We start from the raw sequence: 72,089 nt of genomic DNA, 5'->3' as shown, positions 1-72,089 counted from the left end.
TGTCATTTCTTCAATGACATCTCCCTCTTGTGAATTAGAGAACAAATGTCCGCACAGGGTGCACTTTCGCGGGGTCATGGGGCGGGGGATATGTGTGGTGTCTAAATAGGAGTCAGGGGTGGGCCAAACGGGGGCCAGTCGAGGGGTGGGTACAGTCGGGCGAGGTGTATCCTCTATAGGTCTGGTGACAGGAGGGGTGGTGGTGGGTGGCGGAGCACTCGCCTGAGATCTAACCGGGGGGGGCACAATAGGGTCACCTGGTACAGGTTGAGGATGTAGTGTAGGATATATTGGTGGAGTATATAACGGGGGCTTATCTAACATATCGTTTAAAAGGATGTCTTCCTCTTGTGGCTTATCCACTACTGTCCTAGAAGGACAACACTTATCAGTTTGTAAGTGAAGCCTTCGGTCATGTTCTAAAATTTTCTGTTGATGTTCAGCTACGTCAGAGTCATATACCTTTTCACTCACTGTCCTTGTCTTATGTCTCTGTAATTCTTTCTCTGCCTTCCTACGTCTTTGGTCTGCTTCTTTCTGCCAAGTCCGTAGTGAATCAAACATCCCTGGTCTACTTTTTGTCACAAACAAACGTTCCTGTAAATAGTCTAATTTATCTTTATCAAATGTCCCGTGAATAGGCCCATTGTAAATCAGAACTACCTTTGGTTCTTTTTCTCCATGTATCAGACCAAATAATCGGACCTATGCCATATTTAACATATATATCATAATTCGGAGTCCCGGCCGGAGGAGCGGGCAAGTTTCCTCCAGGCGGGAGTCCCTAATGCAAAGACAGCAACACAATTTCCTGAAACAACTGAACGCTGGCATTCTTCCAGTATATTTAAAAAAAAAAAATTCTTACATCAGTGGTTTGAATACACCAAACAAGTGGCAAATATGCCTTTTGCTTCCTATATACTTAAATGACAACTGAGGTCAGTCTTACCACTGACGTCGGTCTATGCAAACAGCGATAGAAACTGTACAATACTCACAGACCTATTTTTAGACAGGAATCTTTCAACTCCCGTCCTTACCTGACACTTCTGTTGTAGTCCAACAGTTGGGGATTCCAGTAGTTCACGGAAAACAGAGACCCGAATTCAGACAGCGCCAGGAGAAGTTGAGCCAGTAGGAAGACACACAGTGGAGATCCGCAGGTCCAAGACAGAGAACGAAGCTCAGAATCTGGTGTGGGGCGCCTCCCTTGGAAATCCAATTGTGAGTCCTCCGTCACCTGGTCGGTCCCCTGGATGCCTGACTCGGGTCCCTGTTTGGGCGCCAACTGAGGAACCAGGAAAGATTTGACCCCCACCCGGGGTCTCCTTCCCAGCGGTGGAGGGGCACCATTTATGTCCTCAGGGTCAATTTAGCAGAGAGTTCACAAATCAGACGGAGTCACCAACTGGAGGAATAAAGAGAAGTTAATTACATGGATTATAGCTTGAGCTAATACAGAGTCCCAGGACAGTCAAGTGACTATCCTACGGAGGCTGCCCCTTCACTCTGGGGCACCCAACTTTATATACACACAAAACTGCTTAGTCAGAGGTCAACTCCACCCCTATCGTATTCAAGGTCCTCTGCGGTCTTCAGAATATTTCAGGGATACACGTGTGGTGGGAGAAGGTACAGATGCAGCTGGCAGGAGGTGGCAATGACCTGTACAAACTTGTTCTGGCAGTTACTGATTAAGCACGACAATTCTCTGAACTGTAATTGGAAAAAGTAATATGGCAGCGATAAGCAGATTGCAGCCCAAGGCTGCGAGCACAAGGTCAATCATCAAAGTTCAGGAGGTTTGTCAAGCACATGGCAACATAATAAAGATAAACAGATGCCTAGCAGCAATGGTGTATAATTAACTTTATGTACATTTTCTCACTCCACCACATTGAAAATATGAATGCACCTGGGACTTGGCCCACCCAGGGGATCCAGTGAAACAGGTGCGGGAGCCCACGCTTGTTTTTTTTCTTAAATGTTCAGCAGATTAACGGATCTGCTGCAGCTCCTGCCAATTGTTTTTTAATGATTTTTTGTTCTGGGAGGAGGAGGGGATCCCTGTGGGACCCCCATCACCAGAGCTAAGAGGTCAGGGTGTTTTTTTCAACTTTTTTTCTGGGACTCGGCATCAACCGAGTCACAACATAGCTGCCACCACTTCCTTTTGAAGTGTTGGGAGCCAATCAGATTTCAGCACGAGATCGGAAGGGTATGTGAAGCCTTTGCATTGCTATATATACAAATTTGTTTTTCTTTAATTACTAAGAAACTACTGAACGGATTTACACTGAATAACAAAAAGGTCGCTGTCTAGACCAAAAGCTACCTTTCTGCCAAATTTGGTGCAATTCCATTCAGTGGTTTGGGGCGCTCTCGCTGTTCAAAATCCCCAAGGAAAAATGAATGGAGAAAAAGCTGTTTTACACCTCCTGTTATTCTCACCCTGGCATGACAGGTCACCCCAAAACTATAACTACCGAATCGGTAAGACGCACGATTAATTTCTTGTGCTTAATTCATGTTATTTATTGTGCACTACCATTTCATGGCATTCACATGGTGGCATTCGAATCGGCAAGACGAGCGATTCATTTCTTGTGCTTAATTTATGTTATTCATTGTGCGCTACCATTTCACGGCATTCACATGGTGGCATTCGAATCGGCAAGACTAGCAATTCATTTCTTGTGTTTAATTCATGAATATTCAGTGTGCGCTACCATTTCATGGCATTCGCAAGGTAGCATTCGGATCGGCAAAACGCACGATTCATTTCTTGTGCTGAACTCATATTACTCATTGTGCACTACCATTTCGTGGCATTCACATGGTGGTGTTCGAATCGGCAAGACGCGCAATTAATTTCTTGTACTTAACTCATGATGTTCATTGTGCGCTACCATTGCATGGCATTTACTTGGTGGCCTTCGAATCAGCAAGACGTGCAATTCATTTCTTGTGCCTAACTCATGTTATTCATTGTGTGCGACCATTTAATGGCACTTACAAACTCTTGTGGAAATCCGCAATGTGCGCAATTCACGTTCCTGCATTCTAAGAAACTAAAGTGCTAGAATTCTAGATGTCATATTGTATGTGCATAATAAGTCCCTTAAGTACAATTCCTATGGTGTTATAGAATTCATTCAGATTATTTTCTTGTCCTCATGCAAATGACTATGCTTGAATTTGAAAACGTAATTTTAGAAGGTTCTGATGTTTCTAATCCATGTGTAACACTTCATTGAGAGGTTCATTGAAAAGTTGTATTAATCCTTCTTGATTCCTTCACAGGTAATCAGATATCTTGAGGCCTAGTTATTTAGTCCATGCTTAAGTTATCCATGTTCCCAGTATGACAATGCTTAGAATCATAGTCTAGTAATGATTAATATGATATAATCTTGATATTGTGTGTTTTAACCTTTTGGTTCCTACAGGTCTCCTTCCCAGCTGTTCCCTACCTAATCCCCTTTTCCCCACTTGGATTCGCTTAGACTCTGTGACATTCTAATCAGAGTATTGGAGCTGTCTTGTGGTGGACGTGTTGGGAACGTGCGCAGATCCCGAGGATCTGGTGACTCTGACAACAACCCGTGCTGCGGGGTTTTCGGATCATCGTGCAGTGGAATTTCCGACTCAAGTTCCGCTGTGTGTGGAAAAACAACGCAAAGCCTGCCCAGACCCAAGAGTGCTGACCGGATCGGCGCATCACTCTCTTGCGGAGAAAAGAAACAATGCTCCTGACCCGGCGAAAGGAGAAACGACGCACGGTCCTGCTCGTGAGTGGAATCAACGCCTTGCAAGCCCTTTTTGACATGCACTCGCCCGTGCGGGGTTATTTTTGATGCGCCCAAGGTACTTTTTCACACTGACAGCGTTAGTGTGTGTTTAAAACTACTTAAAGACTCTTTTTGATTTTTAACTGATAACTTGACTTGTGTATTGTGGAGTTTTGTTGTTTTGGTCTTGTTTTATTTAGATAAATATTTCCTATTTTTCTAAACTGGTGTTGTGTCATTTTGTAGTGTTTTCATTGAGTTACTGTGTGTGTTGGTACAAATACTTTACACCTAGCACTCTGAAGTTAAGTCTACTGCTCTGCCAAGCTACCAAGGGGGTAAGCAGGGGTTAGCTAAGGGTGATTCTCTTTTACCCTGATAGAGTGAGGGTCCTTGCTTGAACAGGGGGTAACCTGACTGTCAACCAAAGACCCCATTTCTAACATTGGTGATCAGCAGTTAGGATTTGGACTTGTATTTGTATTTGACATACAGTGATTAAGTGTACTATTTTGAGTGCAGACCACTACATGACCACATACTGCTTATTTAGGTGATATTTGATTTTTCTCTGTTGCTTGGATTTTTCCCTACATCCATGTTTGTAGTAATCTTTGATTGACTTCTGAACTTCATTTGGGAACTTTTCTGTTTTTTGGAACTTTGCACTTTTGTTGACTTTTCATCATGTCTCAATCTGGAGATGCATCAGTTGGAGCTGCTTTTGACCTGGAGAAATTGGATAGCTATACCAAGGCCCAGCTAAAAGAGTGTTGTAAAAGTCTTTAACTGTCCCATTAAGAGCTCATCCAAGAAGGAGGAGCTGCAAAAAGCGCTGAGGGCCTGGGTGGCAGCCAAGAGCACTGGAGGGCACCCAAAGGATGAGGAAGATGAGGAGGAGGAAGTGCAGTCCGTACACAATGTATTATGGGTGGGCCTCTTATGTCCAGGGAGAGGGTCTCCAGGGCGGGTAGCAGTCTCTCATCTAAAGGTCTGACCCCTGAAGAATTGTAGGACAGACAGGCAGAGAGGGAGCACCAGAGGGAGTTGGAGAAAATGAGGATGGCACTAGAAGAGAAAAAGATTTTGTTGGCTCATGAACGGAGCTTGAGAGAGCTGGATCAGAGGAGCCAATCTAGTAGGGATGGTGGCAGCCACATCACAGTGCAGCCTGAAAGGAGGGTGCACATTCCTAAAGATCTTGTGAATTATTATAAGAGGGAGGATGACATATACTTGTGGTTTAAGGGGTATGATTCTGCTCTCCATATGAATCTGGTCCCTGAAGCTCATAGGGGGGCAGGTCTGAGGAAGCACTTTGAGGTAGAGGGGAGGGATACACTGACAGCCTTAGGGGATGCTCAGAATCTCACCTACTCTAGCATGAAGGATGTGGTCTTACCCCTGAGCAGTACAAGGATAAGTTTAGATCCTACAAGAAGAAGGAATCCCAAACATGGTTGGAATATGTTGATTCTTATTGCAGGTCACTGGATGGTTGGGTGAAGGGCAGTAAGATAACTACGTATGAGGGGCTGTACAATCTTTTTGTTTGGGAGCACTTGTACAATTTATGTTTTCAAGAGCTGCACCAGCGCCTGATTGACAGCAGGCTGACTGACCCCAGGAAGCTTGCACAGGAAGCGGACCGCTGGGAGAGCACCAGGGTCCAGAGGAGGTATGGGGGAGACCACGCCAAGGGTGGGCAGGGTCCCTCTCAGAAGAAAGGGTGGGGTAAGGGTAAACAGGGGGAGTTCTCTAAAGGGCCCCAAACTGATTCCCAGGGTAAGGATTCCCAACTCCCCAGTGAAAAGAAGCCATGGTTCTCCAAAGGGAAGCCAGTGGCAGGTGGGCCCCACGTAAGTGCTATGCATGTGACTAGGTGGGTCATGTGAGGGGGGACTCCAAATGCCCCAAAGGTACACCGGCACCCACTGGTGTGCCGTCCCAGGGTTTGGCCAGTGTAGCGCTTGGGGAGGAGTTGGTTTCCGGTGGGTGGGAACCACTGAGATGACCCTTGTCTCACTAGGGGACAGTGAGATGGTCCAGAGAACCCTAGTGCCTTAAAACACTAAGAAGTACAGGCAGTGGGTGACCATTAATGGACAGAGGGTGGAGGCTCTGAGAGACAGAGGAACAAGTGTGACTACCATGAGGAGTCAGGTGGTGTCTGAAGAGCAGATAGATCCCCGGGTACTTCACCAAGTAGTTGCAGTAGACAACTCAGAGCCGAGTGGCGCAGGTTCCCTTTGAAGGGAGGGGGTGTCTCAGGTTCCTTGAAGGTAGCTGTGAGTCCAACCATGCCTGTTGATTGTTTGCTAGGCAATGACCTGGAAGATGCCCCTTGGAAGGAGATGGAACACAGGTCTCACTTGGACATGTTGGGTCTGCCTTGGTGGGTATGCGTATCCACCCAGTCAATGGCAGCCCGTCAGGGTAATCAAGAGCCCCTGGAGCCTGAAATAGTAGCCCAGGGGACCGCCAAGAAGAGGAATGGCAGGGGGTGAGGGAAACTAGCCCCAGAAGTTCCCACGGTCTGGGAGGAGGCAGGGCCTGAGGGTGACACCCTGGAGCCTACAGGGGAAGAGGTGGCTGAACTGGGGGAGGTCCCTGAGCTGTCGCAGTGGCAGCAGGAAGGGAGGCCCACCATGGAAGCATTCTGTGCAGCACAGAAGTCATGCCCTAATTTGGAGGGTTTGCGGCAGCAGGCTGCAAACGAAGTGGCTGGCAAGGAGCCAGTATCACACCTGATCTACTGGGAGGATGACCTCCTGGATAGTGAGCCTAAGGTTCCTGAGCCTGGGTCAGCCCATGTGCTGGTGGTACCCCAGTGCTTCAGGGCCTTCCTACTGGGATTGGCTCATGATGTTCCTTTAGCTGGACATTTGGGGCAGAACAAGCCCTTTCAGAGGCTTGTCACCCACTTTTACTGGCCCCTAATGCGCAGGCACTCAGATGCACATTGCAGGTCTTGTCAGACTTATCAGGCAAGTGGCAAGAGTGGGAGGAAATGTAAGGCTCCCCTTCAGCCTTTGCCTGTTGTCAGTACTCCCTTTGAGAAGGTAGCCATTGACACTGTGGGGCCTCTGGATCCCGAGACAGCCATGGGCAACAGGTTTATCCTGGTCTTTGTGGACCATGCCACCCGGTACCCAGAAGCCATTCCTTTGAGATCAATCACTTCCCCTGTGGTGGGTCGTGCTTTGATAGGGGATTTTACCCGCATGGGGTTCCCCAAGGAAGTGGTTTCTGATAGGGGTACCAACTTCATATCCACGTATATGAAGTCTCTGTGAAAGGAGTGTGGGGTAACCTACAATTTCACCACCCCTTACCACCCCCAAAGTAATGGTCTGGTTGAGAGATTCAACCGCACCTTAAAAGGCATGATCATGGGCTTGTCAGAGCCCTTGAGGCGGAAGTGGGACGTCCTCTTACCATGCCTTCTGTTCGTCTAGAGGGAGGTGCCTCAAAAGGGACTTGGGTTTAGTCCCTTTGAGCTGATTTATGGCCACCCTGTGAGGGGACCCTTGAGTCTGGTTAGGGAAGCTTTGGAGAAAGCTCCTAGTAAAGCCCCCCAGGATGTATTCAGTTACATGCTGGCTTTGAGAAACCAGACTGCCTGCTTCAGGAGTCTCGCTCAGGAGAACCTGGAAGCCAGCCAGGAGGATATGAAACGGCAGTATGACCAGAATGCCACTCTGGTCGAATTTCAACCTGGTCAAAAAGTGTGGGTAATGGCACCAGTGGAGCCTAGGGTGCTCCAGGATAAGTGGACTGGGACATTTGAGGTGGTGGAGCGTAAGAGTGAAGTCACCTACCTGGTGGACTTGCCGTCCCAAGGAACCCTTTAACGGTCCTGCATGTCAACCGCCTCAAACCTCAGTTTGAGCGGACTGAACTGTCCATGCTCCTTGCGACAGATGATGGGTTAGAGGAGGAGAGTGAGCCTCTTCCTGACCTCCTGTCGGCAGGAGAAAAAGATGGGTCAGTGGAGGGAGTGATCCTCTCCCCCTCCCTGACTGAGGAGCAGCAAAGTAACTGTCGCCACGTGTTGGGACAGTTTTCCTAACTGTTTTCCCTGATCCCAGGAGTCACACACTTGTGCACACATGATGTGGACACTGGGGACAGTACACCTATTAAACAGAAGGTTTAAAGGGTGACTTACAGGGTCAGGGCATGCATTAAGGATGAGGTATCCAAAATGCTTACCCTAGGGGTTATTGAGCACTCCAGCAGTCCTTGGGCCAGCCCAGCGGTATTGGTCCCAAAGGCTGCTGCACCTGGTGCCACCCCAGAACATAGGTTCTGTGTGGACTACCGGGGACTCAATACGGTCAGCAAGACTGACGCACACCCCATCCCCCGAGCGGATGAGCTCATTGACCGGTTGGGAGCTGCCAAGTATCTCAGTACATTTGATTTAACATCTGGGTACTGGCAGATTGCCTTAACTTAGAGGGCCAAGGAGAGGTCAGCATTTTCTACCCCAGATGGGAACTTTCAGTTTAAAGTGATGCAATTTGGGATGAAGAATGCCCCTGCCACCTTTCAGAGGTTGGTCAACCAGGTGTTGGTAGGACTGGATGAGTTCAGTGCTGCCTACCTGGATGACATTGCTGTGTTTAGTTCCACATGGGAGGAACACCTGCAACACTTCTGGAGAGTGTTAGAGGCCCTGCAGAAGGCAGGCCTCACTATTAAGGCCAGCAAGAGCCAAATAGGGCAGGGTTCTGTGGTGTACTTAGGCCACCAGGTGGGGCGTGGCCAGGTGGCGCCCCTACAGCCTAAGATTGATACAATTCTGGCTTGGGAGCCTCCCAAGACCCAGACTGAAGTGAGAGCCTTTTTAGGTCTCACAGTATACATCAGGAGGTTTGTTAAGAGATATGGTACCATTGTTACCCCCTTAACTGAGTTGACTTCTAAGAAACAACCCAGGAAAGTGATCTGGACAGAGGCTTGCCAGAACGCTTTTGATGCCCTGAAGGCTGCCATGTGCACAGCACCTGTGCTGAAGGCACCTGACTACTCCAAGGAGTACTCCAAACAGACGCTTCAGAGCATGGTATTGGAGCAGTCCTCTCACAGCTTAATGAAGAGGGCCTATATCAACCCGCAGCCTTCAATAGCAGGAGGTTACTACCCAGGGAACGTAGGTGGAGTGCCAGAGAACGTGAAGCGTTTGCTGTGGGCTGAAGATCCTACTTGTTTGGGACTCACTTCCGAGTTCAGACCGACCACAGGCTCCTTAGATGGTTAATGCAGATGTGGGGTGAGAATCCAAAACTGTTGAGGTGGTCCATTTCCCTACAGGGGATGGACTTTACGGTGGAACACCGTCCTGGTGCAGAGCACGCCAGTGCTGATGGTCTGTCTAGGTTCTTCCACCTTAGTGATGAGAACTCCCATGAGGTTGGGTAGTTGCACCCCACTTTCAGCTGGGGGGACACGTGTTAGACTTTTCATCCTTGGTGTGGTCTCCCTTACCTTTTTGCCTCTGTTCCCCAGGTTGCTCTTGTGTGCTGGACTCTGATTTTACTGTTTTTGTTACTCTGGGCACTTTACCACTGCTAACCAGTGCTAAAGTGCAATTGCTCCTTTACAAAATGTGTATGTAATTGGCTTATCCATGATTGGCTTATTTGATTTATTAGTAAGTCTCTAGTACAGTGCACTAGAGGTGCCAGGGCCTGTAAATCAAATGCTACTAGGGGATCTGCAGCACTGGTTGCACCACCCACATAAGTAGCTCTGTAATCATGTCCCAGACCTGCTATTGCAGTGTCTGTGTGTGCAGTTTTAACTGTAAATTTGACCTGGCAAGTGTACCCACTTGCCAGGCATAAACCTTCCCTTTTCTTACATGTCAGACATCCCTAAGGTAGGCCCCAGGTAGCCCCAAGGAGAGGGTGCAGTGTATGGTTAAGGTAGGACATATAGTAATGTGTTTTATATGTCCTGACAGTGAAATATTGCTAAATTCATTTTTCACTGTTGCAAGGCCTGTCCCTCTCATAGGTTAACATGGGGGCTACCTTTAAATCTGATTAAAGTGTAGATTCCCTTTGGGAGTGGATGGACATGTGGAGTTTGGGGTATCTGAGCTCACAATTTAAAAATACATCTTTTAGTAAAGATGATTTTGAGATTGTGTGTTTGAAAATGCTACTTTTAGAAAGTGGGCATTTTCTTGCTTATACCATTTCTGTGACTCTGCCTGTTTGTGGATTCCCTGTCTGGGTCAGTTTGACAGTCGGGCTGGTTGCACCTCACACTAAATAGTGACACAAAGGGAGCTGGGGTGTAGACTGCATTTCCTGATGAGCCATCTGTGCTAGGAGGGAGGGGAGGAGTGGTCACTCACACCTGAAAGGGCTGTGCCTCCCCTCACACAATGCAGTCTCCAACCCCCTGGTGAATGTCTGAGGCCTGGCCTGGGCAAGGCAGGATTTCACATTCAAAAGAGACTTTAAATTGGGAATAAGAAGGGCACCCAAAACCACAGACTTTAGAAACCCTTCTGGAAACAAGAGAAATCTCTGCCTGGATAAGAGCTGAAGCGCTGAGGAAGAAGAGCTGCCCTGCTTGTGACTGTGCTTTGTGGAGCTATCCTACAGTTGCTGCTTCTGCCAGAGTAAGAGAGCAAAAACTGGACTTTGTGTGCCTTCCATTTTGAGAAGAAATCTCCAAGGGCTTGATTTAGAGCTTGCCTCCTGTTGTTTGAAGTCTCAGGGACAGGAAAGACCTCTCTGCCAGCACCTGGAGTCTCTGGAGAGACTCCTACTCTGCCCTGTGGTGCCCATCCAGTTCCTGGGACCCTGAAAGGAGAAGATGGCAGCCTAAAGACAAGGAAATCCAAACACAGAGCGCCACGCGGGGAAAAGATTGACGCAACTCCGATCTGCGGCTGAAGAAACGACACGCCGCCGACTCCGCAGCTGAGAAACGACGCTCGCAGGAAATGCAACAGAAGAATCGACGCACGGAGCAGGAGAAACGACGCGCAGCATCGCTGACGGAAGCTGGAGATCACAACCCGCGCTGCGGGGTTTTCGGATCATTGTGCAGCGGAATTTCTGACTCAAGTACCGCTGTGCGTGGAAAAACATTGCAAGGCCTGCCCGGACTCGAGAGTGCTGACTGGATTGGCGCATCGCTCTCCTGCGGAGAGAAGAAACGACGCACCCGACCCGGCGAAAGGAGAAACGATGCACTGTCCCGCTCGTGAGTGGAATCAACACCTTGCAAGCCCTTTTTGATGCGCACTTGCCCGTGCAGGTTATTTTTGAGGCGCCCGAAGTACTTTTTAACGCTGACAGCGTTAGTGTGTGTTTAAAACTACTTAAAGACTCTTTTTGATTTTTAACTGATAACTTGACTTGTGTATTGTGGATTTTTCTCTTGTTGGTCTTGTTTTGTTTAGATAAATATTTCCTATTTTTCTAAACTGGTGTTGTGTCATTTTGTGGTGTTTTCATTGAGTTACTGTGTGTGTTGGTACACATACTTTACACCTAGCACTCTGAAGTTAAGCCTACTGCTCTGCCAAGCTACCAAGGGGGTAAGCAGGGGTTAGCTAAGGGTGATTCTCTTTTACTCTGACTAGAGTGAGGGTCTTTGCTTGAACAGGGGATAACCTGACTGTCAACCAAAGACCCCATTTCTAACAGTTACAGTACAACAAAGAATAGCTTTATTTGATTAAGCCTGCTCTTATGTTAGCATCACATTTAATTTCGAAACAACACCCCTGATTAAAGATTAGAGAGAGTTATTACCTCAAGTTACAGCAATCTTTGTTAAAGTGCATTCCACCAAATTGGCCCATGTGTGTCTACTCACAATCAAACAGGGTCATTAAGACCTAGTGAATTACATCAGCCATTATAAACAATTAATTGCGGCAGATGGATAGACAGATGAATCTGCACCTAAACCCTTTTACCAAAGCATGAGGGAAGATTTAAAAGACCCCCTATCACCAGTGGTTAACTAAACCTGTAACATGCTATGCATTAATTTATCTACTTTTACAAGTAGGTATCTAATTAGAATCCAGAGAGGCAGAGAAGAAACATTATAAACGAGAAGCTGAGTTCCAAAGTGGACAACACTGAAAGCACCATAGTAGTTCACAACATGAACCTATACAAATTGGAGAAACTCAAAAAAGTGTAACTACAGATGAAAAGTGTACAGAGGCAAAGCAGGGCTTTACTTATACTATGGCCTGTCAGAACACTTTGTTCTCCGCTACAGTGGAATGACGTTGCTTGTCCCTGAGTAATAGACCAGGAAGGAGCACACATATCACAGAGGTATTCATTATAATAGAGCTTATTACATCATGAGGGTTCTGCTCACTACACAACAAGGACCCATTACTGTATGTGTTCTAGTAGGTCCTTGTGCTCTGGGATGTTTCATGGATAACAGTTTCCAAACTCAAGGCCAGATTCCTTTTCAAGAAAAGAAGCCAGAGCAAGTAGGGATGCAGAGAGTAGCTGAAACAACACTCACCCCTGGGGCAATAAGTCAATAAACCCTTTCTCTGTTAATGGACACTCAAACAGGCCATGTAGATAATTCAATTTCATCTTATAGATGCCCCTTCCTTCTTCATTATTCTTTGAACAACCAGTCTGAGAAGTCATAACCCTCATATTAGCTGGGAAGAACACAATATTTTACTCACCTCTGGGACATTGAATGAAGAAACGCTTTCTCTATTAATAGCCATCCAAACCGGTCATGTAGAGGAAATAAAATATGACCATAGAGCTGTGCCTTCCTTCTCCATTATCCTTGGAATAACCTGACTGGGAAGTCATAACCCTCAAATTAACTGTGAAGAACACAAGATTTTCTTTACATCAAGATACTGGAAAGAACATTGCCTCAAACAATTCACAAGCAATTCACAAAAGAGAAACAATCCTTATTCTAGTTTGTAGTGGTGAAGAGTATTTTGCACCCCAAGAAAAATCTCTGGCACACAAAACCAGTGTACCAGCTCCTTACCAGAAAACGATGGACGTACTTAATAAAAGAAGAGCAAATTTGTTACCCTCTCATCTGGACCATGACTTCAGAATAGACTTAATTCCTGTTAAATTAATTTTGTGTAGACACATCTGTTTCTTCATCATCAAAGAAAATTAGATTCTGTGACAATATCTCAATTAAAACTTAGAAAAGGGATCTATTTGCCACTTGACACCCCCAGCCAAGCCATCCATATAGTTTGTGGCAAAGGTAGATGGTGAATTCTGCCTAAGCATCAGTTACAAGGAATTGAATGCAATCATGGCCAGAAATCAATACCACTTCTGTATTTGTGGATTAGATAAAAGTTGCAAAGATCTTCACAATGCCAGATCTATGAGGAGCATATTACTTAAAATATGTGATGGTGATGAACAGAAGATACGTTTAACACTTCCTACAGCCACCTCAAATATTCATGAACATTTGGCATTTATAACACACCAGCCTCCTTCCAGCACTTCATCAGCACCATCTTCTGAAACTTACTATATGTATTCAAGGTGGCAGAATTTGATGACATCTTCATTTATTCCAATACGATTCAAGAACTTCAACACCAATTATGTGAACTCCTGCTCCAGATAGGAAAGTACTCTACTTATGCTAAACATAAAAACTGCCTTTTTGAGGTGGCCAGTATGACCTTCCTGGTGCTTGACATATCAGTCAAAGGTCACAGTATGGAGTTGTTGAATGTGAGAGAAGTTTTGGAATGGCCAACAACAAAGACGGTGAAGGAAGTCCAGACCATAAGATTCTGCTCTACCAGAATACTTTGACACATGCTAACACCTGAAATGCACAATGGAATATATTTTTTCCCAATTTAAACTATAAAATAACCTACAGATCTGGTAAGTGACAGGGAAAGACAGATGTTCTTTCTCAACAACCCGATGATAGTAAAAAGGTGGATGTCTTTCATAGATTTTTATGTCTAAAGATTTATAGGAACAGATAAATAAACATCAAATCGGAATCTCCAGTCATCAACAGATTCACCAAGAGCCATAAAAAACAAGCATGAAACATGTATTTCTGTACCATGGTGATACCTTCTTATTTCCTAGATGTTCCATACAAAACATGGTATTAAGATAGTGTCATGATTCTCCAGGAGTGGGTCATCAAGGACAATAGAAAAGGTTCAAAATCATTGGTCTGAACCTCTGGTGGTCTAATCTGCAGTTGTAATCCTATAACCCTTCCTGCATCGAGACAACCATGGAGTATGATATCAATGGATTTCATTGCTGAATGACCTTCATCAAAAGAGTATATGAATTTGTTAGTAGTCATCCACTTCTTCATTAGGATGGGTCACTCCATCTCTTTGAAGAATGTTTTACAACTGGCGGGAATACTTTTGATTCATATTCTTCACTTTCACGGCCTTCAGAAAATAATCAGCACAAATGGAGTAACTCAGTTCACAGATCATTTTGGGGAAGAACTTTCGAAGAAAGTGGATACCAAGCAATTCTAAATAGGCCTGGACGTAATTTCAATTACGCCGGAGTATTTGGAGCAATTTCGTAGTTCCATATTACACTTTGATGAAGTTGTCACATAGGTTCTCTTTATTCTAATGAGACTACTAGATTGTTGCAGAATCACCTGTACTGCGGGGGACTGAGTCTGATCCCGCAGCATGTGACACCTGTCGGCCTAATCTGAGTTTTGTTCTGGCTAACTAGCAGTGCCTCATCTCCACCCAAGAGCAGAGATGATTAGGGCAACCGGGCCCATGACACACATAATTCCTCAGGGGAATCGTGGTCACTCAGATCTCATCCATTTCTCTCAGTTACATTAGTCTCACATGTGCAAGGACAATCAGAGGCAGAGTATAGTTCAATACATTTTTATTGAAGTAATTGCAGCTTAGATAATAAAACACAAGAATAACACCACCATATTTTCACTAAGGTTTTTAAGGATAGTTCCTACCTGAGCTATGTTAGAGCACAGCATCTTAAGCTCTAATTCTGCCCTTCAGGTTCCCCCCTGGGAAGACATCATCCCTCATACCTGAGCAAGAGGCCTGTAGTATATATAACCAGCTGCAGCAAAGCAATCAGCAATCAACATACAGTCGTGGTCATCTGGCTGGAATCTCCCTCTAATGTACATAGGTCAAAGTAGTGTTTTTATAATAAAAGAACTGATGTTCCAAGAAAGGATCCCCACGTAAGGGTGTGTATGTTTCTGTGAACATTGGAGACAGAGCGTACCACTTTTGCCGGCAACCTATCTTACTGCAGCCTTGGGAAAATCTCACTCTGCATCAGGGGAGCATTCCATGGGTGTTGCAGTGGGTTTTCTCATGCAACACTCATGGGTTTTGACTCATTACCAGCTTTACAAGGACATGTAAACCTGGGAATGCATCAGAGCAGTATGCCTTCCCAGGGGAGACATAACAAGAAGAAATATTTTTGTTTCTTCTTGTTTTTTCCTCTTTCCATGTGTGCTGCATTCTGCAGGACACATGGAAAGAGGAAAATGCCTCCATGGATTATTTTTGTGCAGGAATGTGTCCCTTCCTTCCCAAACGCAATCCTGAAAGCAACCCAGGCAACCTTGCAACATTGTGCAAGGGTGCCTGCCTTGATGCTAGGCAGCTAATTGTGTGCCAGCGTGTGGAAAGGGACAGAAACGCACCATTATGAAAAAGCCCCCTCCCTTACCCCCTCCTTACCAGGCAGTCCAATGGAGTTCGCTCCCTGCTGTTCTCCTCTGATCGGCAGACAGGAGCACTTAAAGGGAAGAAAGGACAACAACGGTGATGCCAAGAAATCAACTAGCGTCAGGTCAACAAAAGTAACAATGAACTTGCTCTTGCAGGAGGGGTCGACAGGAGTTGTGTATGAAAGGAGGCCCTGATTTACTGGAGGGGTTGTCTAAACCCAGGGAACATCTGGAAGCGGAGCCAGCCCCAGAGGGAGATGTAGAGTGGGAACCCGGGAGGAATCTAGTGGAGGAGGTCAGTCGAAGGCCACAAGAAGGAAGTGCACTCATCACAGACGGCGAGGACAAGGAAGGGAGGGAATGGACCCCGAGTAGCTACCAGGATGCAGGAGCTGAAACAGAAGCTGACGAAGATGAGGCGACGTGGTTTAAAGACTGGTGGACGCCTCCAGTCAAAGCGTCAGAGTGAGGGTAGGGACAGTCACATTTGAATTACATGTCATGCTGGTGTGGTTGATACTGGCAGATGGAGGCACTGAGCACACGAAATGGAATGTTCAGATGCAAGTCGGGTTACTCCGAACCTAGTGATATTTTGAGTTACTTTATTGTTCTGCTCATTTTGGGTATTTTGGCATCCCTTCCTCCTTTTCTCACGGCACCACGGGAGACTCTATCTCCTAGGAGTACGAACGTGGCTTTGAGCAACCCCGCTCACAGTGGCCCAGTCCTCAACTATAATCCATCTTGCACAGGTTATTCGGTGATGGCATTAAAAGCCACATTTAGGAATCCATACTTGCCACGTTCTGTCTTCTCCTTTCCCTTTGAGGGGACTGTCGGCGGCCTTCCAAGGGTGATTCGTCAAGGATAATGGACTCATCCTAGGGGAAATGGATTACCTCTGTGCACCATTATCTCGTTTTGCTTTGATTTTCAAATAACAGTCAAGATTTGCACACAAACCAAGCCTTCAAAGCTATATTTCCGCCCTTCCTTCCCACAACCGTACTTCATAAATACACTGCATGTGTGCCCTTTGCCTGTGATGCAGGGAAGGCAGCACAGCAAGGTCATGTGCTGCGCTGTGCCACGTTGTTGTAAATATGCCCCTTAGCGCAAAATTCATTCTTGCTCCCATGTGGACGTGAGGGGGCATTTTCTGCTAAGAAAATAGCACTATATGCCCAGAGTACATGGGGGGAAAATCCTACCCCAAGAGCACATTTAGCTAGCATAAGTGGTTGCTCATGCTTGCTATTCATGTTCTTTTGCATTTAGCGCTTTTTCATAGTGCATAATGCATACTTGTGCCCATTTTGGTTGGAAGGAGACTTTTTGCAATAAGAAATTGCACTGAATGCAGAATTACTCGTCTGTGTAATCCTGAGGATTTTTTTTTCTAATACTGCATGATTACACTACACTGTATTACCATCTCTAATTTTAATTCCATAAGTTCCATTAACAAATGGATGGTTAAACTGAAAGACTGAACCAACCTGTGTAACAGTATCTTAGATGTTTCCTTGTGAATTGTCAAACCCTCAGGGGATATGCTTTTCTAAAGATTGGGTATACTATCAGGATTAAGGCTTGGGACAGACATACCACTTGATTGGCTCAGGGGGTGGGGTGGCTGAAGGAGATGAAAGAAAGGTCAGTCAAATCTAAGAAGATTCAGAACAATAGGCCATTAACAGTAGCCCCCTGCACTCTTCACTTTTAGGATTTAAGGTCAGTTATAGATTATTGGTGGTAGAATCTAATTGCATTGGCTATTTGCTTCGCCTTCGTTGGCACTTGTACTTCATTGCCTCATTTTTGTTGTATACCTCCTGTGCAGTTCCCTTGGTGTTCTCAGTCAATTGTCGATTTGGTTTCCTGAGGCGGTAAGCTTTTTCTAGGTCAGTTCATGATTCTTTGAGCAACACCAGTTGAAACGGGTAAGGCTTCTATTTGAATACCTATTTATGAGGATTTCCTGTCTAGTGCATTATACTTACCAATCTTTTCCTATCATACAGCTGTGCCCACTCCACAAACTCAATCAACTGTCCATGAGTATATTACCCTGTGAGAATTGCTAAGGTTCTGAAAGAGAGACTCTTCTGGAGCTTAAATCTCTGTTTCTTCCCATTTCCTGATTTCCCCGCTTTCCTATTGCAGATGGCAAATTCTGTTTTGCGTTCACTATTGAAACCTAGGGGTGGCAAGGGTTTTCAACGTGTCCACGAACTCTGAACCTCACACACACATTTTTCATTGAAAAGCCAATGTGGTGGGGTGGCTTGACACTGCAGAACAATGGCGGCATCTTGGTGAGGCTCCCAGGGAAAAGTTAGAACCAAGGCCCACATTGGCTTCATCTGCAACCAAATATGAATGAAAGTTGTTTGTTTACTGAAGTCTCAATAGTTTTGCTAAGATAAGACAGCAGCGCTATTGGCCTGTAGTTGGCGAGCTCAAGGGGGTCTGCACTGGGTTTTTCAAACAGGCATGACTTGCAGTTTTCCGAGCAGATGGTAGAGTAGCAGAACTGCGAGAGAGGTGGAACAGTAAGACGATGGCTGGAAGAAACGTGGTGGCAAGAGTCACCATAATGTGAGGGGGGAGAGATCTGAGGGAGTTTTATCCGATTTTAATAATCATTTCAAGAACTTGAGCTGGAGTAGTGAGTTCACACTCCTCCAAAATGACAGGGGGATTAGCAATCTGGGGAGTAGTAGGGGCAGTTTTGCTTGTGTGGGACCTTGGGAAAAAGTCTGATAAATGATCGCAATTTTCTCCACAAAAATGTCTGCAAGGGCACTGCATAATTTCTGGGAGGCCAAGATTGTGGACACACAAGCAGTGGGATTTATGATCCCGTTTAAGACAATAAACAGATCTTTGGCTGAACTTCCCATGTTGTCTATCCTATTGATTATGTGGAATTTATGGCCTCTTCTGAGCTTTTTATGATAGCTTCCTAGTGTGCGTTTATATACAGATTTATAGAGAGGACATTTAGAAATGTGCCATCTTCTCTTCAATTTTCTGCAGGCTGATTTCCCTTGTTAAAGTTCTTCTGAAAACCAGGGGGAATGAGACTTAGTAGAGCTGAGGCTTCGTTGTTTCAAGGGATCAACTATATCAACAGCATTGAAGTCCTGAAAATCGCTGAGAGCACTATTAATGTTAGACGTGTTAATACTGTATTGGGTGGGGAAATGTAATTCAAATGAGGAGTTGAAGGTTTTTTTTTAGGGCCTTGTCTTTTTTTAAACCTTGGCTCTTGTGGCCAGACGGTTTCCCTTTAAAAGGAAGATGTAAACTAATGGAAGAATGATCTGTCCAGGCTAACGGTAAAAGGGAGTCAACCTATAGATCCGAAGCATTGGTAAACACAAGCTCTAGGGTGTGTCCTACTGTGTGTGTTGGGACCACTTTCTGATGTAGTTCCAACATCTCCAAATCAGAGAGCAGAAGTTGTGTCTCTGGGTCAGAGCCTAGTTCTGGATAAAAGTTAAAATCACCTACTAGTAAAAAATTGTTAGAGGCAAGCACACGAGGCGCCAGACGTTCAGTCAATGTGTGACTAAATTCTCTTTTTGGTCCAGGAGAGTGGTTAACTAAAGCACCTTTCCATGAATCACCTGCTGGTGACTCAAGTTTGAAAATACAGTGTTTCACCCAATCAACACTAAATGAGTCTACCAACATGATTTTATCTAGGTCTCAAAATGTGATAGCAACTCCGCCCCCTGTTTTGGTCTCCCTGTCTAATCTGATCAGTCTATTGGTGGCAGGAATTGCTATAGGGATACAGGTGAGAAGTAATGAATGAAGCCATCTTTCAGAAACAAAGAATATAACTGATTGATGGGTTGTGATGAGGTCCATTATTTCAGTAGCATGTTTTGGGAATGATTTCGCATTACATTAGAGCTCTTTGAGAAGGTACTGGTTATTAGCTTGAGTATTTTAAAGCCTATCCACTGGAGGAGAGGTGGGAATGAAATCATGATCCTCTGTTGGATTAGGTTTCTTCTGGGAGCAAGCGGTCACTGGATGGCGGTACTCAGAACAGACAAAGTTGCAAGAATTACAGATTGCAAGAAGCTCATGTTCCAGAGAGAGAGGTGTAGAGCAAAGTAGTGCAGTGGCCCTAAGCAGAATAGCCGTGTCCCTAATTCCCTTAAGCATGTCAGTGGTGTAACAAAGTTTGAGAAAACTTCTTACCTCTCTATTATAAGGGTCAGTATTAACAGCAGCTTGTGGCATTTGGGCGCGGCAGGCGTATACAGGCTTGCCTTTGGTGTGCCATTGGAGCACCCACTGTGTGCCAGTGGCGGCTCCTCTGCTTTGGGCAGAGGAGCGTCGCCCCCCACTAGTAGCGACAGCTTCAAAACCTTTGACAAGGAAAGGATAATAAACAACGTTCATTATTCTTTCCTTGTTAAAGGGCGGGGCATGTGGGGTGACGAGTAGTGAAGGGAGTGCACTGTGCACTCCCCTCACTGCGCATGTATATTTGGCTGGCTGTCTTGGGCCGGCCAAACACACATGCGCTGCAGGCTCTCTCCAGCCCGAGAGCTCCTGCACAGGCTCCCAGTCTGCATGGGAGTGCCCTGGTTGGGCGCTCCCAGCCAAATCAGCGTCAGGATTGGCCACAGGGCAGGCTGGGAGTCTGTGCCTGAAGCACCCGGACAACAGAGTAGAGAGGGGCGGCCCGCAGAGCGGAGGTATGTTTTTCTTTCTTTCTTTCTTTCTTTTGTTTGTTTTTTGTAATGCCCCCACTCCCTTCCCCGCATGCCTGCTTCCCCGCCCCTGTGAACCCCACAGCCCAGGACTGCTGTGCGCATCCGCTGTGCATCCATGCCAGGCTGCTGTTTATACAGGGAAAGAGACTAGAGAGACTAGATTGCTGACCATGTGAAAATGGTGGCCACAGTAATCTTGAAGTGAAAAAAGAGGCAATACCTAATTAGCACTACTCATAGAGGCCTACAACTGATGACCCCTGACAACATCCTCCCTCTGTTAGATAAAATGAAGGTGGTGTGAGAGACTGGCACCTTGTTGCAATACCCCCCACTTTTTGCCTGGTTTTTGAATGCAACTTTAACTGGAGTGCACTGGGATCCTGCTAAGCAGGTTCACATTGCCAGTGTTCTTTCCCTAAAAGCATTGTAAAAGTAATTAGATACACCTTTAGCTAACACTATAAGTCCCTAGTAAGAGGTACTTAGGTACCCAGGACATGGGGTAGTAGGCATAGGCTCCTGAGGGTAGCAGCACTGATTGTGCCACCCTGTAGGGTCCTGCCTCTAGATGCACCCAGCACTGCCACGGCAGGCTGAGTGTCCTGGTGCAAATCTAAAACACAAACTCGACTTGGCACACTGTCTGTGTGCCCTGTCCACCATATACTGCATTCACTATGGGTAAGGCACCCCTCTAGCGGGCCTTACAGCCGTAAGGCAGGGTGCTCCATATTATTTGCGAGGGCATAGCTGCGTTAGCAATATGCCCCCACCTGGGACAAAGTGAGTGAACAGAGCAGACATTTTAATGTATGTGCTGGGCACTGGTCAACACACGTTTCCCAGCTACTTAATGGCTACTCTGAACCCTGGGTTGTTTGGTATCAAACAACTCAGAATGATAAATCCAAACTAGTACCACTACTGGATTTCCTATAAACATTTACCCAAGGGTCATCTTACAGGTGTCCCCTGCAAACGTTAACAATCCTGGCATGGTTGCAGACTGGTTCCAGACAGCCTGCCACATCCAGACAGCCAATAAACAAACCTTGGGGGGAGCCCTGTCTCTCTGGTTTGTAAAACACTGCCCATCCTGGGTGGAGGAGCCAACACCCCCTCCCTCAGGAATGTGCACCGCCCTTGCAGTGAGCTTCAAAGGACTACCACCCTAGAAACCTGATCCCCAGGCCTGCTGCTAGCAGCAGGTGATTTCCTCTTTTGCAAACCCCCACTTCTGGAGGGAGCAAAGGCAGGAAAAAAAACAAAGGGTAGGAGGACTGACCTCACCTAGCCTGCACCACCCCTAGAGTGTTGCCTGTGAAGTGGACCCTCAAATTCAGTTTCCTTCATGTTGGAATGGAGGAAAATAGCCAATCAGGTTTAGGGAAGTGACCCTTCACACCGGAAGTGGCCACTAAAGTGGGTGGAGCCACCCATCGGTAGGTGTCCCATTGGACGCTACCAAGTTTCCCCTAAAACACCCACTAAATTAAATATTTAGTTGGCATCCCTCGGCCAAGAAATCAGATTTGAAAAGACCAGGGGGGTTATTACAACTTTGGAGGAGGTGTTGATCCATCCCAAAAGTGACGGTAAAGTGACGGACATACCACCAGCCGTATTACGAGTTCCATAGGATATAATGGACTCATAATACGGCTGGTGGTATATCCGTCACTTTACCGTCACTTTTGGGACGGATTAACACCTCCTCCAAAGTTGTAATAACCCCCCAGCACTAAAGAAGTTCCAAAGCAAGAGAACTGTGGACCTGCTGCACAAGAAAAGGCGCCAAACCCTGCCTGCTGCACCCAGGACCCGAAAATCACTACTGAGGAGGAGCTAGACACTGGATCAACCCCATGAAACCCAGGGGACCTCCACCCTTCAAGAATCACCACAGATCTCCCTTCTGAGTGGAACACCACTCAACAACCAAACAAGAACCAACAAACTGGTGACGGCTACTTCACTAACTGGCTGATATCTCTGTAATCAGAAATTGCAGCCAGACCTGAAAACACACCAACAACCGCCCAGATGTGACCTACAAGTGTGCCAAGTTTGGTGGCACTGCGTTCTCCAGTGGCCGAGTTAGGCCTAAACCCTGGGTACTGGTCAGCTGACATCGGACAACCAGAAAACCAGATTGCTCTGAGCTGAAAAAGGATCAGGCAGAAGCCCTAGTTGAGGAACTTCAGGAACACCCTGGATCTCCCACCAGAGTTCCCCCGTTGTCCTGTAAACAGCCCTCAAAGAGACTCATCTCCAGCTCCAAAGGACTCAGTTGAGCACAGCTCATGGATCTCCAACTTGTCCTGCATCTGGTCATCCTGTGCCCTGCAAGAAGGAACCAGCTGTGCTCCACAGCTCCCCAACCCCTTGTGACCTCAACAGCTCAAGGGGACCCCAAGGCAACATCTTTTAATATGCAAACCAGCTCCTTTTCCGGGTGGCCCCTCAGTGTGGCCCTGTGCTGATGCCAAGAGACTTTCCCAATCTGCTCCCGCCGGAACCGGGAGCCACCCGAGGCTCTCCAGCTGACACACCATGTCCCCCAACTTCATCAATCATCCTGCTGGAGAAGAGAATGGTAACTCAACTATACGATTTTTAATGCATTTTGTATGTGACTGTGCAGTGATTCCAATGGTGCGTAATAACAGGCAGAAAGACTAACTTTATTAAAATGTTGAAAAGTCATATCTCAAAAGGCACTTAGCATATCTTAAAGACCTTGGTCTTAACATTTATATAAAACTCTGAAGTATTTTTTATAAATTCTGGTCTCAAGTTATTCATTGAGTGTGTGTGGTGCATGATTGGATTTGTGAGTACAACAAATGCTTAGCACATCTCCTGGATTAGCCTAACTGCTCGACCAACAACCTTAAACATTCGAGCATTAGGTGGTCTAATTTTTACCTTTGGAAACCAATGTGTACTTGCCTGGACCCCCTGCACAGAGTGCCTAATTTTCCACACTACATAGAGGAGCAGCCTCCTACAGGCTGACTTCCAGAAATGGTCTGCCATGAATCTCTCATTATGGGGCAGAGTCCAGTTCAATAGAATGACCATTACCCCCACCCCACATCTTAATTACATCCTTGGGATGCTCATGTTACTGACCCCTTGGGGTGACACTAAACCTAGACTGCACAGCTCAAACTACATGCTGCAACTGCAAACATAGGATTCCTACTGCCCTATTTAGGTAGTTACTGGCAGGCTCTTTGGCTACCACAATCACTCTACATTATCAAAACAAATTGGGAGGTTCCTGGGTGCACCTGGAAAACAAATCCCTACTTCCCACTGTAGTCTTTACCCTACATTACATGAGATGACCGTGTGACATGGTGATCTCCGACCCAATGATCTATACTTCCTGCTACATGTGGAAAATATCATATACACTAGTGAAAGTCTCAGAATGCCTACACGCTAAAGCCCCCTTAATGCTCAGCCCAAAGATTGTAATAAATAAAGAGGAACTCATCTGGGCCCCTGGAGACAAGCTCAACTCATAGGTTCATAGGCTCAACTCATGCTCATCGGTGGCCAAATGAAGGCTTTCCTAAAACTTTGCCTCCCACACTCCCAACACTGGGGATATATATATATACCTGTCCTGTGTATAACACAATCAGTTAGGTCCTACCAAGATCACATTGCCCCACTCACCCATCATCCACTACTTATATACTAGTGGTGGTGCGGGGCAGGGTGCAATCACTATAAAATGATGTAATTCTGTAAGAATTCTGGGTAATCTGTGAGGCACATTGCCCCACCACCATGTAAAACTAGCTTATAGTCAGGCAAACACCGTCTCTCTAAGACAGTCATGTCTATTCTACCCCTCAGTAGCATGGAAGTAAGGTGGAAGAGAATTTGCAATAAGGATCAACAGTACTAACACAACATTTGATTACAAAAATCACTCATTGATGCTCCCCAGCCCAATTTATTAAAAACAAAGAGCATTTTATAGTAAAAATAAGACCACATCAACAAAACTAAATTGATTCCTTCATAGATATATAGTTTCAAAATAACCATAGTTTCAAAATAACAGTTCCTTTGCACACCTCTTTTCCATTCTGCATGGAAAGGCAATGAAAGTTTCTGAGTGTTACACAAAAGTGGCCACTGGAGGCTTCCTCTCACTCAAGGTGGTCTTCTGTTGCAGGAGCTGGATGAATATCAGTAACTTTTTCTACTTGGTTCACAGTTTTTTTTAACTTCACAGAGTACCTGTTGGGGTGCACTTGGAAAGCTGACACTTCCATCTATCTCTGCCTAAGCAAGTGGATGGCACCATCACCTTCCCAATATCAAGTTCAGTCTTTGGTATTGATACCACAGTCTTTGCCTTCGATTAGCGAGTTTTCCTTCTAAATACGAGTTTACAGTGAGTGGGAGCTGACTTTGTCAGCCACGTCCACATTCATTAGGAATCTTCACACAGTCCAGTGACACACTAGTTACACTTGATCAAGTGGACCCCATTGGACGAAGATAAGAGGAGTCCTTTTTGGTGCCCTGTTGTGTCACTGGGGGCTGCAGGAGAGCAGCTCACTCTCAACCTGTGTAATAAACTTGCAGTACTTATTATTAGTAATTGCAATCCCTTTCACTTGTTCCAGCAGTCCCCCCTCTGCTTTCAAGTGCTGCACCTTTTGAAGGCACTCACAAAGATTGAGCTAGGTGGATAACAGACCACATGTGACCTTACCTGAGCTTCCTTATGGTTGGGTGTCTGTGTCCAGGTCTTATCCTGCATGTTGCAGGCACTAGACTCCATGGCCTTAGGAACCAGAACAGGAATTACAGATAAAACTGTATTTGACCATCCAGCCAATATTTATAAGCATGCTGGCCCTTGCCCTGTCTGCAACATGGGCAGTAGTGCTGCAAAATTATATTTAATTGTTGATAGGGGCATGTTAGAAACCTTTGTCTCTAGTTGGCAGAGGTATGCATCCTGGCCAAGAAGGGACAATTATAATCAGGGCATGTCCCAACACAAAGTAAATTATCCTGTGCTCACCATTGGGTGGCTTGGCACAGAGCAGGCAGGCCTTTCTTAGAAGGCAATATGTAAAGTATTTGTGAAATATCTCATATAGCAACACAGTGAAATACCACAAAAAGGACTCCACACCAAGTTAGAAAAATACGGGGTATTTATCTGAATGAATCAAGAACAAAAATGGCACAAATCCAAAAAGAGTACATTGAGCTCTTCACTGGGATAAATATTCCCGCAGTGCTTTGGAAATCAGGTGCACTCCTTTTAGGAGTGAAACAGTAATGTTGGAATCTGGGCCTAGAAGCTGTGAGTGGGCACTGGGGAGAGGGCCGGTGACAGAGCAGGTAGGTAGCCATATTATGACCATGGCGGTGTTCCCAATGGGACATAGTCAATAGACTGCCAGTACCGCCAGTGCGGCAGGGACCATGTTACCGCCGAGCATATTACTAGATTGCACACCGCCAGGATTTTCATTGCGGTCGGACCGCTACCAAAACCCTATTGGAAATGAACACTATAAGAGGAGACACTCACCTTTAGGAACACAGACACGTCCTGAGCTGTGCATCCACACACCACCACACACACACACTGCCAATGTCTAAACCAAACATACACAATACCACAGACTCATACAACAACATCACTACCACAAACACACAAAGGCATTGCTTAGGAACGACAATGCACACCTCCACATGTAAACACATACTGACAGCAACACGGAACAACCACATACAACCAACTCATACCAAAACTCTGGTACACAACGTGTCAGATGTCACACCACATCCACACAACACACAGCACATGTGACAACGTGACACAGTGTGCTTTGGGGAATCACAGGGTGGGAGAGTGGTAGGGAAGAGGGAAAACTCATATAGGAATCTTTTTTTAGGGACACAGGGACGGTCATGGGAAGACCATTTGGGAGTGGAGGGGGAGGGAGTGGTTGTGAGGTGTGTCCGTGTAGGTGTCTTAGGTGGAAGGCATGTGTGTGCTGGGTGTCTGTTGTGTGTGTGAGTGCAGGCATGTAGGTGTCTTGGCTAGAGGAGGGGAGGAAGTGCAGGGAGATGCCATGGTAGGTGGGTGACTGTCTGTTGGGGTGGTGCCTGCAGGTAAGGTGGATGTGCTTCATCTTGGGGTGTTAGTAGTTGTGGTGAGTGTGCATGTGGTGAATGTGGTGGATGTACGCAGGTCTGGAAGTATGGTAACTGTGAGTATGATGGGACTAGTGGCTGGATCAGGGAATGTTGGTGTTGTGCCAACAGGTGTGAGTGGTGTAGTGTCTCTTAAGGAGGGTGGTGAGGGGGTCAGTGTAGGGAGTTGATGTTGTTGTGTGTACAGGTGGGTGTTGCCTGTGTGCATACCGGTTGTGGGACTTGTGGTGTCTGTGTTTGTCATTGCGAACCGTGTCTTTTGAGGTGGATGAATGGTGGTCATTAGCCTCCTCACGGAGTGCAGCAGGGCTGGCAGGAGCAGAGGTGCCTGCAGTGAAGGAGACACCACCCCCACGGGCGACCGGGTGGGGAGCAACAGGGAGGGCGGTGCTGGTAAGGGGGGTGGTGGACAAGTATGGTGCTAGGCTAGTCCCAGATAGGTCCGCCACCCCCAGGGAGCTTCCATCAGAGGAGGAATCCTGTGGCACTCCCCTTGTCTTCCGTCCCACTGGTCCCCTCGGCTCCGCTGGTGTCAGCCTGCTGGGTCCCATGGGCTGCTGCTTCCCCACTCGCCAGTGCCCCTTCTTCTTCACCTGATGATGCTGATACACACAAGGACAGAGGAGGAGAGGGAGGGAGGGAGAGAGAGAAAGATAGGGTGGAAAAGGATCAATACCTACCTACCATTAACACAGATCAACATGTACATCTCTCCAATTACATTATGGCACGCCATGCCAATACAATGACACTGCATTTCAGAAAATACACATTGTGTATTGCAAGATGCAATGTTCATAAACCAGCTATTGGGGGAACATTTTGACTTAGTGAATTGGTCAAGGCTGAAGCACTGCATAGCAGCATTATGATTGTCAGTGCAATGTCATGCATGACATTTAAACAATAGGGTTAGACTCCAGGGACCTCCCAGGGGACTTACCACATCTACTACCATACAATAGTTGGAAAGGCTAGACCACAGAATGATAGCTGCTACAATCGATTTTGCTGTGTTATTTGCCCACACAGAGTCACATGTAGCAGAATGCCATGGTTGATTCCCTACACATATCCTACAGTCTTAGGTCAACATATGTCAGCATGGCAAGGAATCAGGTCCATAATCCTGTCCCGTTGAGGCCATCCATGTTGAGGACCCCTGATGCCACCCTTGCCATAAGTCCATGGCAGCTACTGTGCAAGATAGAGATAGCTTCAGTCATAGTGGAAGACACATACTGATGTGATAGCACTCACACCTCAGGTACATTGATGCAGATGGAAGAAGCTGGTCTGACAAAATGCGTACGGTGTCCCCGTTCACCCAACCTTCAAAATTGTCCATTGGATATACACTGACAGTATTGTATTGCCACACATGGCCTTTTCAGAACCTGGCAGGGTGACTGATACCCACTGTTGATGTGCATCAACCACTGATCATATGCACATCTGCAAGTAAGTCACCCTATCCCAAACAAGGACTATCATGTGGGAGATGGGAGCCTGTACTTACCCCTTGTGGCTGTCGTGCTGCCCTCAAGAGCCCATCTACCTCAGGGTAGGCCAAAAATGCAGGTCATTAGGTGGGGTCAGGGGCTGACTGGCACCCCTCCCTCACTTGTTGGGAGGACATCCCCAGCTGGGCCTCAGCGGTCATTCTGTAGTGGGTGCTCCACCGGCCATGGAATCCCAGGGTCCACACTTGCTTGACGATGGCACGCCATATCCCCTTGATCGGATGACCTGTATGGGTGACACCGACAGAAGGAAAAAGTCATGTAGAGGGGCAAAACATCAACACATCAGCAGCAGTGGACTACTCCCATCATACACATCACATGTCCGCACTAAAGTGTCTTCACTGCACAAACGCATGTACTACATGGCCCCTGCATGCAACCACTCCCTGTGCGACGTGGAAATGCCTTACAGCCTCACACACCCCTATAACACAGGCTAAATGAATTCGGCTCACTTGCTCCTCTGGTGCCCCATACAACTGTCCATACAGGAGTAGGACTCCGTCCACAAGCTTCTCCAGCTCTTCCTGGGTGGGGCCCTATCTCCTGCAGGACATGGCATGGTAGCTCAAGAGACAGTACACAACAGCTCATGTAGTGGAGGCCTTGCTTGCACAAGTGTCAGGAGTCAAGTGTGCTAGGTGGCAGAAAATAACGGTTATGGCTGCCACGTTTATGACCGTCAACGCCAGAGTTGATCATCATTGGCTCCAGTCCCCCACAGGCAGTAATGTGATCCAGTGAGGAGTTGCATGGCGGTTGAGACCGCCTACCACCATGAGGACATACACTGTCGGAATTAGGTCACTTCCATCTGTCCACTACATGCAGGACAGGCGGCTGCCATTTTAGGCACATATGATGGTTTGTTCCGAAATAATAAGTGCATCATTGTAGACATATGTACCGAATGTAGTGTGGGCCTATGTTCAGCCATCATGGCTGGTCCCATTAATGTGAATATCATGCCACAGTGGTGTACGATGGATGGGTATCAAATCTAGGGTATGAAAAGTGGCTTTGTACCTCAGAGGCAGTGTCACCACATGAGGCAGTGGCATTTGTACAGACGTGGGATGTGCTGGACAAAAATGCAGCCTTTACATGGATCATTGGACATATGATGTGTATGACATGCTGTTGTCCAGGCCCTGTAACGGGCAGCTAGGTCGTTATACATAGGCCCTCTGCATGGCCAGAACGGTATGTGGCGACTATTGGGGCATGTCACAATGTTTGTTGTGTGCAACACAGATATTGTTAGCTAGCATGTGTTGAGTGATAATCAAGTTGTAAAATCTCTGCTCTCAATCCTAGATACCTGGTATTGAGGAGAATGAGACATGCACTAGTGTACACCTCCTAGTAGACCTTTCAAGCCTGGAGGAGCGACACATCATCCAGACCTATCGTCTGAATCGTAACACCATAATGGAACTATTTACCCAATTGGAGCCAGATTATTTGCCTGTTATACGTAATCCCCATGCCATCCCTCCCACAGTACAAGACTTGTCTGTGCTACACTTCTATGCCTCTGGCTCTTTCCAGATTACAGTGGGTTTGGCAGCAGGGATGTCACAGCCCATGTTCAGTCTTGTGTTGACTGATGTACTCAGCTTTACTGAAACACATGGACAGCTACATCAAGTTCCCACAACTGTTAAGGCTGACTTCTATCTTATTGAATGCATCCCTCATGTGAATGGAGCCATAGATGGCACCCACATTGCTTTGGTCCCTCCCAGGGCCAATGAACAAGTCTATAGGAACAGGAAAAACTACTACTCCATCAATGTACAGGTGGTGTGTCTTGTGGACTGGTACATCTCCCAAGTGATGGCAAAGTATCCAGGATCTGTGCATGACTCCTTAATTCTGAGGAACAGCAATGTCGCACCCATGATGGCACAACAACAGAGAGAAAAAGCGTGGCTCATTGATATGTATGCAATAGGATGTGTGTTACAGTAATGTCAATTACCATCCTATTCAGCCCTGTGCCACTACTGCAGGGATCTTCAAACTGGGGGCAGGCAGGGGGGCCTAAGAGCTTCACGGGGGCACCAGGCTCTGGCCCAAAAAAGCATTATACAGTGCTTTCTTTTAAACAGAAAATATGTTATTGCATTTTTAAAAAGGTAACAGTACCTAACTGCAATGTTTAAATAAGCTTAGACATATTTAAACATTGCCATCCTAATAAAACAATTGTGAAAAATTATAAGGGGGGGGGGAGATGATTTTTATTTTTCAACTGGGGGGGGGAGGCGCAACATTAAAAAGTTTTAAAACCACTGCTCTATGGGTATTGTGAAAGGTCCTACCTTTGTGCACACAGGTGGCATTGGCTACCCTAACCTTCCCTGGCTGCTGGCATGTTATTGAAAGAACATTTGGGCTTCTGAAGGCCAGATTCAGGTGCCTCCATGTCTATGGAGGTGCCCTCCTCTACAGTCCCTAATGCTCATAGTTTCCTGCTGCATGCTACACAATCCGGCCCTGAGATGACAGATTCCGTTACTGGCAAATGAGAAGGAGGCAGCTGGACCAGTGCCTGATGCTGGGGACATGAAAAGTGATGAGGAGGCTCTACCAGAAGACAGCACCACATTGGACAAATCAAATACCCCACACCTGAAACACATACACACATTAGTCACACCAACACACACCACTATAAAATACCCCCTCACACAACCCACAACCCTTTGCGACCAAAACAATATACACTGACAGCGAGGACCACACAAACCAGAGACACTGCTCACGTACACCATACGCACCATCACACTCAACACCCAGCACACACCACACAACTGCACCATTGACACAATACACACATCGTCACAGCACACAAACACCAGAATCAACCAAAACACACAACCAAGCCCTCCACCCCGCCAAGCACCCTACACTGCACCCTTGCACACTACACACACCCCCACTCACAACACAAACACCATGTTCCATCAGAAAAACCCACGCTTCACAGACTATGAATTGGGGTCATGGTTGATAAAATCGTCAGGGTAGAGTCACAACTGCTTGAAACATAGGTCCAGCGAAAATCAGTAGCCAGGAAAATGGAGTTATGGTAGAGAATCATCAACAGGGCCAACTCAGTTGGCAACCATCCACGCACAAGGGAGGACATCCGGAAGAGGTGGAACGGCCAGTGGGGAAAGATGCATTCCATGGAATCTAGCCACCAAATTGCTGTGATGAAGACTGGCGGTGGGCCCCCACCTCCTCCCCCAGAGTTTGCATCGTGGGAGGAGAAGGTCTTGGACATCCTGCATCCAGAGGGCCTGACTGGACTACCTGGGCACCATTGTAGGGGTGCTGAAGGACCTTGTGAACACCAGGAGGGACACTGTGGCACAACAAGGGGCCCCTGACACTAGCCTGGACGATGAACTGCCCACCACCTCCGCTGGCGCTAGTGGACAGGAGGCCCTGCCACGGGACCATGACACCAGCACCCCACCCCCTGCAGATGGAGACCCACCCCGCAAGCGGTCCCTGAGATCCAGGACAAAGACAGAGAACAATGCCAAGACCCCAGCCAAGAAATGAGACCACCCTGATTGTCATCTTCTGTCCCACTTTGTCACCCTGTCCATCCTTAAACTGCCCTAGCTCCACTTCCTATGCCCCTTTGGACAATGCACCTGTGAGACAAATAGACTGGACTCTGCCATGGACATTCCTCCACCATCACCCCTGAGCATTTTACAACCCCTTCCACTATTTAGCACTTAAATAAACACACTTGAATCACAAAACAATCTGGAGTCAGTCTGTGCTTTCACAAATGTGTATTTGCTATAACTAAGGAAAATACCAATGTCCGTTGTATTGTCAACATACCTATGTCACACAGCTCTAGTCCATGAGGTAACATAGCAGAGGTCACACAGTGGGACCCACATCTGTGAAAGCGAAAGGGAAAGTGACAAATCAGGGTCCATACACTGGGTGAAAGTGACAGACAGATGAGAGGTCGAACAATTTTATCAGATGTAAGGAGGCAGTGAGGTCTTCTTACCTGTGTCTCACTGGAAGTATTGATGGATCACGGTGTTTCTGTTGTCTATGTCCTCTTCTTCTGCCTCCTCTTCTTCACTGTCCACAGGCTCCACAGCTGCCACAACACTTCCTTCAGGCAGAAAAAGGCACCTGTCGTCGCAAAGCCAAGTTGTGCAGCATACAGCAGGCCACGATGATCTGGCACACCTTCTTTGGTGAGTACTATAGGGAACCACCTGTCATATGGAGGCACCTGAACCTGGCCTTCAGGAGGCCGAAGGTCCTCTCTATAACCCTCCTAGTTCGCCCATGTGCCTCATTGTAGCGTTCCTCTGCCCTTGTCCTGGGATTCCTCACTGGGGTCAGTAGCCATGACAGGTTGGGGTAGCCAGAGTCACCTGCAAATGTTGAAGGACAACTGTTAGACACACATTAACCCTTAGGGACAACCCCAGACCCAGACAACTATTCACACTGTATAGGGTCCATGTCCTCTCCTAATAACCACACATGGTGCCTCTGGAGTTGCCCCATCACATAAGGGATGCTGCTATTCCTTAGAATGTAAGCGTCATGCACTGAGCCAGGAAACTTGACGTTCACATGGGAGATGTACTGGTCGGCCAAACACACCATCTGCACATTCATTGAATGGTAACTCTTCTGGTTTCTGTACACCTGTTCACTCCTGCGGGGGGTACCAAGGCCACTTGTGTCCCATCAATGGCACCTATAGATGTTGGGGATATGTCCCAGGGCATAGAAGTCACCTTTCACTGTAGGCAAATCCTCCACCTGAAGGAACAGGATGTAGCTGCGCATGTTTTTCAGTAGGGTAGACAACACTCTGGATAACACGTTAGAGAACATTGTCTGGGACATGCCTGATACAATGGCCACTGTTGTTTGAAGGGACCCACTTGCCAGGAAATGGAGTACTGACAGGACCTGCACTAGAGGGGGTATCCCTGTGGGATGGCGGATAGCTGACATCAGGTCTGGCTCCAACTAGGCACACAGTTCCTGGATTGTGCCAGGATCAAGTCTGCAGGTGACTATTACATGTCGCTCTTCCATTGTCGACAGGTCCACTAGTGGTCTGTACACCGGAGGATGCCGCCATCTCCTCACCTGCCCCAGCAGACGTGCTCTATGGATGAGAACAGTGATCAGAGGGTCAGCCAACACTGAGGTACGAAATAAACAACTTTATTGTACACATTTGTCAATCCGCTATGTGCCAGTCTTAGTGTGTATGCAAGGCCTAGATATGTGTGACGCATTTAAAATTCATGCCATGTGGCCCCCTGAAATGGCGGCTGCCTGACCTGTAATGTGGGACAAGGGGATATGAGGTAACTGCGCTGGCACTGTACACCGTCGCGGTAGGCGGTCGAAGACCACGGCGCAATCCTGCATTGGTTAACATTGGACCCTATGGGTCCCAGGAGCCAATGACGATGTAAGCTGGCGGTGACGGTACGCACCGCCGTGGACATAACCGTAATTTTCTCTCTGTTCACTCACTTGATACCTGATCTTCGACAGGAGAGGAACTGCACTGCAAGTGCTGCTCTGACCTCAGTCTGGAAGCAACAATGGTTCAAGTGTCTGGTGAAAGGGCCCCTGCCTTCACATTGGAGGAGTTGGACAAACTAGTGGACGGGGTCCTCCCCCAGTACACGCTACTCTACGGTCCTCCAGACAACAGGTGAGTACACTGTGAGCATGCTGCATGGGCAATGCCTGTTTGGAGTGGTGTGGATGGGAGATAGGCGGGGGAATGAGGCGTGCATGAAACAACGGTGAGTGGATGTGCATCAGGGAAAGGGTGGGAACGTGGGCCAATGACTGCAATGGTCCGGACGGTTATAGTTTTCCATTTTCCCCTGTACTATTCCTGTAGGTCAGCGCCCACCAGAAGAAGGATATTTGCCGTGCCATCACCAAGGACGTCTGGGCCCTGGAGGTCCACCACAGACGGAGCACCCACTGCCATAAAAGATGGGAGGACATTCGCTGCTGGAGCAAGAAGACGGCGGAGGCCCAGCTGGGGTTGGCCTCCCAACATGGGAGGGGTGCCCATCGCACCATGACCCCCCTGATGTTCCGGATCCTGGCGGTGGCGTATCCGGAGTTGGATGGGCACTTGAGGGCATCACAGCAGCCATAAGGGGGTGAGTACCGTCACATCCATCTGATTCAGCGCGCATTGGACGTGTCTAGGTGGGGGAGGTGGGCTGTGGGTTCCCCTAGGCCAGGGCGAGTTTTGTAGGCAAGGTCCCTTCGTGAGGCAGGCTATGTGGCACCCCAATGCACCAGTGTTAGGAGCCATCTACCCCTAGTCAGGCTCCTGTGACTTCCATGTGTGCAGCAATCGGGCATAGGCCTTGTACCCCATGTCCCTATGATTAATTAGGGAACTCTAAGTGCATGGCGTAGTGCAGAGGGCTGCTGTGTCTGTAGTGTCCACTAGCGGTATTGCATGCACTGAACATGTCTTTCTACTTTCTTTCACCCCCCTTTTTGTGGTCTCCCTGTTCTTGTGTGCATTAGCATCATCAGGCAGAGGAGCTGTGCCACCGGAGCAGGAGGGAGCTGCATCCCACATTGCCCTGGAGGGCGAGACTACGGACTCAGAATTCACCAGTGGAACGAAGGGCGAGGGGAGCTCCATGGCAGGGACAGGAGCTGAGACCAGCAACACCGACTCCACCTCTGATCGGTGCTCCCTTGCTATGGCGGGCCCCTTTGTGCCCACCGCATCTTATAGGTACAGCCGCCACCCCCCCTACCATCACTGCCCTCCAAGCAGCCCCTCAGGCGTGTGCCCTGTGGCCGCTCACCCAGGAGGGTGGGCATCTCCTTGCCCCAGGCACCTCAGCCCCTGCCCCAGTCAGCCCTGCTTCCCTCAGTGATGAGGCCATTGACCTCCTCAGATCCCTCACTGTTGGGCAGTCTACCATTCTGAATGCCATCCAGGGTGTAGAGAGGCAGTTGCAACAGACAAATGCATACCTGGAGGGCATTCATTCTGGTCAGGCAGCCCAACAGTGAGCTTTTCAGACTCTGGCCTCAGCACTAATGGCAGCCATTGTCCCTGTGTCCAGCCTCCCCCCTCCAACTTCCTCCACCCAGACCAAATCCCCAGTACCTCAGCCTATCCCAAGCACACCATCAGACCAGCATGCACACACCTCAATACACAAGGGTAGCTCTGGCAAACAGAAGCACCACAAATCCCACAGGCACTCACACAAGCATCATACTTATGCAGACATACCAACAGCCACTGCCTCCACTGTGTGCCCCTCCTCCACATCTCCCTCATCCCTCCCTGCCACGTCTCCACTCACACTTGCATGCACTACATCTTCAGCCACTACCTCCATCACCAGCACGCCCATCACCACACACCGCTCAAGTGCACTCACCACCCCACTACCATTCACACATCCCCTGTGTTCTCTCCCAGTGTGTCTGTGAGCCCTCCTCCCAAAGTACTCAAACGCAGTCAAAACACCCACCCATCAGCCATCCACCTCATAATCTCCTCCAGCCCATGCACCTTCACCCAAAGTCAGCAAACAAACACCTCCTACAACCACCAGCTCTTCCTCCACTTCCAAACCCCCTCCATCTACCCGTCCCAGTGTGTCTAAAAAACTTTTCCTGTCAAACCTTGATCTCTTCCCTTCACCTCTCTCACCCCTTCCGTCCCCTAGGGCCCGCCTTTCCAGGTCCCAACCCAGCACCTCAGCCATTACATCACCGGGAACAGTGGTGCCAGCAGTAACTGGCTTCTGGAGTGCGCCAAGCAGCAGGGCAGCCAGTGTCCCAAGGAGCCAGGCCAAGGACATTCCCCCACCTCCAAAACAAAAGAAGTTGCCCACAGCCCGGAGGGAGAAGGCCAAAACACCTGCCACCAAGGGCTCAGCCAAGACAACAGTTGGGAGTGGCAAGACAGCTGGGCCACCATCCAAGGTGGGGAAGGGCCAGAGAAAGAAAGGGAAGTCGCCTCCAACCTGCACGGCGGACAAGACCGCCACCGGCACCGCCACATGCACCGTCGCCACGGGCACCGCCACTCAGGACATCGACGCAAGCAGCACGCTCAGTGAGCCCCCCCACCAGCACCGCCACCCAGGACAACTCCGCCAGCAGCACGCTCAGTAAGCCCCCCACCAGCACCACCGCCCAGGACACCGCCGCCAGCAGCACACTCAGTGAGCCCCCCAAAAGCACCGCTGCCCAATGAGCGCCGCAAGCACTGCCGCTACTGAGGCCGCTGACAGCACCGCCAGCGGCCACGCCACATCCTGTGCCAGTGGCACCACCACAGACATGGCTGCCATCCCTAGTGGTCATTTGTGCGAGGCTGGTGGTCAGTTCCAGGGGCCTGGACAGCTTCCATGTTGCCCCACCGTCAGTGGAGTGTCAGATCCACTACCTCAGTTCTTGGCAGGATGAAGCACTCTGGGCACAAAGCCCCCTCCAGAACCAGTGGAGAATGACATCCACTACCTCTGACCTTGGAAGGATGAAGCACTCTGGGCACAAAGCCTGCTCCAGAACCAGTAGAGAATGACATCCACTACCTCTGTCCTTGGCAGGATGAAGCACTTTGGGCACAAAGCCCGCTCCAGAACCAGTAGAGAATGACATCCACTACCTCTGTCCTTGGCAGGATGAAGCACTCTGGGCACAAAGCCCCCTCCAGAACCAGTGGAGAATGACATCCACTACCTCTGACCTTGGCAGGATGAAGCACTCTGGGCACAAAGCCCCCTCCAGAACCAGTGGAGACTGTTATCCATTTGAGAGACTGTGGCTTTGCATTCCCCAGGATAAAGCAGTGGGCAAACCACCCACTGGAGAGACTTGAGAGACTGTGGCTTTGCACTCTTGAGGATGCAGAAGTGGGCAAACCACCCACTGGAGAGACTTGAGAGACTGTGGCTTTGCACTCCCCAGGATATAGCAGTGGGCAACCCACCCACTTGAGAGACTTGAGAGACTGTGGCTTTGCACTCCCCAGGATACATCAATGGGCATGGAGCCCCCTCGTGGAGCTAGCGTTGTGCACTCATCCGGCTGAGGTGCCCCCCTTCCCTTCCCCCTGAGGTGCCTGTTTTATTTTGATCTGATGCCCCTGCAGTGCTCTCTCCGTTTGGATCGGTTATTGAGTGTGGGCCTCGCCCATGCATTTTGGGACCAGTGGTCCACGGACTATGTAGGTGCAGTGCATGGACTTGAATTCTTGGTGTACATATTTGTTAATAGTGTATATATATTTTTGACTAATGGATTTTTCCTGATTACAATCGTTCACATCATTTCCTTTTGTCCTTGCATTCTTCCATGGGGGGTTGGGGGGTGTAAATGTAATGTTGCAGTATGTATTGGTGTGTGTGAGGGTGGGGGTGCGGTTGTTGCGTGTTGCATGTGTGTGTCACTCTCTTTTCCCTCCACCCTCCCCTGTGTTGTAGGTGCAGTACTCACCGTGGTCATCACCGCCGTCGGTCATGCTCCTGGTAGAGGAGCAGGAAGACAATCGCAGGTAGAATTTGGAGTTCCGGCTCCATGGCTTCCTGGTTCCTCATGGGGTGTGTAGAGGTGAGAGTTTTCCCATCCAAGTCCAGTTTTCGCCGTGTTTTTGTTTTTGTGAATCCGCCCCTGAAAAGGTGGCGGATTGGTCTCTCATAATGGTGTGGGCGGTACATTGTCTTCCGCCTGTCTGTTGGCGGTGACCGCCATGCTGTTTGTTTGTACCACTGTGGCGGTCGGAGTGTTAAAGTGGCTGTCTATGTTGGTGGTTTCCGCTGCGGTCATAATTACATTTTTTTTTACCGCGGCCTGTTGCCGGTCTTACCGCACCTTTAACACCGACCGCCAGGGTTGTAATGAGGGCCTGAGTCTCCCACACAGCAGGCGATTCTCCCACTCAAAATCAAGTAGTCTCATTAGAATAATGAGAGCCTACGTGACATGAGAAACCACTGTTTGCATTTACAAGCAGCTCTTACTTGAGAGACCAACTTCTGAGAGATTTTGTTGAGTTCCTCAACAAACCTTACAACGTTGTTTCAACTTACCGCCCATCATTGGTCATTACAAATGCAACAACTGCACTGATGTTTGGCCATCAATGAACTGTGTTACAATGTGAAACCTTTTTAGAACTGCAAAGCGGCTTTATTTATTTCGTTTTGGCAAAGCAACTTAACCAATTTGAAAAAGCATTCTCCAACATCAGCCCCGAGTAAGAAGCAAGACTGAACATGCTCCCCTAGTCGAACATTTTGTGCAACATGGGCTTCCAAGAAGGAAATGAAATGGTGGGCCATAGATGTCCTTAAACCCGTGGCTAGATTTCTGAATGTTGATCCACTGCTGACTATCAAAGAGAATAGATGGATTTAGAAAGTGGATTGCATCAGGAAAGGCTTGAAGACTTCCATTGAATGGCAGACCCTATCAACATTGTACCCATAATCCTGTATAAATATAGAATTGTCATCCCTCAATGATGCATCACTGTATGATTATTTCTTCTTGTTCCTTTCAAACATTTAATTGTGCTGTGGAATTTCAGTTACAACATCATGTGCCACAGGCATTTTAATTATAAATGCACTATAATGCTTTGAAATGTTCTCACCTTGATTCATTTTCTGTAGTATACATTTTGAAATGTCTTTTTTGCCTTACCAGTGCAACTGCTTGATTATGATTTTCTGTATTCCTCATACTGGTAAACACACATTGCCGCTAAATGTATATCGAAATCTAATGTCTATTAATCCTGATGTGAACATTCTATTTAAAACGATTATCTCCATAGAGTGATTCTTCTATCACCTGGTGACTTCTATGTACTTGGCACTCGCAGTACATTAAATCATCATCTGATTTTTTTCTTTCTTCCTCACATACACAGTGCTATATTTGTCACAGTTCTATGATGGCTACCACATTTTTTAATGATTAGCTAGTGACCAACAGTGTGAGGTCTACTTAACAGTATCAGTCGCTCGGGTTCCTTTAGTTGTTACATCTCGGGTCTAGTATTCTTACACCAGTGATCTATTTTCAATTTGTGATTATTGGACAAGTAGAAGTTCATGCTGGGTCTTTGAATAACAACCATATCGCTGTCTAAACAGTTGTTACCTCACCCAACACGGCAACTATTCGTAATGCTGTCCAGTAGCTTCTCTACTTCAAACCAGCTTACTACGCTGGCTCAATACGTCAGGATTCATCACACACCAGCTCGCACTCCAAGCTGCAGGAAGAAGTGCATATTTGCCACTCAAGTTCAGTAAGTCACAGACTTTTTTGGTGCAGTTATTGTAGTTTCACTGTCTTTTTATTGATCCTTTGCTTTAGTTATTAGATGTCATGCTTCAAAGAGTCATCAGATTTATGCCATGTAAAAACAGACTTTCTTTTTATTACTGGCTGTTTGTTCAAATGGAATTTTATACCAAATTGTTTACTTGGAAATTCTGACAGATCTGGTAATTTAACTCAAGTTATCAGTACTGAAGTACACGATTATTGAGCAGAACAATCATTGGTGGCCATGTTTTTAAGACTTACAAGTCCTTTTTCTGCTCTCTGTGGTCAGTTTGTTTTGTGTGTGTGTTTTTTCCCCCGACCTGTGTGGTCTGCCTTAAAATACTTGGTTAAAAAAACCCTGACCTGCTTGGGCCAGGAGTACACTTTGGCTCCACCAGCCTGCCTCCATGCCCCTGACCCCGCGGTTGCTGCATCTCGAAAAAGTTTGAGGCCCTCCACCACCCGCAGGCACCAGCCTGCGCCTCATCCCTGGTGCCTGGTGGTAGGCATGTCTGATATTTCATTTAGCAGTTTGGTATTTAGTTTCCTGTATACTTACATTCATTTTGTAAATTTTGTTTTGTTCCTGGACTATGCCCTTTTTGTGCCTGTGCTGTTTTTGCGCTCCAACTGTGCCCGTTCTCTTCCCCAGCTCTCGTTGGTTCCCGTTTACCCAGCCGCTGCGTCCCCTGCGGCCCCGCCCTCCTTGCACCCCCATTGGACTCTCCCTCCCACCTCCCAGCTTCTCCTCCCTCCCACCTCCCTTCTTAATGGCGGCTACTGTGCAGATGCGCCACTGGCGCACCGGAGGTGCGCCAGTGGCAAGACCGTCTGCACCCGTCAGCGCCTGGACCGCGCCCAGTGCCCGTCCCCCTGGTCCTTGCTCCTCTGACCCACCGAAGTACCACTACTCCTCCACTAAACTCCTTGCCCTCAACCCAGGCTCGCATCCTGCCTGCACCCAGGCCAACCCCATACACACACGGACCTTTCTCATGCCACTCTTGCCACTTCACCTGCACTCACACCAACAATCGCCACACCTATAAGCACCGCAACAACACCAAACCACGCAACCACCTCAACTGCATCCTCCTTAACACCCACGTCCGCAAACACGTCATCAAACTTTGGGACCTACTCACCACAAACTCCCCTGACATCGCCTTCTTCGCTGAAACATGGATTAACCCCTCATCAGAACCGGACATCGCCATAGCCATCCCAGAGAGTTACAAAATCACCCATAGAGACTGCACCAACAAGCCAGGAGGAGGTATCGCCACAATACACAAAAACTCCATCAAAATCTCCACCAACGACTCCCTAGACAACGCATAACACCTACACTTTCAAATACACATAAGCGCTAACACCACCCTTAGAGGAACCCTCATCTACAGCCCACCAGGACCCCGCCCCCCATTCTGCAACACCATCGCCGATACCATCAGATCCCACGCCCTCTCCTCCACAGACTATATACTCCTTGGTGACCTCAACTTTCATGCAACTGGTCACCTCACCCATCCACTCAGCATGACACACGCTAGACGCCATCTTCACCTCCAGCAACCACATCACCTTCACTCACACCACCGAACTCCACTGGACTGACCACCACTGCGTCCACTACTTCATGAAACTCACCACCAACAACTCACCACCCCCTACCGCAAGTGGAACAAGATCTCCAAGGAACACCTGATCTCCAACGTCTCACAAACTCCACCGCCCATCACCAATGACGCCAACACCGCCACCCACAACCTCACACCTTGGCTAGAAACCTGCACAGACTCCCTCGCCCCATTGAAAATAAACAACACCTGCACTACCAAGACTGCCCCCTGGTTCACCACAGAATTTCAATCTTCCAAAAGAAAATGCCAAAAAAACGAGAAAGCCTGGCGCCAAAAACCCTCAATGAGCAACTTCTCCGCCCTCAAAACAGCCATGCGCAAACACAACCAAACTCATTCGGACCACCAAACGATCATTCTACAAAGAACGCATAGACAACAACACACACAACAGCAAGGAACTCTTTGCCATCATCAAGAATTCACCAAACCCAAATCCTGCACCATCAACCCCCCCACACTCCCAAAACCTCTGCAACTCCCTCTCCAACTGCTTTCCCCGCAAAATCGCAGACATACACGACAGATTCACAACACCCTCATCATCAGCACCCACCACCGTCACCACCGACACACCCAACACCACAACACCCCACCGGACCAACCGACTAAACACCTGGACCCCCACCAACGACGAAGAAATCGGCAAAACCATGAACTCCATCCACTCAGGCTCTGTCAACATCAGGGCACTGCGCGCTCTACGGGCGACTAGAATGCAAAAACCTAACAATTTCAAGCTAACATAATTTATGCATTGTGCTGTTATGATGTTGTTTAACCTTTTGCATTACAGAGTTCAATCCTGAAGACTTATGTTCAGCATGCATATAAATACTGTTCACATGCAATGTACTGCTGCGGCTTTCAGACTGTGTCAGTGTGTGGTCCCCTTCCAGGGCCTTCTATAAGCTTTCCCTGCAGCATGCCTGGGTGTGGTTGGTGGGCTGGGCTAAGATTCTATAAATGGGAGCCAGCCCAGCTCCACGTGCTCACTATTCAGAGGTCCCGGTGCAGAGCAGCAGCAACTTCCTGAGCTCCTGTTCCGGAGGCCTACTTTGATCTTCCAGGCCTTTGCCCTTCATTTACATTGGTGATCCTTGATCAGGGCGGTAAGACGGAGGTTGGGCTGGGCCCCCAGTCCCGTTTTCGAAGGCATCCGAGCTCTTGGGCCTAATTTTCATGTTGAGAGATTTTACCTTGTGCGTGTGAATATGCTCTGGGTTTTTTCTGCCATTTACATGTTAATATTCGAATCGGCAAGACGTGCAGGTCGTTCCTCGTGCTTTAGTCGAATCGCCAAGACGCATGATTCGTTCCTCGTGCTTTAACCCTTGATATTCATTGTGAGCTACCATTTCTTGGCAGTTACATGGTGGCATTCGAATCGGCAAGACGCGCAATTCGTTCCTCGTGCTTTAACCCTTGATATTCATTGTGCACTACAATTTCTTGGCTGTTACATGGTGGCATTCTAATCGGCAAGACGCGCGATTCATTCCTCGTGCTTTAACCCTTGATATTCATTGTGTGCTACCATTTCTTGGCAGTTACATGGTACAATTCTTGTGTGTAATTCATGTTATTCCTTGTACGCTACAATTTCTTGTTATTCATATGGTAGTCTTCGAATCGGCAAGTTGCGCAATTCCTTTTCTTGTGTTTAATTCATGATATTCAATGTGCGCCACCATTCCTTGGCATTCTAATGGTGGGCTTCGAATCGGCAAGACGCGCGATTCATTTCTTGTATCTAATTCATGATATTCATTGTGTGTTACCATTTCATGACATTTATTGGCTGACATTCGAATCGGCAGAATGCGCGATTCATTTTTTGTGTTGAACTCATGCTATTCAGCGAGCGTTACCATTTCATGGCATTTACTTGGGGGTGCTCGAATCGGCAATACACGCAATTCATTTCTTATGTTTCAAATCACGGTGTTCATTATGCGCTACCACTTCATGACATTTCTTTGGTGACCTCCGAGTCGGCAAGAATTGCAATTTATTTCTAGAGTCTAACTAATGGTTATCATGGTGCACAATCATTCCATGGTATTTACAACCTTTGTGAAAATCTGCAATGTGCGCAATTCATGTTCCTGCAATTTTGAGAAAACAAAAAAATGCTAGAGTTCTAGATGTGATGTTGTATGTACATAATAAGTTCCTCAAGCACGATTCATATGATTGATTCGAAATCATTCAGATTATTTCCTGATCCTCATGCAAAAGATAATACTTGAATTTGAAAGTTGCATTTAATCCTTTCTTGATTTCCTCACCGGTATCTAGTCATCTTGAAGCCTAGTTATTTAAGTCTATGCTTAGGTTGTCCATGTTTTCAGAATGACAATGCTTAGAGTCATAGCCTAGTACTGATTAATATGATATAATCTTGATATTGTGTGTTTTAATCTTTTTGCTTCCTATACGTCTCCTTCCCAGCTGTTCCCTTCCTAATCCCCTTTTCCCCACTTGGACTCTTTTAGACTCTGTAACAATTCTAATCAGAGTATTGGAGCTGTCTTGTGGTGGAAGTGTTGGGAACGTGCACAGACCCCGAGGATCTGGTGACTCTGACAGGCTCCCCAACAGACCCATGCCCTCACCACATTTTCAACAAGGCCAGCCAAATCATCGCTAGTGCCATACCATCATCAACAGTTCCTTCGTCACCACAATCTTCCCAGACATTTGGAAGCACGCCGAAGTCAACGCTCGTCTCAAAAAACCCAAAGTAGACCAGGAAGACCTCACAAACTACCGACCCATTTCTCTTCTCCCCTTCCCTGCAAAGGTCGCAGAGAAGATAGTCAACGCACAACTATCTCACTTCCTTGAAGAAAACAACATACTCAATACCTCCCAATCTGGATTCTGCAAGAACCACAGTACTGAGACCACCCCCATCGCCTGCACAGATGACACCAGGACCAGAGTGGACAAGGGCGAAGCCGTCGCCCTCATCCTCCTAGACCTCTCTGCAGCTTTTGATACTGTATGCCACCAAACCCTCCGCGCACGCCTGTTTGATGCCGGAATCCTCCACAAGGCCCTGGACTGGCTCACCTCCTTCCTTTCCGAAAGAGCCCAAAGAGTTTGCCTCCCTCCTTTCTGGCCTACAGCCACCAAGATCATCTTTGGGTTCCCCCAAGGATCCTCCCTCAGCCCCACCCTCTTTAACATCTGCATGGCTCCTCTCACCAATATCCTCTGCCCCCACGGCATCACCATCATTTCTTACGCTGACGACACCCAGCTCATCATCTCCCTCACCAAGAACCCAGACACCGCCAAGACTAACCTGCACACCGGACTCCTCGACACCGCCAAATGGATGACAACAAGCCACCTCAAATTGAACTCAAATAAAACTGAGATCATCATCTTCGGCCCCAACAAGTCAGCATGGAACGACTCCTGGTAGCCCACCACCCTCGGACCACCCCCTGCACCCACCACCCACGCATGCAACCTTGCCATCATACTGGACTCATCCCTCTCCCTGACCCAGCAAATCAACGCCATATCATCCTCCTGCTTCAACACCCTTTGCATGCTACACAAGACTTTCAAATGGATACCTCTAGAAACAAGAAAAACAGTCACCCACGCCCTCATCAGCAGCATACTGGACTACGGCAACGCCCTCTACGCTGGGACCACAGCCAAACTTCAAAGAAAACTCCAGCCAATCCAGAACGCAGCCGCACGACTCATCCTCAACCTCTCTTGCCACAAACACATATCCACCCACCTCAGATCCCTACACTGGTTGCCCATCAACAAAAGGATCATTTTCAAAGTCCTCGTCCATGCTCACAAAGCCCTCCACGACACCGGACCGGCTTACCTCAGTGAACGAGTGAACTTCCACACACCTACTCGCTAGCTCCGCTCCACCGATCTCGCCCTGGCCACTATCCCCCACATCCAACGCACCACCTCCGGTGGCAGATCCTTTTCCTACCTCGCCGCCAAGACCTGGAACTCCTTCCCCCCCCAACCTATGCAAGACCTACTAACTTTCAGAAAGCACCTAAAAACATGGCTTTTCGAGCAGTAACCGGCCACTATCCCCCCCGCAGCGCCTTGAGGGGGGGGGCACTTAAGAAATTGATTGATTGATTGAGTGATTTGCTCATTGTTAATATCGGTGGACCTGGAAAAGGATCAAAGTTTACGCTTCTTGAAAGCAATTGTTAAAGTACTTCTTGGCTTCAATTGCCTATGTGACTGCTACCATTAAAGAAGTGTCTTTCTTTAATGGGACAAGCCCTGGCTCTTTTTACTTTGTGGCCCTTTATTAATATTGTTTTTTCATGATTAATAAGATCATTTTATACCTCACAAAGTCATCGGATGTGTTCTTTAATAATTCTAGGCTAGCCCTGGTCATGGTCTTCACTATTACCCATGTTTCCGTTGATGGAACACGCTTCTCTAAATTATCCCCTGGTTTCAATTGCTTACATGACTGCGACTACTGATGAGTACGTTTGTTTATTGAGTTTCAAAATACATGACTCATTTTGACTCATTGGTGCCTTATTGATATTGGTTTATCATCTCCCATTAGATCAGTTTGCCTCATGAAGTTTTTTCTGTTTAAAAGGTGAGCTTTAATAGTTATCAGTCAGGTACCTATGACTATGTAGTCTCCTTTTGGGAGCACTACAAATAATGTTTCAAGGAAAGGTTTTTCTATCTTATAGCTCAAATTGGGTGCATGCAACCTTTTTCTTTCCTTCCTTGAATCGTCCACAGAGCATGATTTTTTGACCTGCTTTTAATTGTGGTGATGGTTCTGTTTCCTTCACTGCTTCATCTCCAAGTCCTTGGAGATGTTTCTCTTTTTATAGTTCATGAAAGGTTTATATGTCTTTAGATATACAGATCACTTTTGTTATCCTCAATTACCTTTTCAATTATTTATAGTATGGTCTTTCATGTATCTCCATTAAACATTGTGGTCCTGAAGATGATCTTGTGGATTTACACAGTGTGAAGTTGAAACGTCGACATACAGCCCATTTCTCCTTTGGACAATTTCTCCAATTTCTCCCTTGGACAGTTTCTCTCATCTTCGCAAGTTTTGTCTTAATACAAGACAGAGAAAAAATTGTCGATGTATTCTGTGATTACATTATCATTGAACTCCCAACATTTTTGTTTCCTACAATGTATTTTGCTGCATTTAATAAGTGTATACGCCTGTTGAATGGTTAAAGATAACTATTAAGTCATGTTAATTATTAAGTCATGTATGATGCCACAGAAGGACATCCTAAACTGAATTTAATGCTACATTACTTTTTTATTTTTGAATGATTCCCTTGTTGGCAGTTTACCTTACCAATAGCTCAATACCCAATCCGACAAGTGACTATCAGGTTGCTCTCTTCTTTACATGAACTAAACTGTAGCAAGATATTATAGTTGAGTGGCTACAACATTTCTTTATATTAGGTGACTGGGTGTGCCACAAGTTGGCTTTTATAAAGAAATTAAAGACAGCTTTTGTACAGGGATGCAGAATACCCTCTATTATTTTACTATCGTATATGCTATGTCTCTGCCATGTTTGTTTCTTACTACTGAGTAATGAACCAGGTGATTTCCATTCAATGCAATAAAACCAAACTTATCATTTGAAAACGGCTCTCCACATGTTAGTTTGGAAGATCAATATTCTATTCATTTATGATCTAAATATACTCGATAGACAGGGAGGTAGATCATTTTCTCATCTAAACTGTATAACTCTCTTCTGCTCTATCTACAATCTCCTCCTGGTCATAATTTGTTCAGTAAAAAATTTGAAACCTAGCTTTTACAGCTTCCGCTATGGAGCTTTTACTCCTCTACAGAGCTGAATCTTTAGCACCAGGAAGCCAATGGGAGGCCAGTGCTCTATATAAAAAAAAAGTCATTCATTTATCTATAACTATGTAAGTCCAGATGTGACTGTGTTATAGTCTGTAGTATAAACTTCATCCTGTTTCATTCCATAATAAATGTCCATTTCTCCTGACAGGTACTACTACCCTGTTTCCTTTCTTGGAACTTTGAAGGATGAATATCTTTGAAGGTTATTTAGGAAGGTTATTGATAATTATTCTCAGTGTGGTCAGATGTTAGCTGCTTAAATTGCAAATCAAATTTGGGCTACTCTCTCTATAGGAACAGGTATTTCCATGACGTCTTCCTAACAGAGTCTATGTGAGAATATTTAAAAGTAAACATTTCACTTTTCCCTTGAGTTTGCAAGCAGAGAGAATGCATAGTATGTCTTTCTGTGGACATATAGAGAGATATCAATTATAATACAATACTTCACACTCTCCTTTAAACTTTTTGTTGTTCACATACAGTAGCCGTCAATGAAATGTCAATAACATTGTAAGTTACGTTCATATGGAGGACTTTCAGCCGGTTTAGTTTTCATCAGATTAGAAACAGAACATAATAGAGAAACAGTGAGCTAAGAATAATGTCATTGTCTATAAGTCTGTGATGTAATACAGCTCCTACAATTGCATCACCATTCTTGTGTAGATAACATAATTTACCACAATATCACATTGTTCTGTGGAGTGTGACTGTCCCAAAGAAAGGGTCTAATTTAGATATTGGTAGACAGATTACTCCGTCACAACGATGATGGATATCCCATCTGCCGAAATCTAAATACCATTTTTTCCTATGGGATAAAGCCGTAAAGCTAATTCTCCCCCTGCGCAAGGCCTCTGGCTGTGTGGAGGTGGCCAAATAGCCAGGCCCTGCGGCTAAGCCCTCGCAGCTAACTAACCAATGTTGCAATGTCTGGCCTGCGACCAGGCCCTGCATCCAACCCCATGAGAGCAGCCGGCCTTCTAACAGTAACAACACCAAAATTTAAACAGTGAGCCTATTATCTTCTTAATTTAAGGTATATTTCAGTAATTCATGCAATGCAATGTTTAATAATAGTGATTATTATAAAAACATTTAATAAGGTTTCAATAAAAAGCATTTTCTTTTAACATAGTTTTCATTATTTCATTTGGTGGACTAACACATGCTAAAAGAAAGACTCAGAGACATATTGAGTATTTCTATATAGAAAACCAACATGTCTCCAATGCATGTACAAAATTGAAAAACTGCGATTTCCCCATTGCGATTCTTATTGAATTGAAATTAGGAAATCACAATTTGTAATGTAAAAAAGCTTAAAAGTTTCTAACATCGAATCTTGATAGGTCACAAATTAACCTACCTCATGAATATTAATAAGGTAGGTCACAAGTTGCAACCTATTAGGAATAATAGCTGTCACAGGGATGGTGGCCTACTGGGTTCTGCAGACCACCATGTCTGTGATCGCTTTTTCATAAAGCAACATTTCCTTAAAGAAAAACAGGATGCATTTAAAAAGAAAAAAACTTTGAAAAGTCATGTTTTATGAGTTAGCAGTGGTCTGTGCGATCACTGCCTGCTCTTAAAAAATATTTGTTTCCCATTCTCAAAGGAGAAGGGTCCCCCTTGAGGACCCGTTCCCATTTGTGAATGGTTTACCACCACCTTTGAGAAGTAAGTAAAATATGAATGTTTTATGACCGTAATTTGGTCTCAAAACATTCATACATCTCATTCAGATACGGTATTTGGAAGGGACACCCTAAACACCCCCCTGTTACCAAGTCGCAATTTGTGTTTTGCACATATTACAAACCATAGGAGTAGAGAATAGGTGGGCTGTCACCCTCCTGAAGCCTTTGGCACCCCCAAGGACCCATTCCTCAGGCTGTATTCTGTATTATGTGGAGGATGCCCTGGGCCTTATTTTTCTATTAAGGGGAGGGGTGAATGGCCCTTCCTCCTTGAGCCACTAAGCACCCTAGGAGACCAAATCCCCTTTGCCATTTTTTTAAATTAGGGAAGGGAGGCTCCCTGCCCCCTCCCGAGCCTTTATGGCACTGGGTACCTGTTAGAAATGGGGTCTTTGGTTGGCAGTCAGGTTACCCCCTGTCCAAGCAAGGACCTGCATTCCAGTCAGGGTAAGTCACACACAATCCAAATTATCCTGTGCCCACCCTCTGGTAGTTTGGCACTGAGTAGTCCGGCTTAACTTAGAAGGCAATGTGTAAAGTATTTGTGCAATAAATCATACAATAATACAGTATAGAACAACAAAAATGCACCACACAGTGTTTAGAAAAAAAATAATATTTATCTGATAAGATGCAGGCCAAAATGATTAAAATGAAATAAGTAGATGTTGAGATATCACTGTAAAAGTGATATAAAGTGTCTTTAGTTTTTAAAAAGCAATAAATGTCTCTTTCAAGCACCATGTACCTGGTTCACATTCAAAATCTCCGCAAAGAACCACAGAGGAGGAGATGCATGGAAAACAAGGGTGTGTGTGTCAATTTCTCAGGCCGCACACGGCGATGTATTGTTTTAGCTTTCACACAGGGACGGCTATGTGTAGATTTCCAGCGCTCAGTCGTAGAACCTCTTCGGGTTGCAGGTTTTTCAGACGCCCAGGGGTCGATGCGTAGATATCCGGCGCTGACAGGACGAAGTCACAGGGTCTGCGTCAATCCGGTGGGTGCTGCGTGGAAATTTCTACCGCACAGCAGGAGGTGCTTCGATTCCTCTCTGGATGTCGGGCTGCGTCGTTCCAGTGAGCCGTGCGTCAAATTTCGGGTTGCTACGCTGGCACTGCGTCGAGCTTCTTGTTGCGAAGTGGGGCTGCATTGTTCCGGTTCGGCGTGCAGTGAATTTTTCACCACAGTGCAGGCTGTGCATCGTTCCTGGCAGGCTGTGCATTGATTTTTGCTGCACAAAGAGTCCTTCTTGTAGAGATGAAGTCTTTTTGGTCCTGAGACTTCAGGGAACAGGAGGCAAGCTCTAACCAAGCCCTTGGAGAGCACTTCTCAGCACAGCCCGAGAGCAGCAAGTCAGCAGGGCAACAGCAAGGCAGCAGTCCTTCACAGAATGCAGTCAGGTGAGTCCTTTGGGCTGCCACACAGTTCTTCTGGGCAGGTTGCAAGTTCTGGTTCAGGTTCTCTTCTCCAGGAAGTGTCTGAGTTGGTAGGGGAAGAGGCCCTTTTTAAATACCCAAATGTGCCATTGAAGTGGGGGGAGACTTCAAAGAGTGGCTTAGAAGTGCACCAGGTCCCCTTTCAGTTCAATCCTGTCTGCCAGGGTCTCAGTAGGGTGTGTGGCAGTCCTTTGTGTGAGGGCAGGCTACTGTCCTTTGACATGTAATTGTCAGGCCCTCCACCCTCCCAGCCCAGGAAGACCCATTCAAAATGCAGATGTATGCAAGTGAGGCTGAGTATCCTGTGTTTAGGGTGTGTCTGTGTGAATGCAAAAGGGAGCTGTCAACTAAACCCAGCCAGATGTGGATTGTAAGGCACTGAAGGATTTAAATGCTGAGAAATTGACACTTTCCAAAAGTGCCATTTCTAAAATGGTAATATTAAATCCAACTTCTCCAGTCAGCAGGATTTTGTATCACCATTCTGGCGATACTAAATTTGACCTTCCTACTCCTTTCAGATCAGCAGCTACCACTCAAACAATATATGAGGGCAGCCCCAATAATAGCCTATAAAGGGAGCAGGTCTCACAGCAGTGTAAAAACAAATTTAGGAGTTTTACACTACCAGGAAATGTAAACTACACAGGTACCTGTCCTGCCTTTTGTCTACACAGCACCCTGCCCTGTGGGTTACCTAGGGAATACCTTAGGGGTGTCCTATATGTAGAAAAAGGGGCGTTCTAGGCTTGGCAAGTACTTTTAAATGGCAAGTAGAATTGGCAGTGAAACTGCACACACAGGCCATGCAATGGCAGGTCTGAGACAAGGGTAAGGAGCTACTTAAGGGGGTGGCTCATTCAGTGCTGCAGGCCCACTAGTAGCATTTAATCTACAGGCCCTGAGCACATATAGTGCACTTTACTAGGGACTTATAACAAAAATAAATGATCCAATTGGGTTTGATCCAATGTTACCATGTTTAAAGGGAGAGAGGATATGCACTTTAGCACTGGTTAGCGGTGGTAAAGTGTGCAGAGTCTTAAAACCAGCAAAAACAGCATCTAAAAAGTGGAGGGAGGCAGGCAGAAAGGTAGGGGTGACCACCCTAAGGCTGTCAGGTCTAACAGTACCCCATCCCTGGGCTTCTAGTTGGTGCCTCCAGTGCCCACCTGGAGAGCCACAGAGAGGAGCCCCTGGGCCCTTGCAGCCCGAGCTGACTCCCCACTTTTCCTTTGCTCCCACTCAAGTGAGAACAGATTTTTCCGATGCTCTTTCTGGGCAGGAGCAAATTGGAGTTTACTATCTGGGAAGGTGGGGGCAGGGTATGCATAAACTCCCCAGAGGTGTGAACTACAATGTCCATGGGGTTGGCTTCCTGGGAAACTCTGTAGTATCACACCAGGGTTTTTGGTCACCAGGGTGGATGTCAGCAACGGGGAACGGGGTGCCATTTGGTACATATTTGGCAACAGGGGATAAGGTCCCCAGGTTCTGGTAGAGGTTCGGGGATTAGGACCGCACATCCCACTCCCCTATAAAGGACATTCGGCCCCTGAGAAATGGGGTTTCCTGTGCACAAGAAGAGCTCAGGGAGGGGGCTGCATGCCCACCCCCTTCTAATTCACATTCAGCCTAGTGGGATGGGTTTCCCAGGGCCAGGACTGGCTCAGGGTGGGTGGGTCCCACTCATGCCTCTCTCCCCAAATATTTTAAATTAAGATACCCAGGCCATGACCCACACTGTGGGTCAAAATATTAAAATCTTAACTGCTGGCAGTCTTATTTTTGTTTAAAAGCTCCGATCCAGAGTCGTGGCCTTTTTAAAAACAATAATAATAAAATGATTTTGGTCCTGGGGAAGGCTATCCCTACTGTGCCATCTTATAGTTTCTTTACTGATTAAGCTAGGACAGTGTACTAAGTCCTCGAGTCCTGTAATGGCTGAATGCAACATTTTTCCTGATGTTGCAGGCAGCCAATTAGAGTGCTCACTCCTGCAAGAGCCTTAGTCATGTGGAAGCCAGTTGGCCCAAGGGTAAAAAAGCCTCCTGGCTACTCAGAAAGCTCCATTTTCGAAAAATAGTTTTCAATGGAAATCTTGTCCCTCAAACCCAACCGATATACAAATATTTTTGATCAATAATTTCTCTAAAACTACGGAAAAGATTTACGTCATATCACAAAAAGCATGGTTTCTGAACGAATATCTAGCTTCCTGCAAATGTAAGGGAATTTCTTTCTGCAGTTTTTACGGTAGCACTGCCTAAAAATGTCAATGGAAAATGCATGGAGATTTTTGTAGGATGGATAACCCCAAAATATATATATAGATACATATATCTATATATATATATATATATATATATATATATATATATATATATATATATTACCAGCAATCCTCCTGTTTCATGCAGAGAGTTCCCGGACACCAAATGGAGGTCCAAAAACTTTATTCACCAATGCTTCCTCCCAGAACAACGCGTTTCAGCCGTAGCCTTGATCACGTAACAGTTGGGAGTGTCTCACAAACCAACTATATACCACACCCAACATGCACATAAGGACAAAAATAAAAGAAGGACTATCAGATCACTTATGTATTTAGGAATACAATGTTATTCGATATATATTAAATTTTACAGCCTTGGATTATCTTTTGATATTTACAGCATTTAAAATATTTGAATATTTAATATTTAATATGAAGGTCAGTCAAATGATTATAATTATTCAAAGGTCAATGAGAGAAACTAATGTGGATATTTTAGGAATAGAATGTTATCCAGTGAACATTATGTTTTTTAAAAATTGTTTAGGACCATTTTGGATATTAATAATATATCATATTTAATATTGCATATTTAATGAATGTAAAAAATTGTCTTGACCATTTGGGTTATTAATACTATTCAATATGTAATATTTAATATGTAATATTTTATATGCAATATGTAGGTTATTTGGAGGATTATATAGGAATTTAATTAATGTATAAAGAGAGTAAATGATGTGGATAATTTTGCAATTGTAAGATCAATTTTGGTACAGCTTATGGGCTATTCTAGACATTCCAAGATGGTGCTGACATTTGCACATTATGTGATAGCTGTGTGATCTGATAGTCCTTCTTTTATTTTTGTCCTTATGTGCATGTTGGGTGTGGTATATAGTTGGTTTGTGAGACACTCCCAACTGTTACGTGATCAAGGCTACGGCTGAAATGCGTTGTTCTGGGAGGAAGCATTGGTGAATAAAGTTTTTGGACCTCCATTTGGTGTCCGGGAACTCTCTGCATGAAACAGGAGGATTGTTGGTAATAATATGTGGATGGCTAGGTCCACGCCTGGCCACTACTGTAATAACAGCCTCGGATGTCTGGCAACGTTGGTGTTTTATCTATATATATATATATATATATATATATATACAAATAAACATATAGATAGATAGATAGATAGATAGATAGATAGATAGATAGATAGATAGATAGATAGATAGATAGATATGTCCAAGGCTTCTCGAACAGGCGTCTGCAGCAAGGAAAAGCTGGCACTCCAAATTCCTGAAAATAATGGTGATTTATAAATCATTATTATTTTCAGCAACAAAGTAATGGAAATTAAAAAATTACCATTAATTTCAGCAATTTGGAGTGTTGGCTTTTTCTTGCTGTGGATGCCTGTGCGAGGAGCCTTGGATGTGTTTGTTGGGCTTTGTGCCCGTCGTCGTGCACAGCCCTGACTGGTGGTTGGAAGAAAATCAGGAGTGTAGCAGCATGATATTACTTACCGGATGAACTAATTATGGATATTTGTTGTTCGCTAGCCAATGGCAGCCTGCTGTGCTTAGGCAGAGGAACTATAGCATATGACAATTTTCATTTCAAGGGGATGCCCTTGCCTACCCCTCACATATAAAGCAGAAGAACAGAGACAATTAGAGTCCAAAAGTATATAGGTACATAGGGGACTGGGCACAAAAGGAGCATGCATATTGGAGGATGGGAAGCTATCCCGGTGGCCTCAAAGAACTGGTAAGTGACACGAGCTGCACACGCAGACAATAGGTGAATTAAGGGAAGTGGCTGTAGACAGGACACAAGGGAGACTGTACAGTCTGTCATAGAGTGAACCACTCCGAATTGGAGAAGGTGAGAGTTGAATATACAAATCTTGTTAGAAATTGATCTTATAATGGAAAAGGCAAGAGAAGGTACAAGTTGGGAAACAGTGGAGAGACGTTTTACTTAACTAACCTCTGGGGAAGGGCCACTTTCACACAGGCAAAGGAAACAGGAAAAGGCATATTGATGAATAAGAGACAATTATGGGATAAGTTATGGAAATTATCAAAACATTAACAATCTAAATGGTGGGAGGCGATGGCCTTCCAAAAAAAGGTTGATTGCTGCAGGATTCCCAAGGGGCTCAGAATATTTGTAGTACCAACATTTAGCAATCCGGCTCCTAAAATTATCAAGGAATGAGCAGCGAACAATGCTCAATCAACATGCTGAAGATATAAATACAATATTTTTATGGTGAGGGTGACAAACTCTTGATGGAGACTGATAATATTACAGCAACGTTGAAAGAGAAGTGTAACATTGAAGAATTTGAGAGAAAAATAAACGAGAGAGAGAATAAACTGGACAAAGCTGCAGAAGAGCTGAAAGCCAAGAAACAACGTAAATCTATAAGAGATCAGAATGATTATGAAAGAGGGTAGATTTTTACCTTTGGGAAAAATTATGATCAAGTTAGAATGTTTTTTTTACCCGGAGGTGGGCCACCAACTGAAAGGGATAATCCAGAGCAAAGAATGGCAGCATCCATACCTGAAGTGATTTCATATGAAAGAATGGTGCAGAACAGGAATATTTGAGAGTGAAAACAGTGAAAGTGATGCATAAGTACAGTCAGAAATGAGTGGAGTAGATTCCAGAATTTTTAAAGGAGTTTGACCTCATGGCTCAAGGAAGGCATGCTACACAGCTTAGAGGAACAACAGGCCACAGAGGTTGCAAAGGAAGAGGTACATACAGAAGAGGCAGAAGAAAAGACTACTTAGAAGCCCAAGTGGGAGTCAAAACAAGGGGCCAGGCAGCTTCAAAATGATGAACAGAAGGACTGTGGTAAACCTCTCGAACTTACGTTTGACTGAGTCAGAGATTGAAGTATTGTCTTTGGGTTTTTCAGTCTGTCCTACACACACTTTAATTATACACAGAGTAGAATAGATTTGCTTCAGGTTTTAAAGAAGTTAAAGTGGAGGAAGTGGTATGCTACTAAACATGACACTAAGGGTAACCTAAGGAAAGCAATTCCATCAAATGTGAACAAAAGTGATATTGAAATGTTGCACACCTTCTGCAAATTAGATGAAAATGTTGCCCCAGCTCCTGATCCCTTTTTTGATTCAATTGGTAGTGAACTAGACATGAATATGAGTTGTCACAGTGGCTTTAGGCCAAAATCAATATTTTTTACCCCATTATGAATGAGGCAATTAATTCATTTGAAAAGAGAGTAATTAAAGAGTTTAAGAAACTGAGATATAAGAAGTATGCAGGATGGATATATGTATAAGCAAGACATATGGAAGTGGTAGGATCATTGCAGAACAATGACAAGATTGTTATAAAGAAATATGACAAAGCAGGGAATGTTGTTATTCTTCCTCCAGACAAGTACTTACAAGAAGGCTATAGGTAACTACATGACACTTCCAATTGTTAGGTGTCTACCAGGGAGATCATATGGCAGGCAAATCAGAGGTATTATGACAAAGTGGTCGATTGGAAAGATCAAGACTACCTAAGTTGCATAAGGATCTGCACAATCCCCCTGGCAGATCAATAGTCTCATCAAAGTGGCTGTTTACTGGAGAATACATCCAAATATGTTGATTTCTTCCTGCACCCCTTTGTTGAGTCATTACCTTCATATATCTGAGACACAGGACTTCTTACACCTCATCAATAATGTTATTTGGGAAGAGGATTTCTTGTTAATGTGTTTAAATCTGAACAGTCTCTATACATGAATGCCATATGATGCAGGAATTCAAGCCATTAGACATTTTTTAGGAACCAGGGGCCAGATGTAGCAAAAATCCAATTTGCGAGTTGCAAATTGCGAGTCCTTCCGATTGGACACCGTCTGCGAGTCGCTATGGGGTCGCAAAGACCCACCTCATTAATATTAATGAGGTGGGTCGCAATTTGCGGCCCCATAGCGACTATGGGCACTCGCAAACATGGAGGCCTGCTGTAGTCAGCAGACCTCCATGTTCGTGACTGCTTTTAAATAAAGCAGTTTTTTTTTTTTTTAAGTGTAGCCCGTTTTCCTTAAAGGAAAACGAGCTGCACTTAAAAAAAAAATCCGAAACCTTTAGTTTCGGGTTTTTTCAGGGCAGGTAGTGGTCCCTTGGACCACTACCTGCCCTGAAAAAATAATTTGTGGTCCATTCACAAAGGGGAAGGGGTCCCATGGGGACCCCTTCCCATTTGCGAGTGAGTTACCATCCACTTCAAGTGGATGGTAACTGCGACACCATTTGCGACCGCATATGCGGTCGCAAATGGTATTGCATACCACTGCGAATCACAAATAGGAAGGGAACACCCCTTCCTATTGGCGATTCGGAAATGCATTTTGCGAGTCGGTCCCGACTCGCAAAATGCATTTCTGCATAGGAAACACGCATTTGCGAGTCGCAAACGGCAAATTTTGCCGTTTGCGAGTCGCAAAGTGTTTCCTGCATCTGGCCCCAGGTCACTTTCATATTTGTTGCATACAGAAATGTTATTGGATATGATTTATATCTGTTTGACAAATATCTGTGTTCATCCTTAAAAAAAACCATTTACAGACAGACCCAGGGGACCACGCCGGGCACCTGTTTTACCCCCAGTTATGCAGGATTATACCTGGGCTGGTGGGAGGAACAGGTGGTTGGGAACATCAGTCACTTTGGCAATCATGTTGTCCTCTGGGTCAGATATATTGATTACATTTTTAGTAACTGGAGGGAGATATGGAGTCAGCATTTGATTTTGTCAATATGTTGAATAATAACTATCTGAATTTGTGATTCAATAGTCACATTGACTCTTGGAAAGTTGCATTTCTTGATGTACAGATTCAGGTTGCCAAAAACAGACTCAAAAGCACTTTGCACAGGAAAGAAACTGCAGGTAATAGTCTGTTGCATACATGAAGCAGTCACCCAAGCATTTTTATAAACAGCATCCCCTATGGGGAATTGCTCAGAGTTAAATATAATTGTAGCTCTGATGAGAGCTTTAAGCTAGAAGCAGAAAGCTATGAATAGAGTGCCTCAAGTGGATAGAGAGGTTTTATTGATACCTAAAAAGAGATAGGGAGAGGATGAGGAGTCGATTAGGTTTATCACTACTTACTTGTCACAGTAAGGTAAAGGAAGGTGAAAAGATTTTCCGGAAATGCTGGTTTTTATTGCAAACAGATGAGACACTCTCCCAAATATTACATGAATATCCTAAATTTATGTTTGGAGAGAGTCTTTCTTTGAAAGAGTCTCTAAGCCAGTGTTTAGTGCACCAACATAAGACCAGTAATTCCATTCAGGGTTTTTTCACTTGTGGGACTTGCAAGGCATGCAAAAATAGCGATAATTGCAAAACTGAGAGGTTTCCTTCTGTTACGAAATAATTTACTATAAAAAAAAAATCTGACCTGCAATTCAAATTATTGTTTCTATGCTTTAGTCTGCCCATGTGGGAAATAGTATTTTGAGAGTACCATCCATATATCCGACAAGAGAGTCCCGGAACACATAAGAGCAATAACTCATGAAGACAAAGCTTATCCAGTAGCTGGACACTGCTAGCGGGCTGGTCCTAAGTAAGTAAGCTTACAAGGGGACTCGTATAGGCCAATTAACCTTTTGATTCACATGGAGTATCCTACCCACGTAGTTACCAATGTACATCAATATTCAATGCACAAATCAATAACCACTAAGAAAAACATTAATCATCAATCAATGGTGTCAACATTTCATGAATAATCACAACACAATATAAGTTTTAACAATGTTATTTCCCTATTGATTACAATACTAATCCATGAGGTTAATTCAGACTTTATTCAATCAATTCAAAATTAATTCATTAGTGACCACCAATAACATAATCTAGTCAGGACTTGAGAAATCATACGTTCTAATGCTACAGCATAAGCCAACAAAGATGAATATGTCAACAGTAATAGCAGAGTTCAGTAAATCAGTCTGTAAATCATTTGTCACTACATGTCAACGTCATACTATAAGAAACCTTAACTATCCCAGATTAGCATCAGCATGTGGGACTTCCTGCAGAAAAACAATTTGTAACCTGAATTTGGAAAAACATCTAACTAGGAGAAAAACCATTATAACAGCGCAGTTGGTACCTAGAAAGGAAAGGCAAAAACGTTAATCAGTCACATTGTCATAGCTACCTATCCATGGAATGGATCAGCAATAAAGTCAGTCTTCATCTTCAGGTCATCAATCAATCAGCAACGCATCAGGCTCTCAGGAGCTTGAGCCCAATGACAAAGTCTTGAATCGCATCTTCCGACATCTAACATCTGCATCAGTTCTCCCCTCACATCTGAAATTTTTCCCCCTTGTCATGACATTATATCAAAGTTGCCCAGTCCATCCCCCTAATTCCTAATTGGTCAGTTGATCACCAGTTATTGCCATAACCAATAATTTTGATTTTACAAATCTATGATTTCTAATATCACGCCGTTCTCAGTTTGTTGATTGGTTCACAGTATGATGTCCTCATCATCCGGCTCATCAGGTATCGAAAATGTTGCATCTTTTTCTCTATTGTTCGAGCCGTGGGAAAGTACATCCCGTCTGCTCTACACCGTACATGTTTCAATTTGATTCCATCATCTCCTGTTCATCGGTTCATTGCAGAAAATTCTAGCTAAGCAAACCCTTTCAACACCAGTATTTCAGGGTCAGTTCAACATTTTAGCTTCTTTACATTGTACGATTATTCAGCTTCTGCATGAGGCCTGATAAAACTAGGCCACAACTTCGGTTAAGTTATCTCTACAATATAATGTAAAACACAGGGTATACATCTCAATATGACATAATACTACATTTTTATTACGAATTTTCATTATTTCACACATTTTTTGTCATTTTTAATATCATTTGTGAATTCTGGTAGCCACTCTCCGTGCGCACATTTTCAAACGTGCACATTAATTTCTCTAGATGAATTATTTGTACCATTTTCTTATTAATCAAAATGCATAACACTCATTAATAATTTTAATTAAAACATCTGCGTCAGCAACACTTTAAGATCTATCATGACAGGAAGACAACCCTCTTTAAATTTGTAGTATTGGATAGGATCCTGATACACAAGACAGGGGGAAACAGAACGTTTGAGTTAAGAAAACTTGAATCTAGGATGATTGAGTTCAATACGTGACATCCGATTAGTTTAAACATTGATGATTAGTTAGCTCTACAGCTATGTTAAAATAAAAATAATTCTATAATGTTTAGTGAGTATTTAAGGAATTGAATGTGTCTCTTTACCTTGCAGTTTGCCTTCTAGGTCTAACATTGGACCTTTGTTGCTTTTAATTGATTTTAATTGCTGTTTGCAAACATATTGGGATGAGCAAAAAAACACATTATCATAAACCTTAAAGCTAGATGATTGCAGGGAAACAGTATGAGAGTCAGGCGACTCAGCAAAAGAGCTATTGTATCATTTTCCTGGCATTTTTTAGACCGCTTTGGCTTGACTGATTAGAGTATATAAGTAATATGATTGTCTATTGGAATTGTGACTGATTTGTAAACATGAATTCTATTAGGAGCTCTCTATCTGTTTTACTGATTATTCATTTTGAGCTCTGATGTCAGATAGAGAATTAGTTTCAATGTTTAAAATGAGACAATATGCCTACTTCGGCTAGATTGAGGTGTAAAAACATTTAAGATGTAAAACAGAATGTTGCTTCTTTTATTTTTTTAGCTTAATTTGAAAGGTGGAAGGCTATATTGAACATAAGCAACTATTGAAAAATAGATGAAAAAGTGCAATTGGATGAAGATTGTTTCTGAGATAAGGTTATCATAATAACAATAATGTATATTATTGCATATAATGGCAGGTTTCAGATTTGAGATACATTTGTCTAGATCTGATTAGTAATACAATGTAACAATGTATTTTGACATGTTTCAAAATGGCTGACTCAAAACTAATGAATAGACAAACATGCTCCAACTTAAGTCCATCTTTTATGACACGTAAAAAAGCACAAGCACTATGGTGATCTAACCCCTGATGGTGCCTGGGACGAGCTGGTCTCGCTCTCGGCCATGGTTACCGTGTGCAGAGGATGAGACCAGTTCGTCCTGCAACCGGCCCACTGGGAGAGCACTAGTGCTCCCCCCATGGGTCTAGGGCAATGATGGAAGGGAAATCTCTTCCCTTTCCACCCTGCCCGCCCCGTGACGTCTGATGACGTCAGCGTGCAAAGCCCGCTGACCTCGCCAGAGGACTCCCCCATTGCACTAGAAGCCCAGCTTCCAGCGCAATCGGAAGAGAAATGATTGCATTTCTCTTCAGATCGGGGGGTGGGGACGGCACAGATACATGAAACGAAAGGAATTCCTTTCTTTTTATGTCTCTTTGAACATTTATGCAGCCCGTTCGTGAAGCGATCGAGCTGTAAAAATGCCCACTAGCGACCAGGGATATATATTTATTTTTACTTACTTATAAGGGGAGTGGCCCCTTTGGCAAGGGCCGCTCCTCAAGGGGGGCATTTTTGTTATTAGGCCTTTTACATGTGGGGAGTGACCCCTTCAGCAAGGGTCCTCCCCCTGGGGGCAATTTTTGGGGAGGGCATTTCTGCCTATTTTTCTTAGTCCAATCTGCCCTGAAGGGGGGCAGAAACCACTAGACACCAAGGATTTTTAAAACTTTTTTTTACAGATGGGAAGAGATTCCTTAGACAAGGGTCGCTCCCCTGGGGGACAATTTTATTTTAGACCATTTCTGCCCCCCTTGGGGGCAGATCGGCCTATCTCTATTAGGCAGATCTGCCCCCGGGGGACAGAAACCATTTAGGCACCAGGAATTGGGGTGTGTGTTTGTATGTTTTGCTTGGGGGGGGCAGCCCCTCGGGCAAGGGTTTTTCACCATGGGGGACACATTACTGTTGGCTATTTCTGCCCCCCTTGGGAGTAGATCGGCCTATTTCTGTAAGGCAAATGGGGCAATTTACCCCTGATCCACTCCCGGGGGGTGGGGGAAGCCTACTAGATGCCAGCGAATTAAAAATATATAAAAAATAGTGGGGTGGTGGCTACCAACCAGTATGGGCATGGTCATGCCCCCACTCTAACTGAAGGGGGTAACAGTATTTCAGCTCTCCCCCTGTACACTAAAAGATCTTATCCCAACAGCAAGCAAGAGGATATTTGATTATTTTGAGTTTTGGTGTTAATTTTGGGCCATGAGAGCTTGGCTAACTCTCAAAATCATCCCACTTGGAATAGTGAGGGCTGCACTTTTTGGACTTTGGCACACTGCCATGTAGAAAACTCTATGAGACCTAGACACATCTGAAAACTAAACATCTGGGTGAGTCCAGGGTGGTGTGCTTCACATGAAAGAAAAACTAGCGGAGCACACACAAAATCTTAAGTATAGAAATACAAAAAGCCAATTGAGAATTTAGATGAAAAACATGTAAAGTACACAAAGTACCTAGAGTAATATTCTTGCATTCTCAACAAAGGTGTCAGTCCTCTTATACAACACGTACCTATACAAAAAATTATTTTTAAATATCAAAATTATTTATTATTACAAAAAATACAAATTCTAAAATACACATTATAAACAAGGGTTAATACAACAAAACCACACAAACACATAACTAACAGAACAAAACTAAATATTCTGATTAAATAATCAAATCTTGAACTATGTGGGCCTGGAAGATGTGCATTGAGCCCGCATGTAGCATCAGCCGACACGTGTTTCGTCCAAAATTGGACTTCTTCAAGGCTGATAAATCATAATACAGAAACATAATATTATTAACCACACTTGTATAATACAAAAATACCAATAGTAACCTATACCCTTAAAAAATGGAGAAGACGATACACCAAAGTCTCCAAAAGTGCATGCTCATGCTGAAAGTTGTAAAAGGAGAGCCAACACCAAATGTCGAGAAACTTAATACTTATAAAATAGTTAGTATATAGTATTTAGCCATAAATGTGGCCATATGCTTAGGTAGTAGAAGTGCATATGTTATATATATAAAGTGACTGTGCAGAGAGATATAAATATTGAGAGAAATCCCAAAAGTCATTTTTGACAGTGAGGCAAACCTACTAACAGGTGATCCCCAAGATTATCATAGTGACTGATCTCTAAGAGATGAGTACCTTAATTATTCTTGAGTCCTTGGATCACAAGTCGTTAATCAAAATTCTAAAATAGAAATAAACAAGACGGACCCAAACAATGAGAAATGACCCAAAACTATATAGATACATCCGTAATGCCTCTATTCAAATCCAATACTAACCGTAATATAAAGCACGCCCATTAATTGTAATGGGTTTAGAGAGTAGATTTTTCTATCGGAAATACTCCTTCAACTGTCAGATTCTCACTAGTCCCAGAACACGAAAACATTTACGTATATCACATCACTGGGAGAAACCATCACATAGGACTATTTTTCCATCTACAAGTATGAAAGTGCAGTATTAAAGACCATTTAAAATTTTTGGCATCATTTCTTATATTTCTAAAATTCCATATATCCATTGATTCTACAAAATGACAAATATGTGTTATTTCATCATGATCTAAGGGAATCTCACCCGCCGTAATTGTATATCAGTTATGGATAAATAATATATATTCCACTAAGATCTCATTCCGACTAGAAAGGCACCAAAAAAAATGGACCCATATTTCCTACATTCATCTTTATAATGCCTAGAAAACTTGTTATTAAATCATGTGCTTCATCTATCTGAAACCGAGGATCATTATCATAACGAAAACGAGTCCAAAACTTTAACATTATGGCCCTCATTCTGACCCTGGCGGTCGGTGATAAAGCGGCGGCCAAGCCGCCAACAGGCCAGCGGTCTAAAATATGCAATTCTGACCCTGGCAGGAACCGCCAACACAGCCCGCCAACTTAACACTCCGCCCGCCACAGCGGTACAAACAAACAGCGCGGCGGTTCCCGCCAACAGCCAGGTGGCAGACAATGTACCGCCCACCCTATTACGACCCACCAATCTGCCACCTTTTCCGGGGCGGGAGCACCGCCGATAAGAACACGGCGGAAACAGACTACGAACGGGAAAACGCTCACCTCTACGCACTCCACGCGAGATTCCGGCAGCATGGAACCAGAGTTGCAGGTCATCCCCGCACTCCTATTCCTGCTCATATACCAGGAGCACGCCCGGCGGCGCGGAAGACATCGGTGAGTACTGCACCTACGACACAGGGGAGGGAAAAGATTACCGGCACACACCCACCCACCCACACCCACTACAACACACACATCAATGCATTCCCACAGATCACTGTCACAACCCACAAACCACCCCCCTCCGAAATAATGCAAAGACCAAAAGAAGAGATCATAAACGGGCAGATATATTGAAATGTGGACACCAGTAATCGCAATAAATAAATAAACTATATACAAAATATATACAGCTACTAAATGTAGTCCAACCACTGTCCGTGGATCACAGGGTTCCTGTGCAAAGGGGCAAGGCCCAGTCCCACGACAAGAACTCCACGGAGAGAACACTGCAGGGGCATCAGCAAGAAAATCGGACAGGCACCTCAGGGGGAAGGGAAGGGGGGGCACCTCAGCCACTTGAGTACACGACGCCAGATCCACGAGGGGACTCCATGACCACTGGCCCATCCTGGGGAGAGCAAAGCCACAGTCCAAACAGTCCATACAGTGGGTGGCCTGCCCACTGGGCCATCCTGGGGAGAGCAAAGCCACAGTCCATACAGTCCATACAGTGGGTGGCCTGCCCACTGGGCCATCCTGGGGAGAGCAAAGCCACAGTCCATACAGTCCATACAGTGGGTGGCCTGCCCACTGGGCCATCCTGGGGAGAGCAAAGCCACAGTCCATACAGTCCATACAGTGGGTGGCCCGCCCACTGGGCCATCCTGGGGAGAGCAAAGCCACAGTCCATACAGTCCATACAGTGGGTGGCCTGCCCACTGGGCCATCCTGGGGAGAGCAAAGCCACAGTCCATACAGTCCATACAGTGGGTGGCCTGCCCACTGGGCCATCCTGGGGAGTGCAAAGCCACGGTCCATACAGTCCATAACAGACCCCACTGCCACTGGAGGAGGCAAGTTGGCCAGAGGACATCCTGCAGCCCTGCCCGAGATAGATCCTGCCCTGCCACGTCTGCCAAAGGGCCAGCGGTTCTTGCCTTGAAGGGCCCAGTTCAGCGGTTCCTGAGACGGCGGGGCCCAGTTCAGCGGTCCTTGCCCTGAAGGGCCCAGTTCAGCGGTGCTTGAGACGGCGGGGCCCAGCGGAGCGGTTCTTGAGACGGCGGGGCCCAGTTCAGCGGTGCTTGAGACGGCGGGCCCAGTTCAGCGCTCCTTGCCTTGAATGGCCCAGTTCAGCGGTGCTTGAGACGGCGGGGCCCAGCGGAGCGGTGCTTGAGACGGCGGGGCCCAGTTCAGCGGTGCTTGAGACGGCGGGGCCCAGTTCAGCGCTCCTTGCCTTGAATGGCCCAGTTCAGCGGTGCTTGAGACGGCGGGGCCCAGCGGAGCGGTTCTTGAGACGGCGGGGCCCAGTTCAGCGGTGCTTGAGACGGCGGGGCCCAGTTCAGCGGTGCTTGAGACGGCGGGGCCCAGCGGAGCGGTGCTTGAGACGGCGGGGCCCAGTTCAGCGGTGCTTGAGACGGCGGGGCCCAGTTCAGCGGTGCTTGAGACGGCGGGGCCCAGCGGAGCGGTGCTTGAGACGGCGGGGCCCAGTTCAGCGGTGCTTGAGACTGCGGGGCCCAGTTCAGCGCTCCTTGCCTTGAATGGCCCAGTTCAGCGGTGCTTGAGACGGCGGGGCCCAGCGGAGCGGTTCTTGAGACGGCGGGGCCCAGTTCAGCGGTGCTTGAGACGGCGGGGCCCAGTTCAGCGGTGCTTGAGACGGCGGGGCCCAGTTCAGCGCTCCTTGCCTTGAATGGCCCAGTTCAGCGGTGCTTGAGACGGCGGGGCCCAGTTCAGCGGTGCTTGAGACGGCGGGGCCCAGTTCAGCGGTGCTTGAGACGGCGGGGCCCAGTTCAGCGCTCCTTGCCTTGAATGGCCCAGTTCAGCGGTGCTTGAGACGGCGGGGCCCAGCGGAGCGGTTCTTGAGACGGCGGGGCCCAGTTCAGCGGTGCTTGAGACGGCGGGGCCCAGTTCAGCGGTGCTTGAGACGGCGGGGCCCAGTTCAGCGCTCCTTGCCTTGAATGGCCCAGTTCAGCGGTGCTTGAGACGGCGGGGCCCAGTTCAGCGCTCCTTGCCTTGAATGGCCCAGTTCAGCGGTGCTTGAGACGGCGGGGCCCAGTTCAGCGGTGCTTGAGACGGCGGGGCCCAGTTCAGCGGTGCTTGAGACGGCGGGGCCCAGTTCAGCGCTCCTTGCCTTGAATGGCCCAGTTCAGCGGTGCTTGAGACGGCGGGGCCCAGCGGAGCGGTTCTTGAGACGGCGGGGCCCAGTTCAGCGGTGCTTGAGACGGCGGGGCCCAGTTCAGCGGTGCTTGAGACGGCGGGGCCCTGTTCAGCGGTGCTTGAGACGGCGGGGCCCAGTTCAGCGGTGCTTGAGACGGCGGGGCCCAGCGGAGCAGTTCTTGAGACGGCGGGGCCCAGCGGAGCGGTTCTTGAGACGGCGGGGCCCAGTTCAGCTGTTCTGGAGACGGCGGACGGTCTATGGCCAACTGCTCATTGCCTGGTGGTGCCCTCCTGGGCAGCGGGGATGGTGCTCCTTCAATGCCCACCTGGGCTGTGGGTGGTGGGGCCCTCCTGGCCAGCTGGGCTGGGTCCTCCCTGGGCAGCGGCTATTGGGGTGGTGGGCTCTCCCGGGGCAGCTGTGCCGGTTCCTCCCGGGGCAGCGGCTATGGGGGTTGTGGGCTCCTCCTGGGCAGCAGGCCTGCTGCCTGACCTCTCCGACTTGCTGCCCTTGCCCTCCTTAGTCGTGGGCCTGTGGCCCTTTCCTCCCTTTGGAGCTGTGGCTGGTGACTGTCTCTGGGTGGTGTCCGGGGGGGATGTAGAAGGCGGGCTCCTGCGGCACCCCTTCTGCCTTCTGCTCCTCTTCCCAGGGGGTGGGCTGGCTGTCCCCTTGCTGCTGGGCGAAGATCCAGACATGCGGGCTGGCGGGCTCCAATACCCCTGCACCCTTGTCAAGGGGGCTGCAGGGCTGGTGGTGGCTGAGGTGCTCTTCTTACCCCGACGAGAAGGAGGGGGGGGGCTCAGGGTCAGGAAAGAAGTTAGTAGTGTTGAGGAAGAGCTTCTTGGGACAATGGAGAGTGGTAGGTACAGTGGGAATGGGAGTGGAGGGAGAGGATGTGGTTGTAGGTGACTCACGTTTGCTGTCTTTGGGTGCAGGTGCAGGAGGGATAGGCTGTCGTGAGGTGGATGGCTGTTGGGTGGGTGGGTGGCTGCGTTTGTGTGGTGTGGAAGAGGGGGTGACAGACACAGTGGGAGAGGACACAGGGGACGTGTAAATGGCAGTGGGGGTGGTGACTGCACGTGTGCGGACTGGAGTGGAGGGTGTGCTGGTGATGGAAACACTGGCTGATGGTGAGGTGAATGGAGGTGTGAGTGTAGACGTCACAGGGAGGGAGGAGGGAGACGAGGAGGTGGGGGTCACAGAGGTGGTAGTGACTGTTGGCATGTCTGCATCGGAATGTTGCGTGTGTGAATGTCTGCGTGATCTGTGGTGCTTATGTTTGGATGAGCTTCTCTTGGGTGTTGAGGTGTGTGCAGGCTGGTCTGATGGTGTGGGTGGGACAGGCAGAGGAACAGGAGACTGGGAGGAGGGAGTTAGTAGAGGCAGGCAGGAGACAGGGACAATGGCTGCCGTCAGTGCTGAGGCCAGAGCCTGGAACGATCGCTGATGGGCAGCCTGACCCGAATGAATGCCCTCCAGGTACGCATTGCTGCGATGAACCTCCCTCTCCACCCCCTGGATGGCATTCAAAAGGGTAGTCTGCCCAACAATGAGCGTTCGGAGGAGGTCAATGACCTCCTCACTGAGGGCAGCGGGGGTAACAGGGGCAGGGCCTGAGGTGCCTGGGGCGAAGGAGATGCCCGGCTTCCTGGCAGAGCGGGCACGGGGCGAACGCTGAGGGGCTGCTGGGAGGGCGGAGATGGTGCGCTGGGTGGCGGCTGTACCTGTAATGGCGGGGGGCACGGATGGGGCCACCCCCGCAAGGGAGCCCCCTTCCGAGGACGTGTCCGTGTCGCTGCAGGGTCCAGTCGTCCCCGTCGTGGAGCTCCCCTCGCCCTCCGTCTCACTGGTCCAGTCTGACTCTGTGGCATGGCCCTCCTGGGCCATGTGAGATGCAGCTCCCTCCTGCCCCGATGCCACTTCTCCTCCGCCTGATGATGCTGATGCACACAAGCACAGAAAGACAAACAAAAAGGGGGGGGGAGAGAGAAATAAAGGGATATTGATTACATGGATCTCCGGTACAGTTAGCGGACATGACAGACACAGATGCCCCCTGCACTAAGTTGCGCACTTGGGGTCCGCTACGCATTCCGTGGAACATGCCCTACACGCCTAGAGTTGACAACTGCACCCATGGATGACACGGCCCAGGGATGGCTGTACTGACAAACTACTGAGGGTGGTGGCTGGGGACACAGGGGCTTACGGGGGTGCCCAGCCTACAGATATCGCCCTGGCCTAGGGGGACCCACAGCCCTCCTCCCCCACCCAGACACCTCCACTGCGCGACAACAGAGTAGATAATGCTTGGACTCACCCCCTTGTGTCTGCTGTGCTGCCCTCACGCGCCCATCCAAATCAGGGTAGGCCACCGCCAGGATCCGGAACATCAGGGGGCTCAGTTGACGGCAGGCACCCCGCCTACGTTGGGAGGCCATCCCCAGCAGAGACTCGGCGGTCTTCTTGGTCCCGCGGCGGATGTCCTCCCACCTCTTGCGGCAGTGGGTGCCCCGTCGATGGTGGACCCCCAGGGTCCGGACTTCCTTGGCGATGGCACGCCAAATCCCGATCTTCTCATGGGAGCGGACCTATGTGACACGTACAGGGAGGGAGAAATACCACGTTCAAGTTTGTCAGCATTTTCCTTTCCAGTGGCCCAACGCCCCCCATCCCCGCCAGGCCCCCCGCCATGCCCAACATGCCCCCCATCCCCGCCAGGCCCCCCGCCATGCCCCCCGCCAGGCCCAACATGCCCCCCATCCCCGCCAGGCCCCCCGCCAGGCCCAACATGCCCCCCATCCCCGCCAGGCCCCCCGCCAGGCCCAACATGCCCCCCATCCCCGCCATGCCCCCCGCCAGGCCCAACATGCCCCCCATCCCCGCCAGGCCCCCCGCCATGCCCCCCGCCAGGCCCAACATGCCCCCCATCCCCGCCAGGCCCCCCGCAAGGCCCAACATGCCCCCCATCCCCGCCAGGCCCCCCGCCAGGCCCAACATGCCCCCCATCCCCGCCATGCCCCCCGCCAGGCCCAACATGCCCCCCATCCCCGCCAGGCCCCCCGCCATGCCCCCCGCCAGGCCCAACATGCCCCCCATCCCCGCCAGGCCCCCCGCCAGGCCCAACATGCCCCTCATCCCCGCCAGGCCCCCCGCCAGGCCCAACATGCCCCCCATCCCCGCCAGGCCCCCCGCCATGCCCCCCTCCAGGCCCAACATGCCCCCCATCCCCGCCAGGCCCCCCGCCAGGCCCAACATGCCCCCCATCCCCGCCAGGCCCCCCGCCAGGCCCAACATGCCCCCCATCCCCGCCATGCCCCCCGCCAGGCCCAACATGCCCCCCATCCCCGCCAGGCCCCCCGCCATGCCCCCCGCCAGGCCCAACATGCCCCCCATCCCCGCCATGCCCCCCGCCAGGCCCAACATGCCCCCCATCCCCGCCAGGCCCCCCGCCAGGCCCCCAAGCCAGCCAGTGGCCCCAAATCCATATTGAATTAAACTCACTTGTTGGTCTGGAGGACCGTAGAGTAGCGCATACTGGGGGAGGACCCCATCCACGAGTTTCTCCAACTCCTCTCCAGTGAAGGCAGGGGCCCTTTCCCCAGGTGCAGCAGCCATTGTCCCTTCCAGACCGAGGTCACAGCAACACTTGCAGTATAGGTCCTCTCCTGTGAAAGTTCAAGTCGCAAGTGGATAAGTAGATAGAAAATGGCGGTCACGTCCGCGGCGGTGCGTACCGCGGCGGTGCGTCCCGCCACCGCCGGCGCCCTTCGCCATTGGCTCCTGAAACCCATAGGCTTCAATGTTAACCAATGCGGCTTTGCGCCGCGGTCTTCGCCCGCCGCCCGCCGCGGTGTGCCACGCCAGCGCATTGACCTCACATCCCATTGTCACACTTCACAGGTCAGGCAGCCGCCATTTCCAGGGCCCACATGGCTCAATTTCAACTGCGTCACACAGGCCTAGGCCTTGCATAGCCACTCAGACACGCCATTCACTGCATAGAGAATCGTATACTGTGCTAGCTGTGAGTACGTACCTGTGGGTTGCTTGACTGTGTGCTCCATGTTGTCCTTCCTAGGCACCGTCCGCTGGGTTGGGCGAGGAGACGGATGAATCCTCCTGTGTACCGACCGCTGCTGGACCTGTCGACAATGGAAGAACGCCACATTATCCTGACCTACCGTCTTAACCGTGCCACTATCCATGAACTGTGTGCCCAGCTGGAGCCCGACCTGATGTCCCCCATCCGCCAACCCACAGGGATTCCCCCTCTGGTGCAGGTCATGTCAGTACTCCATTTCTTGGCAAGTGGGTCATTTCAGACAACCGTGGGAATTGCTTCTGGGATGTCTCAGCCCATGTTTTCGAAGGTGTTATCCAGAGTGTTGTCTGCCCTGATGAAATCCGTGAGGAGCTACATCATTTTCCCTGAGGTGGGCGAATTGGCTACAGTGAAGGGTGATTTCTACACCCTTGGACATATTCCCAACGTAATTGGTGCCATTGATGGGACCCATGTGGCTTTGGTTCCCCCAAGAGACAGGGAACAGGTGTACAGGAACAGAAAAAATTACCATTCAATGAACATCCAGGTGGTGTGTTTGGCTGACCAGTACATCTCGCATGTAAATGCCAAATTCCCAGGGTCAGTGCATGACGCCTACATCCTAAGGAATAGCAGCATCCCTTACGTGATGGAACAGCTACAGAGACACCGTGTATGGCTAGTGGGGGACTCTGGGTACCCCAACCTGTCGTGGCTACTGACCCCAGTAAGGAATCCCCGGACCAGGGCAGAGGAACGGTACAATGAGGCCCATGGGCGTACTAGGAGGGTGATCGAACGCACCTTTGGCCTCCTAAAGGCCAGGTTTAGGTGCCTGCATATGACAGGTGGATCCCTAATGTACTCACCTAAGAAGGTGTGTCACATCATCGTGGCCTGCTGCATGCTTCACAACCTGGCTTTGCGCCGCCAGGTGCCTTTCCTGCAGGAGGATGGTCGAGACGGTGGTGTTGTGGCAGCGGTGGAACCTGAGGAGAGTGACGAGGAGGAAGACGACGGGGCTGAAACAGACAACAGGGACAGAATCATTGAACAGTACTTCCAATAGGACACAGGTAACATTTCAAAGATAATTTAGTAAATGTTAACTACTCTCCAGCATCTCTGCTGCCTGTCTATTTGCCCCAGTGTATGATGACTGAGTTTTGGCTTTTCCCTCCCTATTTCAGATCTGGGGTCCCCACTACGAGTCCTGTGCTTCGTTTCCCCATGGACTACAGCTTTGTGGCAGCTGTTTGTTGACTTCACCATGTACAAGGACATATTTGCACTGTCATGTCAATTACAATCTATTGAAATCACAGCCAGACTCCAGATATTTTGGTGCAAAATAGGTGTTTATTGAAGTGCTCAAAATGGGATGGGTGGTTTCAAGTGGGTGGGGGCTATGGTGAAGGAATGTCCATGGCAGAGTCCAGAGTAACAGTCACACAGGTGCATTGTCCAGAGGCCTGTGGAGAGATGGAGCATGGGCAGTTCAAGGATGGACAGGGTGACAATGTGGGACAGTGGGATGACATCAGGTGGTATCCATTGCTGGCGGGGGTCTTGACATCCTACTCTGTCTTCTTGCGAGATCTCAGGGCCCTCTTGCGGGGTGGTTCTTCTCCTGCAGGAGGTGGGGGTCTGGTGGGCTGCTGCTGTGCGGGGGCCTCCTGTCCACTAGCGCCGGCGGAGGTGGTTGGCTGTTCTTGGTCCAGGCTAGTGGCAGGGGCCCTTGGGTGTTGTTCAGTGTCCGCCCTGGTGTTTACGAGGTCCTGCAGCAGCCCTACCATGGTAACTAGGGTGGTGTTGATGGCTCTGATGTCCTCCCTGTACCCCCGATAGTGTTCCTCCTGCAGTGCCTGGATCTCCTGGAACCGGGCCAGTACCGTCGCCATCGTCTCCTGGGAGCGGTTGTATGCTCCCATGATGGTGGTGAGGACCTCATGGAGAGTGGGTTCCCTGGGCCTCTCCTCCCCCCCCTGTCGCACAGCTGCCCTCCGAGTTCCCCTGTTTCCCTGGGCCTCTGCCCCCTGGCCGGTGTGCCCACTACCACTGCCCCCAGGTCCCTGTTGTTGTTGGGGTGGTGGGTTATCCTGGGTGCCCTGTAGTGGTAGACACACCGCAGATTGACGCGCCCTGGAGACAGAGGCATGGGCCCGCTGGGTGGGAGCTGTGCTGGTGTTCCCAGAGGGGTTAG

This window comes from Pleurodeles waltl, chromosome 3_1 (assembly GCF_031143425.1).
Source record: "Pleurodeles waltl isolate 20211129_DDA chromosome 3_1, aPleWal1.hap1.20221129, whole genome shotgun sequence".
NCBI classification, from domain to species: Eukaryota; Metazoa; Chordata; class Amphibia; order Caudata; family Salamandridae; genus Pleurodeles; species Pleurodeles waltl.
The sequence above is the reverse complement of the archived record's forward strand: the minus strand, read 5'-3'. Positions refer to the sequence as shown.